The sequence below is a fragment of the Schistocerca cancellata genome, chromosome 11 (assembly GCF_023864275.1).
Source record: "Schistocerca cancellata isolate TAMUIC-IGC-003103 chromosome 11, iqSchCanc2.1, whole genome shotgun sequence".
NCBI classification, from domain to species: domain Eukaryota; kingdom Metazoa; phylum Arthropoda; class Insecta; order Orthoptera; family Acrididae; genus Schistocerca; species Schistocerca cancellata.
The window spans coordinates 171,033,060-171,105,148 of NC_064636.1; the positions used below are offsets into that span (position 1 = coordinate 171,033,060).

The 72,089-nt window shown below is 46.5% G+C and overlaps 1 protein-coding gene and 1 pseudogene across 1 annotated transcript; one reads left to right on the forward strand and one right to left on the reverse strand.

Moving 5' to 3' along the window:
* Positions 1-232: 232 nt before the first annotated feature.
* LOC126108935 (ankyrin repeat domain-containing protein 65-like) lies at positions 233-53,133 on the reverse strand. The gene is made up of 3 exons (XM_049914304.1): positions 53,053-53,133; positions 16,328-16,524; positions 233-699 (listed from the first exon to the last, which is right to left on the reverse strand). Exons 2-3 carry the CDS (start codon positions 16,510-16,512, stop codon positions 255-257), a joined length of 630 nt encoding a protein of 209 aa, XP_049770261.1. The 5' UTR covers positions 16,513-16,524; positions 53,053-53,133; the 3' UTR covers positions 233-254.
* An 18,414-nt stretch (positions 53,134-71,547) lies between these two features.
* LOC126109085 (5S ribosomal RNA) lies at positions 71,548-71,665 on the forward strand (annotated as a pseudogene).
* The last annotated feature ends 424 nt before the right edge of the window (positions 71,666-72,089 follow it).

Genomic DNA, 72,089 nt, shown 5'->3' on the forward strand with positions numbered 1-72,089 from the left:
TCTCTGTATGTAAAGACAATAATATTTGTCTCTCAAATATATTTATGATTAAAGCAAGCGACTGCTTGCAGCCTTTTTGTTAATGCACTCATATCTATCTTTCCTTGAGTTTTCCTGGAATATTACTGGAGATAGGTCCAAATAAGAGACTGCAGGATCAAAATTTTGCATTCTTTATTAAAATCGTATCAAAAGTGTAAAGAAATTTCTTCCACAGTCATTTGTTGCACTGATTTCATGTCAGCATATCTGCTCTATTCTCCTGTCTGGCGATACTCAAGGGGATTGTCTCCCTTTGGACCCCTGTCCCCACTGTTTGCCCAATCAGTGCAGTTGCAGTGTCTACATGGCCCTCTTGCTGCCTCGTGCAGTGGCGTCCTCCCTTCAAGATCTCTAGCGTTGGGGTCAGCTGAGGCCCCAAGCAGCAGCCGCACCACAGGTGTGTTGCCCTCGTACGCAGCCAAGTGCAGGGGTGTGACCTGTCTGCAGTCCCTGGCGTCGACCTCTGCCCCAGCCTCCAGCAGGCACTTCACCGCCTCCACGTGTCCGCTCTCCGCTGCCCTGTGGAGAGCTGTGCTCTCGCACTCGTCCCGAGCCCTTACGTCGGCCCCTGCAGCCACCAGCGCCATGATCTCCTCCATGTCCCAATCCTCAGCTGCGTCCATTAGCCTCCTGCGGCCCTCCTCTCTGGAAAGGTTGCTGTACAAAAAACAAATTATTACACTTATGCAAGCACACATACCTGACAGAGAAAGCGATCATACAACAAAACAAACTTCTCAGTGCATATCCGTCCAGCAACAAACCTGATATGATACGATACAAAAAGAGAGTGGAACTGTGTACATTAAGCTACAGAGATTGTTGCATCCCCTTGTCAGATTCTTCATTCAACTATCCATTAAAAATTGCTTATTCAGTCACTCAAGAAATTAACTTGCCATATTTATTTTCACGTTGAATCATGCAAGGCAGTTCCTGTTACCTGAGGATGCTTCTTGCAGCAAATACCATATCTCTCAGTTCAGTCCAGTCATTTGCAAATTGCGTGATACAGTGTCACCAAATAGTGAAAGTTGGTTTCACACACACAACCACCTAGCAGCCGGTCCTCTCCACACCACTCCCTGTGCAAGGGACCCCATGCTCCTTTCTAACTCATGTTCTGGATGGTAGAGTTGCTTTAAGTCTACACAAGCTATGACGTTCGTATGAGCACTTCTGTGCCTCAGTGGTTTTGGCTGATAAGAGAGGTGTATGCAGGAAAGGCCTGGAGTCGAGGAAGATTTCAGCTGCGTTATGTCATGACACCTCCCATGAACCATGGACCTTGCCGTTGGTGGGGAGGCTTGCGTGCCTCAGCGATACAGATGGCCGTACCGTAGGTGCAACCACAACGGAGGGGTATCTGTTGAGAGGCCAGACAAACATGTGGTCCCTGAAGAGGGGCAGCAGCCTTTTCAGTAGTTGCAGGGGCAACAGTCTGGATGATTGACTGATCTGGCCTTGTAACATTAACCAAAACGGCCTTGCTGTGCTGGTACTGCGAACGGCTGAAAGCAAGGGGAAACTACAGCCGTAATTTTTCCCGAGGACATGCAGCTCTACTGTATGATTAAATGATGATGGCGTCCTCTTGGGTAAAATATTCCGGAGGTAAAATAGTCCCCCATTCGGATCTCCGGGCGGGGACTACTCAGGAGGACGTCGTTATCAGGAGAAAGAAAACTGGCGTTCTACGGATCGGAGCGTGGAATGTCAGATCCCTTAATCGGGCAGGTAGGTTAGAAAATTTAAAAAGGGAAATGGATAGGTTAAAGTTAGATACAGTGGGAATTAGTGAAGTTCGGTGGCAGGAGGAACAAGACTTGGTCAGGTGATTACAGGGTTATAAATACAAAATGAAATAGGGGTAATGCAGGAGTAGGTTTAACAATGAATAAAAAAATAGGAATGCGGGTAAGCTACTACAAACAGCATAGTGAAGCATTATTGTGGCCAAGATAGACACAAAGGCCATGCCTACTACAGTAGTACAAGTTTATATGCCAACTACCTCTGCAGATGATGAAGAAATAGATGAAATGTATGACGAGATAAAGGAAATTATTCAGGTAGTGAAGGGAGACGAAAATTTAATAGTCATGGGTGACTGGAATTCGTCAGTAGGAAAAGGGAGAGAAGGAAACATAGTAGGTGAATATGGATTGGGGGGAAGGAATGAAAGAGGAAGCCGCCTTGTAGAATTTTGCACAGAGCATAACTTAATCATAGCCAACACTTGGTTCAAGAATCATAAAAGAAGGTTGTATACCTGGAAGAATCCTGGAGATTCTAAAAGGTATCAGATAGATTATATAATGGTAAGACAGAGATTTAGGAACCAGGTTTTAAATTGTAAGACATTTCCTGGGGCAGATGTGGATTCTGACCACAATCTATTGGTTATGAACTGCAGATCGAAACTGAAGAAACTGCAAAAAGGTGGGAATTTAAGGAGATGGGACCTGGATAAACTGAAAGAACCAGAGGTTGTAGAGAGTTTCAGGGAGAGCATAAGGGAACAATTGACAGGAATGGGGGAAAGAAATACAGTAGAAGAAGAATGGGTAGCTCTGAGGGATGAAGTAGTGAAGGCAGCAGAGGATCAAGTAGGTAAAAAGACGAGGGCTAATAGAAATCCTTGGGTAACAGAAGAAATATTGAATTTAATTGATGAAAGGAGAAAATATAAAAATGCAGTAAATGAAGCAGGCAAAAAGGAATACAAACGTCTCAAAAATGATATCGCCAGGAAGTGCAAAATGGCTAAGCAGGGATGGCTAGAGGACAAATGTAAGGATGTAGAGGCTTGTCTCACTAGGGGTAAGATAGATACTGCCTACAGGAAAATTAAAGAGGCCTTTGGAGAGAAGAGAACCACTTGTATGAATATCAAGAGCTCAGATGGCAACCCAGTTCTAAGCAAAGAAGGGAAGGCAGAAAGGTGGAAGGAGTATATAGAGGGTTTATACAAGGGCGATGTACTTGAGGACAATATTATGGAAATGGAAGAGGATGTAGATGAAGACGAAATGGGAGATACGATACTGCGTGAAGAGTTTGACAGAGCACTGAAAGACGTGAGTCGAAACAAGGCCCCGGGAGTAGACAACATTCCATTTGAACTACTGATGGCCTCGGGAGAGCCAGTCATGAAAAAACTACCATCTGGTGAGCACGATGTATGAGACAGGCGAAATACCCTCAGACTTCAAGAAAAATACAATAATTCCAATCCCAAAGAAAGCAGGTGTTGACAGATGTGAAAATTACCGAACTATCAGTTTAATAAGTCACAGCTGCAAAATACTAACGCGAATTCTTTACAGACGAATGGAAAAACTGGTAGAAGCCGACCTCGGGGAAGATCAGTTTGGATTCCGTAGAAATGTTGGAACACGTGAGGCAATACTGACCTTACGACTTATCTTAGAAGAAAGATTAAGAAAAGGCAAACCTACATTTCTAGCATTTGTAGACTTAGAGAAAGCTTTTGACAATGTTAACTGGAATACTCTCTTTCAAATTCTGAAGATGGCAGGGGTAAAATACAGGGAGCGAAAGGCTATTTACAGTTTGTACAGAAACCAGATGGCAGTTATAAGAGTCGAGGGGCATGAAAGGGAAGCAGTGGTTGGGAAAGGAGTAAGACAGGGTTGTAGCCTCTCCCCGATGTTATTCAATCTGTATATTGAGCAAGCAGTAAAGGAAACAAAAGAAAAATTCGGAGTAGGTATTAAAGTTCATGGAGAAGAAGTAAAAACTTGAGGTTCGCCGATGACATTGTAATTCTGTCAGAGACAGCAAAGGACTTGGAAGAGCAGTTGAACGGAATGGACAGTGTCTTGAAGGGAGGATATAAGATGAACATCAACAAAAAGCAAAACGAGGGTAATGGAATGTAGTCAAATTAAGTCGGGTGATGCTGAGGGAATTAGATTAGGAAATGAGACACTTAAAGTAGTAAAGGAGTTTTGCTATTTAGGGAGTAAAATAACCGATGATGGTCGAAGTAGAGAGGATATAAAATGTAGACTGGCAATGGCAAGGAAAGCGTTTCTCAAGAAGAGGAATTTGTTAACATGGAGTATAGATTTAAGTGTCAGGAAGTCGTTTCTGAAAGTATTTGTATGGAGTGTAGCCATGTATGGAAGTGAAACATGGACGATAACTAGTTTGGACAAGAAGAGAATAGAAGCTTTCGAAATGTGGTGCTACAGAAGAATGCTGAAGATAAGGTGGGTTGATCACGTAACTAATGAGGAGGTTTTGAATAGGATTGGGGAGAAGAGAAGTTTGTGGCACAACTTGACTAGAAGAAGGCATCGGTTGGTAGGACATGTTTTGAGGCATCAAGGGATCACAAATTTAGCATTGGAGGGCAGTGTGGAGGGTAAAAATCGTAGAGGGAGGCCAAGAGATGAATACACTAAGCAGATTCAGAAGGATGTAGGTTGCAGTAGATACTGGGAGATGAAGAAGCTTGCACAGGATAGAGTAGCATGGAGAGCTGCATCAAACCAGTCTCAGGACTGAAGACCATAACAACAACAACAACATGTCATGACAGAATGGGGCTTCTGAAATCAGATATTGAACTGTAAAGCATATGCAAAGAAAACCAGATGTAAACTCAAATCACAATTTAGCTATGACGATGACTATGATGATGCTGAACACAACCATCAGCAGGAATCGATATGTAATCAACTAGATACTGAAGTACTGAGGAATACAATTCCAGTTTGCAGTTCCATGACGCTGTAGATAATGCAGTAACGAATATTACAGTTCTAAGATCAGTTGAATGGGAATGGACTTTTCTAACAAATGCAGGTACAGGAAAGGAAACTTCAAGAAATCTTCGTCAACAGGAAGCAGATAAAGATAGAAGTACAGAAATAGAGGCCACTAAAGAATGGGAAGGTAAAGCAAAACGGCTGCAGGAAGAACTAGAAGAACCTTAAGCGATGTCCATAGGAAAGAAATTCAGCATATACAATAGTCTAACAGTCAATGAAATCTAACACTGTGTCAACATCGAGAACTCTAAAGAGATACCACCATTAAATGCAAGAAAGTTGGGATGGGATACACTGAAGACCTCTTGAGAGGGAGGAGCAATTTGAAGACATGAAAAAAGAAATGGCAGTCTAATTGTAAAAGAAAGGGGATTCAGTATTACTCAGATTTTAAGAAGGCTTTGGAGTATTTGTGCATGAAAAAAGCGGGATGGTTAGATAACACTCGTCGGGATTTTCTATAATATGAAGGTAGTAACTGCTCTCTAAAGAACGGACACCATTGATTACAGTGCAGCTTCTCTAGAATAAATAAATAAATAACAAACAGTCAGCTGCCGAGAGGTTGTTTTAATATAGCTCGATGGGAACAGCTGAAAATGTGTCCCGACTGAGGCTCGAACCTGGGATCTCCTGCTTACATGGCAGATGCTCTGAGCCACGAAGGACACATGAAAAGCGCGACTGCAGGGACTCCTCTCTTGCACGATTGCTGTGAGACCCACATTCCCAACTGTCCACAATCTACATACGTTATGTACCTAACATATTTGCCCATCCACTCATTACTCGCGCACACTGAAGTGACGATTCCCACCGAGGTATGTTAACAACACCTGTCGGCAGCTGAGGGTTTCAATTATTTTCTATAATGATTGTGGAAGGTGGCAGCCAAACAACTTTTGAAATTTGTCTGCAGATTTTATGAGACCATAGACATACCATCATACTGAAGAAACTATCTTGACACTGTAGAGGCGAGCAACCTTTGGACAATGAGCCCCATATATCATTGGTCCAAGTTATTGAAGATAATACACAGATTAACATAAGAGTATTTAAGATCTTTTAGCAGACCAACAGTTCTTGGGCATAGAAGTGGAAATTTATGAAGGTTATTGCAACAGCGGTACTTTACGAAATATAGCAAAGCCATCGAAATGTTGCTATGTTAACCTCGTATGTTTACTCAAGCAGCATGTGTGACAAACCTTCCACTCTGGGAGCTTCTGAAGTGCTTAACGTACTTTCTAAAGGTCAAACATGCTCAGCTTGACTGAGTACTTGTACCCAACCCATTTATATTAAAATGGTTTCTGTGATGACGTCTCTACAACCGTGCAGTCTGTCCTGAAGCTATCCGATACTGGAGCTGCCGCTACACGCTGCAGTGGGCCAACAGCGGTCCCAGGTAGCAGCCACGACCAGCAGCACGCGGGCTATCCGATACTGGAGCTGCCACTACACGCTGCAGTGGGCCAACAGCGGTCCCAGGTAGCAGCCACGACCAGCAGCACGCGGGCTATCCGATACTGGAGCTGCCACTACACGCTGCAGTGGGCCAACAGCGGTCCCAGGTAGCAGCCACGACCAGCAGCACGCGGGCTATCCGATACTGGAGCTGCCACTACACGCTGCAGTGGGCCAACAGCGGTCCCAGGTAGCAGCCACGACCAGCAGCACGCGGGCTATCCGATACTGGAGCTGCCACTACACGCTGCAGTGGGCCAACAGCGGTCCCAGGTAGCAGCCACGACCAGCAGCACGCGGGCTATCCGATACTGGAGCTGCCACTACACGCTGCAGTGGGCCAACAGCGGTCCCAGGTAGCAGCCACGACCAGCAGCACGCGGGCTATCCGATACTGGAGCTGCCACTACACGCTGCAGTGGGCCAACAGCGGTCCCAGGTAGCAGCCACGACCAGCAGCACGCGGGCTATCCGATACTGGAGCTGCCACTACACGCTGCAGTGGGCCAACAGCGGTCCCAGGTAGCAGCCACGACCAGCAGCACGCGGGCTATCCGATACTGGAGCTGCCACTACACGCTGCAGTGGGCCAACAGCGGTCCCAGGTAGCAGCCACGACCAGCAGCACGCGGGCTATCCGATACTGGAGCTGCCACTACACGCTGCAGTGGGCCAACAGCGGTCCCAGGTAGCAGCCACGACCAGCAGCACGCGGGCTATCCGATACTGGAGCTGCCACTACACGCTGCAGTGGGCCAACAGCGGTCCCAGGTAGCAGCCACGACCAGCAGCACGCGGGCTATCCGATACTGGAGCTGCCACTACACGCTGCAGTGGGCCAACAGCGGTCCCAGGTAGCAGCCACGACCAGCAGCACGCGGGCTATCCGATACTGGAGCTGCCACTACACGCTGCAGTGGGCCAACAGCGGTCCCAGGTAGCAGCCACGACCAGCAGCACGCGGGCTATCCGATACTGGAGCTGCCACTACACGCTGCAGTGGGCCAACAGCGGTCCCAGGTAGCAGCCACGACCAGCAGCACGCGGGCTATCCGATACTGGAGCTGCCACTACACGCTGCAGTGGGCCAACAGCGGTCCCAGGTAGCAGCCACGACCAGCAGCACGCGGGCTATCCGATACTGGAGCTGCCACTACACGCTGCAGTGGGCCAACAGCGGTCCCAGGTAGCAGCCACGACCAGCAGCACGCGGGCTATCCGATACTGGAGCTGCCACTACACGCTGCAGTGGGCCAACAGCGGTCCCAGGTAGCAGCCACGACCAGCAGCACGCGGGCTATCCGATACTGGAGCTGCCACTACACGCTGCAGTGGGCCAACAGCGGTCCCAGGTAGCAGCCACGACCAGCAGCACGCGGGCTATCCGATACTGGAGCTGCCACTACACGCTGCAGTGGGCCAACAGCGGTCCCAGGTAGCAGCCACGACCAGCAGCACGCGGGCTATCCGATACTGGAGCTGCCACTACACGCTGCAGTGGGCCAACAGCGGTCCCAGGTAGCAGCCACGACCAGCAGCACGCGGGCTATCCGATACTGGAGCTGCCACTACACGCTGCAGTGGGCCAACAGCGGTCCCAGGTAGCAGCCACGACCAGCAGCACGCGGGCTATCCGATACTGGAGCTGCCACTACACGCTGCAGTGGGCCAACAGCGGTCCCAGGTAGCAGCCACGACCAGCAGCACGCGGGCTATCCGATACTGGAGCTGCCACTACACGCTGCAGTGGGCCAACAGCGGTCCCAGGTAGCAGCCACGACCAGCAGCACGCGGGCTATCCGATACTGGAGCTGCCACTACACGCTGCAGTGGGCCAACAGCGGTCCCAGGTAGCAGCCACGACCAGCAGCACGCGGGCTATCCGATACTGGAGCTGCCACTACACGCTGCAGTGGGCCAACAGCGGTCCCAGGTAGCAGCCACGACCAGCAGCACGCGGGCTATCCGATACTGGAGCTGCCACTACACGCTGCAGTGGGCCAACAGCGGTCCCAGGTAGCAGCCACGACCAGCAGCACGCGGGCTATCCGATACTGGAGCTGCCACTACACGCTGCAGTGGGCCAACAGCGGTCCCAGGTAGCAGCCACGACCAGCAGCACGCGGGCTATCCGATACTGGAGCTGCCACTACACGCTGCAGTGGGCCAACAGCGGTCCCAGGTAGCAGCCACGACCAGCAGCACGCGGTCGATGGGTCACTGCCCACTGTGTCACCAAGTGAGGAAGTGAGGCAAGGATCGCGCCACTGCCACGCGAGGGGCTGCTGAGCGCGAAGAAACGGCACTGGCGGAGGAGAAGAGTGTGTCTAAGGGTACAGTCAGCCAATGCACGTACCTGAGTATTTGAGGCAGAAGAATTACTTGGGCGAGCCACAGCCATCCTGCACTGGGCTGCTGCAAGTTGTGTTACTAAGGAGTTAAGTACTTACAGATTGTTTCTGCGGCACTCCCTTGCATCCATCTAAGATGTTCAGCTACTGACTGACAGGGTGTAAGAGTTGCTGCGACTGTCTGTAAGCTGTAGCTTCAGATGTCGTGGTGAACAGAGCAGTGAATCAAGAGTTATGATTTACTGTGGAGAGTTTGGCATGAAAAGGAAGTGTCAGTAGCATGCTATGTGGGAGGTTTTGTTAAGAATAAGGATCTGTGGATATTTTGTTTTTTTTTTGTTTTGGTTTTAGGGCGCAAAACTGCTGTGGTCATTAGCGCCCGGTCTGTGACTTAGGAAGCAGTAAAAAACCGAAAACGGAAACCAGCAGCAATGGGAACGAAACTCAAAAAATTGGAGAAACTAAAAGTAGAAGGAAGGCTTAAAAATCCACTACAGAAAGGGGTTGGTTGTCCCCAAAAAAGCTTCAAATGACGGACGTCACTTCACTGGCACGAATGAACTCTAGAACGCGATCGGCCGAGCGCGTGTCATCTGCTAAAATTGACGATATATCAGGCGACAGCTGTAGACGGGCGCGTAACGGAGTAAAATAGGGGCACTCAAGTAAAAGGTGTCCTACCGTCCACAGCTGAGAGCAGTGGGGACAGAGTGGGGGAGGATCGCCGCTTAAAAGATGTCGATGGCTAAAAAGACAGTGCCCTATCCGGAGTCTAGTTAAAATTACCTCCTCCCGACGACGCGTTCGGGAGGAAGAGGTCCAAGCACAAGAAAGTTTTCACGTCCCGCAATTTTGGGGAAGTGTCGACCAATGCGCGTGCCATAAATGAACAACACGACGACATAAAACGCTCCGTAGATCGGCGACGGGAATCTATGGAAAAGCTGGCCGGAGAAGAGAGACTGCAGCCTTGGCTGCAATATCGGCCGCCTCATTTCCGCAGATACCAACGCGTCCCGGCAGCCAGAGGAACGCCACCGAGACGCCCCCCAAGTGGAGCAAGCGCAGACAGTCCTGAATCCGGTGGACCAGAGGGTGCACAGGGTAAAGAGCTTTGAGACTGAGGAGAGAGCTGAGAGAATCTGGGCAGATAACGTACTGTATCCGCCGATGGCGGCGGATGTAGTGGACAGCCTGGAGAACAGCGTAAAGCTCCGCAGTATAAACCGAACACTGGTCGGGAGGCCGAAAGTGATTTGGGGTGTCGCCAACAATATAGGCACTCCCTACACCTAACGATCTGTGGATATGTCACTTCAGAGGTACTGGTAAACAGGATTCGCTAGTATGTCAGATGGCAGGAAGTGGGCATGCAAGGCCAGCCTCCCCTTCCAAACTCTCCCAGCGCTTTGGGCGAGAAGATGTCGCTGCCCACCGGCCACTGCGTCCTGTGCAGACACTGCTGCTTTTCCCGAGGATTATTCCAATGGCCCAGTCTGGCATCTGCCTTACTTGCGATTAATCTCACATGGTCGTTCCAATTAGAATCACTCTGTACACATACTCTTACATATTTAACTGCTTCCAGTGATTATTATGCAGTTGTGTGACCGCACAGTGAAGGGGTTTCTGTCTATGTATTCTCAATACGTTACACTTACGAGATGTGTTCAAAAGGAAGCCGAACTTATGAAATGGCGCAGCAACCAGCAGAGAGCGAGCTTCAGCTACTGAGAGCCCTTAGCGGCAGGTTTCGATAAAAAAAAACTGCCATTTGCCTCGTGTCGCTCGGGCAATTAGCCAATTAGCTCAAATGGTTCAAATGGCTCTGAGCACTATGCGATTTAACTTCTAAGGTCATCAGTCGCCTAGAACTTAGAACTAATTAAACCTAACTAACCTAAGGACATCCACACACATCCATGCCCGAGGCAGGATTCGAACCTGCGACCGTAGCGGTCACGCGGTTCCAGACTGAAGCGCCTTTAACCGCACGGCCACATCGGCCGGCTAGCCAATTAGCAAGTGAACCATAGCCACTGAAGTAAGCACGTGTACAGGGCGTGAGGCGTGAGATTCTGCTACGAAGTTTGCGAAACCTTCACAGAGGCATTTCAAATGCTTAAACAAGCATATGTGGGCAGGACTGATTCGCACGCAGTGCTACGAGTGGTTTAAACATTTTTGGAAGGGCAGAATGTCTATATGACGAGTCCAAGCATGGACATCCTTCCACCTCAACAGATGATGGCCATGTGGATACCGTTTTTGCTGTGAATTCTTAACTGTTCAGGAAGTTGCTGAGGTGGTGGGCATTAGTGTAGCATCGGGCCATCAAGTTTTGAGTGAAAAACTAAAGATGCGTCGTCTCAGTGCAAAATTCGTACCGCGTTGGTTGACTGGAGAGCAGAAATACCCGTGCTGAAATGTACGAGGAACTGCTCGTCGCTGTTCATAACTACGAAAACTTTAAGAACATCAGAACAGTCGATGAGACGTGGGTGTGTGCTAATGATGCTGAAACAAGAATGCAGTCGCCGCTATTGATGGGCAAGGGTGCCACCTTGTCCAAAAAGTGCACAAGAGTGGCAAAATGGTTAGAATGACTGACCACTATGGGACTTAACTTCTGACGCCATCAGTCTCCTAGAACGTAGAACTACTTAAACCAAACTAACCTGAGGACATCACACATCCATTCCCGAGGCAGGATTCGAACCTGCGACCTTAGCGGTAGCGCGGTTCGAGACTGTAGCGCCTAGAACCGCTCGGCCACTCCGGCCGGCGGAGTGTCAAAGATCAAGGTGGTGATTGTGTTTACCTACAAAGCCTTGTCCATCATGAATTTGTGCCACATTGTGAGATGGTAAACGAGGAAGTCTACCAGGGAATCCCAGTGAGAATGAGTGTTCCTGTGTGCAGGAAGAAGCCTGAATTCTGGGGGGGGGACCAATCGTCACGCATTGTCTGCAGCTCTCTAGCTAAACTCCACGTTCCCGTTGTGCCCCATCCACTGTATTCTCGGGACCTAGCTACACCCGACTTTTCCCATTTCCCAAGTTCAAAAACGCATTGGAACGACATTGTTCGCAAAGTGTAGAGGAGATACAGGACTATGCGAAGAGCATCGTTCACGCCATCTAACAAAATGTGTTCCAGGAGTAGTTCCAAAGCTGGGTGGTGGTGGTGGGGGGGGGGGGGGGGAGGGAATGGAAACGGTATATTGCCCGTAGAGGGACTATTTTGAACGGGACAGTGCTTAAAACGTTGTACAATAAGCGATAAAGTTGATACAGCAAAACTTCGGTTTCTTTTTGAACACATCTCGTACGCTGAGGGTCAACTGTGATTCATACAATTAATATTGTGAAACGTAGTAGTTCTGGAACACCATCCTGTGTAACTATATGTACTTCAAGAAATTTCTCCGTTCAGAACTACATACTGTTTTCTGTTTGCTAGAAACTCTTCAGTTAAATGACTAATTATCGAAGCAGGAGAGATGAATTAAAATTCGTGCTGCTTCTCGGACTCTAACCTGGGTAGGCTTGCTTGCTAGGCAAGAATGCTAACCATTACACCACCGCAGCACGATGGTTCAACATTGCCGAACGATGCAAGGGAAAATAAGCAGAAGATGTGAAGTGTGTGTTGGGGAGGGCACTCAACTTAGGTATTCATGCAGCTATGTTTCATGCTGCTATGTTGACCATCGGGCTGTGGTGCTGTAATGGTTAGCTTTTCTGCCTAGCAAGCATGGAGACCCGGGTTTGCTGTTCATTACTTGGCAGTTTCTTCAATGCCTTCCAGAGGTGAAGGAGCACGGCATTAACGTGGGCACCTTTATCTACTGCTTTATGGATTTCTTAGGAGAACAGAACAAGGCGGGGTTCACCCAAATGTCGTTTCCAGAGCCCATATTGGTACCTATAGAGGCGATTTTCAGTCTACAGAAATGTTTCGATATGAGAGCGTGAAACGCCCCGAAATTCTACAACAGACCGACGTCATAGATAAAGATCTATGTAACTTTGTGCTTCTGATCGACGACCTTTCAGAAAAATGGGAATGACTTGCGGTGTTTTACTAAACATTAGGAACAGTTTAGTTCTCTAGAGAACTAGCTACACTGCTGCTCTAGAGGCGTAAACACTATCACATACTCTTGTCCTGTCTGGTCCAATGGCCTTCTCTGTTGAGCGATTTCAGTTGCTTTTCTTGCCCTTCGTCACCTATTTCGATGTGTTATTTTGTCATTCATGCGACTATTTAAACGAGGAACTATAGCTCGATGTTCCTGTGCGCAAGTTTTGGAAGAAGGCGTAGAGGTGTTTCAAAACGAACATACGTGTTACAAAGTATTATTTTGTCCGAACTATCGATCGGTGCGCTTCGGCCCAGCTATTGGAGAAACGAATACATGGTCTAGTTTATATTAACAGCCGCTAGATGTCAGTTGTCTTCTGTTTTTCTTTGTGACCGTCGTATGTTTAAAATGGCTACTCCGCAGCAGAAATCGGTTCGCGTTCTCCAGTTTGCGAATTGCAATTCCGCGATTACAGTGCAAAGACGTTTCAGGTTGAGCTACTAAATTGATCCTCCGATTCATTTTTCAACAACACAGCGCAACCCATCACTGGAGACGCCAAGTGCGTGAATATCTGAATGAAACTCTACTGAACCGTTGGACTGGTCGTCAAGGAGTTTGCGACTTAGAATGTCTCAGCTGGGCTCCACAGTCACCGGATTTGACACTCGCTGTCCTCTTCATGTGGGGTTTCGTTAAAGACGACGTTCATGTACCACCACTCTCACAGAACCTGGAAGGGTTGAAGCACCAGATCCGTACTGCCGTAACATCTGTGACAAAGGACATTCCTGCTCGAGTATGGAAGGAATTTGAATATCGATGTGATTGTCCGTGTCGCTGAGGACATATTGAACATCTGTAATACGAACTTGAGAGGTTCGTAAATGTGTGCTTGTAAAGTTTCATATTCGTATATCTGTAGTAAGTGTGTGCATTCGAAATACGTATATTCTTTTTGAAAGACCCTGTATTTCTACCATTTGTGCGTCATCCTATGCTCCAGTGCCATTATGACCAGTGTGTCCACGCGTCCGCTGCTAATGATTTAAGACCAAAGCAACTTAAGTTTCCTGTCACGTCTGTAGACAATTTTACTTTGGAATTCATTGAATGGTTTATGCATAGCCTTCCATTCGCTATATTTGGCGTCATTTAGTTTCTGTTTGCGAGGCTGTGGCTGCGTTGCAATCTGCCGTAAAGTTCTCTCTGCTTCCGTGCCATCTTTGTAAAGCGATTGGGTTACCGCAGTGCGTCTTTTCCACCCCTCAATTAAGCTCGGCACATAGCATTCTAGAGTTTATTGTAGCACGTGGCTCTAACTGAAGTGGAACTACTCACGGAGGCATAGTGTGGCCTGTAACTATCGTATGGGAAAGAAACTTGGTAGATACGCTATTGCATTACTGCTTAGTTCCAGTTATGGCCACCTGGTCCAAACAAGGCATTGTACACAGTATGAGAGCATGACAGCCACATTTTCATTTGGCAGGACATAACGTTAGCTGGCAGTATGTGTGTGCAGAAGAGCGGTTTTAGTGAAACATTTATATTCACAGTAGCAATCGCAGCGGAGCACTTCGAGAGAATCGCCGAGGAGAGGCCTGATGTCAGGAATTGGTTTAAAGAGGATAATGGAACTCTAAAACTTTGGTGTGGCACCTGGAAAAGGAAGGCGTGCTTGCGTGTTTGACATTGCTTGCGTGTTTGACATTGCTTGCGTGTTTGACATTGCTGTAACTGACCATGCAGCATGAGCCCCGAGTAGTGTATGTAGTTGTCCATCCCGTGGTCAACGGCATGCAAAGACGTGTGGTCTATTTTACAAATGGTGGCCGTGCAAGATCCATACTGGGCTGCAACCGAGATCTCACGACTCACAGCAACGTTCTGAATTAGCTGTTTGGTTTTACGACATTTTAGCAAGCAGCGTTCTATGGCGTGACGAGGCACATTTTACACTACGCAGTACGGTGAGTGTAAACAACTGCCGAATTTGGGGTATTTTTACACTGTGTGTTGAGCTGTAACAGTTACTGCAGTCGCCATATGGAGACACTGGGGTATGGATTCGCAAGGACCATTGTTCTCCGTCCATGTTCTTTGGAGACAGTACACCCAGTGCGCCTGTCAAGTGTACCGTCGCAGTGTATGTGAGTCTAGTAGCGTAGAAACCGAAGAATCGACATTACTATAAAAATGTCACGGTAGAAAACGAGTGCATACCAGGTGACAGTTATTGAACTAAATTAAAAAAGTGAGTTAGTGACGCACTACAGCGTGCACACACTTCATTAAACAGGTAAACTTTTCTAAGGATATTCAGATTTCCGTTATGACATGTTCGATTGGCAACGATGTGACGCATATTGACAGCGAAATTCTGCATGACCCACTAAAGTGTCAACGTCGATACTGTCAAAGATGTCCTGAATGGCTGCTTTCAGGTCAGCAACGGTTTTGGAGTTACTGCTGTACATGTTTTCTTTAACGTGGGTCCATAAAAAGGAGTTGCATGTGTTCAGATTCAGAGAATATAGCAGCCAGTCGAGGCCCAAGCCATTGGCCACTGGGCACTTGACAGCCAGAATGCGGTACCCAAGGCGCTCCTTCAGGACATCAAACACACTCCCACTTCGTTGGGGGTCGAGCCGAGTCTTACATGAACCCCATCCTGACGTAATCAGGGTCGCTTTACATGATGGGGATGGCATAATGTTCCAAATTCTTCACATACTCTTCAACAGGAACACCGCACTGATTATTGTTCACTCTCTGTACAGTCACCCCTTGCGGCTCAGGAGACTTCTCGGTCGCAAAATGCGGATTCTCAGTCTCCCATATGAGCGAATTTTGCTTATTGACTAACTCATCCAACTGGACGTGGCCTTTGTCACTAAACCATATTCACCTCAAAATCAATGCTGTGGACGACTGTGTTGGCGAAGCACAACCACTGTTCATGGCCCTGAGGCGTAACAGCTGATTGAACTGAATTTTGTATGGGAAGAGATGCAGGACTTGAACAAAAATTTGTTTCAGCGTCTCGCGGATGATTCCCACCGTTTTCCAGCTTTTATGAAACAGTGCATGTCCTCGATGCTTTCGGGCGTTTTCACTCATTTTGCACAACAGACATTGCCAATACTGTCATCAAGACTACCTGATCTCTCAAACTTACAAATAAAATTCTTGATTGTTAGCACACTTGAACCAGTTGTTTTCAGCTATAACTCTGTCACAAACTTCGAGCCGCAGGTGGGCTCTTACTGCTCGCATAGTAGGGCTTCACAAGCGTTCAGGCGCGCTGTACTGTGACATTTTCACTTGCACATGCACGTTCGCATACTAACTCCCATCATGCTCCGCGGCCAACCGCGCAGTTTGAACGTCCTAACGCAAACTGTTCAGAAGTTATGACTATTTTATTTCATATAGTACAATAATTGCCACCCTGTGTATTTTGTTCAATCCGAAATGGTCAGTTTGCTGCAAGCTGTGTGAACAGAGCAGATAGGAAAGCAACGTGTCTATTGCGTATGCAGGTATTGCACGAAATGTTGCCTAGTGAGTACCTGAATTGCCGTGCCAGCGCCTCAACAGACTCCTGGGCTGCGGTGTCTGGCGCCACCGGCTGCTGCGCTAGCCAGCTCTCAACCGCTGCCGCGGCCGCGGCCTGCCCCACGCCTGCTCCCTCGCCAGACTCCTCCAGTGGTGCGCCCTGGCCGCCTGCTAGGCTGTCTCGCTCCGACTCTGCCATCGCAGTCAGTGTCTGAAACACACACACACACACTCGGACATCAGTGAATCTGTATAGTTGCCACAAGGTAAGTGACAATACCCTGTAAGACGATTACTAATTCACAGACACACACACACACACACACACACACACACACACACACACACACACACCAGTTTTAACATGATAGGCAAAATAGAGTACCCAGGGAGCATCTTGTACAATCGAGTCTAAAGGCACAGCATCTTGAGGGGAACAGAGTAACCTGCTATCTCATGATGAGTTCATCCTGCAGGAGTCGGCTCTCCCCTACCATAACCACCTGAACACAAACTAGATGAGTATTATGCTTTAGTATTGTAAGATGGCAAGAACTATGCCCCTTACATGAAGTCATTAAAGATCGCCTAACTCACGTTGAGTTAACAGTAGGGCCGAACAAAAATGACTGACAAGGCACAATGCATCTTGTAGAGGGTATAGTATGGACATATTGGAATAATTAATGTTGGGTGATGGTTTTAAAGTATTTCACACGCCATGAAAACTGGAAACGCGTCGACTTACTGGAGGCTAGTTTACCCCAGGGAAGTACTCAGAATTGACTGTGGCCGCCAGGGGAGCGGCTAAGGGAAGCGACAATAGGCAGCTTAGGGCGGCTGAAGCTCTGAGGAAGCGGTAACTGTGCGCGGCCTCCAGCTGCCTTAAGGTGAGTGACAGTGAGTGGGTGGTCGACCCCGACTCCATGCTGGTGTACCAGGAAACAGACGGAGAACTTGTACGCCTGCTGATAAATGTCCATCGTCCCGTTTTCTGTGAAACATGCGAGAAAGCCGCACAAAGCTACGGTGGAGCGGTCAACAGAGGTCAAAATATGCGTCTTCCTGACTACAGCAACTTCACGCTGAATTCACGGTCCACTGAGTCTGAAGCAATTCAGGTGAAGAGCGACAGAATGAATTACGCCGGTCTCCGATGGGAACGTAGGACCGAGGAATTTGAAGTACTCTCCTGGGAGTCAGAGCTCCGCAAAACTTGGTGTTTGTGCAGACGGTAACCTTGATGGGTGGCCTGGGAGGAGCTAAACTGCAGAAGTTGAGAGCAAGGGAAGTTGTGGGAATTTGTTCACTTCCCAGAGCAGGTATTGGTCATCGCTGGGAAGTGACACATATTTAACGCTACTTGCACTGCAATTGGCGTAAGTGATTTTGCTGGAGGGGAAACCGAGGCGAAGAGCGGACTGGGAGAAGTCCCTGTAGAGGTGTTCCATTCCCAGCTTGCCTAGAGTGCAGACGTGGCATTCTTTACTCAGCTTGCCTGATAGAGTGAGCATCTCTGCAGTTTAAGACTTAGCAAATGGAACGATTGAGCTTGGAGATAGAAAGTTTTGGTTCAGCTATGTACTGAGCAAGATAGCTATGAGTGAGTAGACGAGCGCAGCCTTGCAGTACCACGAGGTCGGCCGACGTCCACACAACGCCGCCGCTCCGCCACGCTGTGTTCGGTGATATAGCGCCCGCTCCGGCCACTGATTAATCTGTTGGATCACGTCGGCAAAGTTTTCACGAGGGTTTCATGGGCCATGTATTGTAGAATTCTTCTTGCACTTCGCATTACACCTGGGTCAGTCGATAGGAATTACTTTCGAGTTATGGCGCTTTACTCCACACAAACGCAATTTATTACCACTGCCTGATAGAGTCTTGTAATGTGATGATTGAAGGTCGGGAGTTAAATTTGTGCTAATCGACTGCATCTGTTTTCAATCAAGTAGTTGAAATCCCAAGTCACTTTCTTACTTTTATGTTCAACATTTGCATCTGGTGTTCAATAGTTTAATATAACATCAATGTGCACACCTTTTTAATTAAAAGTGATCAATTCTGAATAAATTGATGTCCACACTGCTACCACAGTTCAATCAGGAGTCACAGGGCCTTATTACTTTTTTGCGTTATCCGATATTGCGGCATTTTTGCACTCCCTGTTGATCTGTTAGTCAATTAGTTGGGGTGAACACACGCCAAAACCAGCTAAGTGACGGGTGGGGTGTTACAGTATAAAATTCAGAACGCTTTGGTAGGGGCCTGTCTCATCATCTGAAGGCATTTGAGGCAGTGAGGTAGGATAGCTGAGAGCTTGCCACAGATCGGCCAAGAGGCAGCACTCGACAAGAACGTGCGCTATCATCAGACTGCCGCAGCTGCAGTGACCCAGGATTTCCTGATCCAGAAGGAGCTGGTTTGTGAGTCTGCAGTAGCTGGTGCGTTGTCGGCACAATGCTATGGCATCTTTGTGAGTGGCCTAGAAAGGAGTGTGCCACATCTCAGTGGACCCTTTAATTACTCCATTTGCTTTGGACCTTAGCGGGTTACCATTCCAATTTCCAGGGCCTCAAATATTGCCTCAAAGTCTTAATTGTAAGTCTGCCTAGTATCGCTCAGATGGTAAAGCACTTGCCCGCGGAAGGCAAAGGTCTCGAGTTCGAGTCTCGGTCGGGCGCACAGTTTTAATCTGCCAGGAAGTTTCATTGCTACATGTGGTTGATCTCCCATAGCTGCATCATTTGTTAGACAGTCCGGGAGTTCATTTCCTGGAACGCCTATATGGCTTGGTGTCCATATGAAGGTCACTGTCTTGACATGTCAAGGTCAACCAGTGGGATCTAGATGTTTGTGACAAAGAGAATTTTTGGATGCACAGGCACGTGCCGTCTAAGCCACTCACAAAATCGCTACCGATCAGGAAGTTCGTGGTGTCCATTCATTTGATGTACCGCAGAGTCTGAGATATGGGAACCAACTCTGCAGTGTACACACTAACAGGCACTCGGAAGGGAGCGGTTCTCGTGTCCCCTTTCCAACAATACCACCGCTTGCAAAGTAGGTTAGAAATCAGATTAATAATGTTGCCCACGCAGCGTATGTGCAATTTATCGGGCAACAACAAAGTTATTGACTGTAGATGGTATCGTCAGAAAGGAAATAATGAAGCCACTGTAAAAAGGTCATTAATTTTGGCACATCTTGAATGGATTCCACGTAGATTTCTTAGAAGTTGTTATGGCTCATCTTGTTGATTCTAGAGTGATTCCACTTTGACTGCTAGAAGGTCCAGATCTATATTTTAGCAATATTTGAAGACCTAACAAATGCGTTTTTCAGGAAATTCTTAATGATCAAACAATCCCAGATCAGAACAATGGTATGGTAGAAATAATTTGACTTGGTGTTCACGATCCACGTTTTTTATTAAACATCTTGTAAATTCATATATACTTAATTGTCACGTCATCAAGAAAACAGTTTTGTGTCAATCTTCACATATTTAATATCCATTTTAACCAAACAAGATTTGACTGTCCTTTTACAAAGCGAAATAACTTCTGCAAAGTGAAACAAAGACTGCTCTGTGGGCATTCGCGCCAAAACGGTTACAAGTCAAAGATTATGACAGTCTCTCAGAAATGAACACACACAAGAACCATATCACCAAACGTGAATATTGTCAGAAAAATATATGTTACTGAAAAGTAGTACGATTTTACTGGTATCGAGAACTGGGATTGGAGTGCCGTAATGGTCACGTAAATGAACCATTACACCTTGCATTTACGAAATGCGTAACAAATGCTGTATTTGATGTTTAATCCGTCTTTGTAGACGCATACTGAACTAAAATTATCGTGGAGGGCCGAACGAAACAGTCGCGGAAGAAGGGTAGGGTCAGCGTACTCCTTGGGGCCACAAAAGAGGTCCCCACCTGCATCACACGGCAGGGCACAGACCACGAGGCGTGCGCTCGTCAGGTTCAGTTCCTAAAACTTGTGTACACCACAGTGAGTTAGTGTCCGAATTTGTATTAGAGAGACAACCCTACAAGCCATTGCAATCTCCAAACAATAGTCAAAATCACTCAGTTACACCCTTCAACCTTTAATGAATCCTATGTTTGTTTTGTGTTACATTAGAATAAACCATTATACGTAATATATGACGAAATATTCAACTGACGTCGATAATTGAGAAAGTTGAGTGCTAAAAGTTTTACGTCATTTCGTTTGAGATTATTGTACAATATTTCCAGGTATCATGCTTATTTCTTACCAAGTATCCACTCAGCTCAAAATTTACGAAGAGACGTAGCTGCTAGGCCTGTGTTAAGGAACCCATATTATGAGAGAGCCTGCTGAAGTGAGGAACTGGACTACTGAAAAACATGAACAAGTGTTGAAAAATTTGTCCGTTCGTTGAGCTCGTCGTGAAACAGGTTTCACAATCCATATCTGCACCTCGAAAAAACTGGCCTTCAGTTTTAGAATAGCTGTTCGCAGAATTTTCTTTTAGTGAAGTACGAAACAGATTAACGTATGCAGGTACCTTAACTTTCAATAGATTCATCTGAACCGAACAGTTGCTTGTTTGATCACCGAAAGTATGTCTGGAATAATCCTTCCCGTCTGAGACACTTCACACGTCTTTCGCCGATCAGTATTTATTTTGGTGAAGGACTCAAATACACACCACAATGGAACTGAAAGGCTAACGGAACTATCCTTGCTTTTCCAGTAGTAGTTTGCCCCACTGTTCACCACCATGTACTGCTCAGTATGGAAGATTGTGGCCTCTCGCCCTTACTGCATGCAAACCACAATTGTCTTCTATTGTGTCAGAACTACTGCCCTCTTCAGTTCATAGACTGGTTCGATGCTCTTATCCACACTAGTTTATCCCGTGCAAGTCTGTTTCTGCATAACTGTTGCCACTTATGTCCATTTTAGTCTTCATTCCGTTGTTAACCTCATGTATCCCTCTACAATTTTTACTCCATACCCATACCTCTCTTATCCCACTGACAGTTCTTCAATGCATCTAGATTCTCGTGACAACTGATCCCACCTTCAGTAAAATTTTGTATAAATTTCTGTTCTATCATAGCTTCAGTATCTCATTATGAATCAAGTCTCTCCACCTAATGTTAAGCATTCTCCTGTAGCACCACATTACAGAAGCTATTTTGTTCTTGTGTGAACTGTTTGTCATCCACATTTGACTTTCATGCAACGCTACACTCCAAACAAATTTTTAAATTTCTAACTGATCAAAATGTTAGTCTTGTTCAGAAATACTTCTATGTGCTGTTGCTAGTTGTTACTTTACATCCTCTACATGATCCACACTAAGCTATTTTCCAAACCATATGATAACTACTACTTTTGACTCATTCCCTGAAGTAATTCCCTCAGCGTAGCATGGTCCATTCCCACAGGTTTGCTGCACAGGTTGCTGAAGATACAAAGTAATGGATAGGACAAGCCTGTTTCAGTTGCTTCACAACTACCAATCCTTTCATGTTTCAGGAATCTTACTTGTGCGGTTTTGGTTTTGCCCAAGTTGTTTGGTTCAGTATTGGTCCATATCTGACAACTACCTTCTACATCTACATCTACATTTATACTCTGCAAGCTACCCAACGGTGTGTGGCGGCGGGCACTTAACGCGCCACTGTCATTACCTCCCTTTCCTGTTCCAGTCGCGTATGATTCGCGGGAAGAACGACTGTCTGAAAGCCTCTGTGTGCGCTCTAATCTCTCTAATTTTACATTCGTGATCTCCTCGGGAGGTATAAGTAGGGGGAAGCAATATATTCGATACCTCATCCAGAAACGCACCCTCTCGAAACCTGGCGAGCAAGCTACACCGCGATGCAGAGCGCCTCTCTTGCAGAGTCTGCCACTTGAGTTTGCTAAACATCTCCGTAACGCTATCACGGTTACCAAATAACCCTGTGACGAAACGCGCCGCTCTTCTTTGGATCTTCTCTATCTCCTCCGTCAACCTGATCTGGTACAGATCCCACACTGATGAGAAATACTTAATGATAGGTCGAACGAGTGTTTTTTAAGCCACCTCCTTTGTTGACGGACTACATTTTCTAAGGACTCTCCCAATGAATCTCAACCTGGTACCCGCCTTACCAACAATTTTATATGATCATTCCACTTCAAATCGTTCCGCACGCATACTCCCAGATATTTTACAGGAGTAACTGCTACCAGTGTTTGTTCCGCTATCATATAATCATACAATAAAGGATCCTTCTTTCTATGTATTCGCAATACATTACATTTGTCTGTGTTAAGGGTCAGTTGCCACTCCCTGCACCAAGTGCCTATCCGCTGCAGATCTTCCTGCATTTCGCTACAATTTTCTAATGCTGCAACTTCTCTGTATACTACAGCATCATTCGCGAAAAGCCGCATGGAACTTCCGATACTATCTACTAGGTCATTTATATATATATATTGTGAAAAGCAATGGTCTCATAACACTCCCCTGTGGCACGCCAGAGGTTACCTTAACGTCTGTAGACGTCTCTCCATTGCGAACAACATGCTGCGTTCTGTTTGCTAAAAACTCTTCAATCCAGCCACACAGCTGGTCTGATATTCCGTAGGCTCTTATTTTGTTTATCAGGCGACAGTGCGAAACTGTAACGAATGCCTTCCGGAAGTCAAGAAAAATAGCATCTACCTGGGAGCCCGTATCTAATATTTTCTGGGTCTCATGAACAAATAAAGCGAGTTGGGTCTCACACGATCGATGTTTCCGGAATCCATGTTGATTCCTACATAGATTCTGGGTTTCCAAAAACGACATGATACTCGAGCAAAAAACATGTTCTAAAATTCTACAACAGATCGACGTCAGAGATATAGGTCTATAGTTTTGCGCATCTGCTCGACGACCCTTCTTGAAGACTGGGACTACCTGTGCTCTTTTCCAATCGTTTGGAACCTTCCGTTCCTCTAGAGACTTGCGGTACACGGCTGTTAGAAGGGGGGCAAGTTCTTTCGCGTACTCTGTGTAGAATCGAATTGGTATCCCGTCAGGTCCAGTGGACTTTCCTCTGTTGAGTGATTCCAGTTGCTTTTCTATTCCTTGGACACTTGTTTCGATATCAGCCATTTTTTCGTTTGTGCGAGGATTTAGAGAAGGAACTGCAGTGCGGTCTTCGTCGGTAAAACAGCTTTGGAAAAAGCTTTAGGCGTGTCATCCTCTGTTTCAATGCCTTCATCATCCCGGAGTGTCTGGTTATGCTGTTTCGAGTCACTTACTGATTTAACGTAAGACCAGAACTTCCTAGGATTTTCTCTCAAGTCGGTACATAGAATTTTACTATCGAATTCACTGAACACTTCACGCATAGCCCTCCTTACGCTAACTTTGACATCGTTTAGCTTCTGTTTGAGAGGTTTTGGCTGCGTTTAAACTTGGAGTGAAGCTCTTTGCTTTCGCAGTAGTTTCCTAACTTTGTTGTTGTACCACGGTGGGTTTTTCCCGTCCCTCACAGTTTTACTCGGCACGTACCTGTCTAAAACGCATTTTACGATTGCCTTTAACTTTTTCCATGAACACTCAACATTGTCAGTGTTGGAACAAATTTTCGTTTTGATCTGCCTTCTATTACTCTTGCTAAATAGGAATATAAAAAAAGGAAGGTTTATCTATTAACTTCCATATTCAAGGATGGTGCAACGGCCTTATGATCACTGATTCCCTGTTCTGCACATACAGAGTCGAAAAGTTCGTGTCTGTTATCAGTAGGTCCACGATGTTGTCTCCACGAGTCGGTTCTCTGTTTAATTGCTCGAGGTAGTTTTCGGATAGTGCACTCAGTATACTGTCACTCGATGCTCTGTCCCTACCACCCGTCCTAAACATCTGAGTGTCCCATTCTATATCTGGTAAATTGAAATCTCGACCTAAGACTATAACATGCTGAGAAAATTTATGTGAAATATATTCCAAATTTTTTCTCAGTTGTTCTGCCACTAATGCTGCTGAGTCGGGAGGTCGGTAAAAGGAGCCAATTATTAACCTAGCTCGGTTGTTGAGTGTAACCTCCACCCATAATAATTCACAGGAACTATCCACTTCTACTTCACTACAGGATAAACTACTACTAACAGCGACGAACACTCCACCACCTGTTGCATGCAACCTATCCTTTCTAAACACCGTCTGTGCCTTTGTAAAGTCTGCCTCTCAAAGTCTGCTTCGAGAAGCTTTTCCATACGTCTACAAATAACTTTTCAGTAGCACGTGACAAGAGTTTTGCAACTAGTGGTGCGTTAATATACCCATCTCTCCTCTGTCTTCTTGGTAATTGGAATTAATACATCACTGAATTCTGAGGGTTTCCTATACCTTTCCTCCCAGGTTGAATAGTTTTATCATGGTACATGCTGCGAAGTGTCTCAATAACCCGAGACAATTTCGTATTCTCCAGTGTCAGTGCTCAACGAAGCTCTTCTCAGATTATCTCAGTGAACCTCTCCGTTTAAACTTTATCTACTACACCCCTTTCCACAACAGTCTTCCTGTTCGATTTCTTTGTATGACCGTTTCACATAATCTCGTTTATCAGCTTTCTTTCCATTAACACTGGCTTAATATAATCTTAATACTGGTCCCCCATTTTCGCTCCCTAATTTTCGGTATGTGCCAACAATCTTTCCTATAGTCATGCATGCTTTTACAGGTTTCTGTTTTTGCTCTAGGCATTCCTACTTTGCCATTAAGCACCTTTTGTCAAACTGATGATTTATACATCTCACTTGTCTTTTCCGTGCTTCATTCCCCGAACTTTTGTATCTGTTTCTTTAGTGACTGAAATTAAAAATTTTGTGTATGAAGTGAGCATTTCTACTATATCTTCCATTTTTCCTTATGATCCTTTGATGTCTTCACTATTTCGCCTCAGGAAGCAACTTCCCATTAGTTTTCTGTTAAATTCATCTCCCCTGTTTCAGTCAGTGATTGACAAATGCTGACTTTTAAACACTGAAAAACCTCTGGTTGTTTCAATTTATAAACGTCTTAATTTCCTGATTTTTGCCATTTATTCAGTTTTAAATTGCAGTTCATTACGAATCAGTTACCGTTAAAATCGGTGTCTTGCCCTGGAGCTGTTTTGTTCTAGGTCAGAGAGACTAAATGTATGGTTTCGCGGCCATAACAAGCTTTAAGCGGACACGATGTGTGCATAATGAAAGTATTATATTACTAACTACCTTATCGGAAGCGTACCGACACGCCCATTTAATGCAGTGTCGACAAGCAGATTACACGAGTGGCGAACCCACCAGCAAAAGAGACAGTATTTTGTTTTCAGTGGAGCAGCAGTAACAGAATGTTTGTGGGCGTGAGCGTCAGGGGAGTCGAATGACGTCCATCGTCGACTAGTCATTGAATGTCGCCTGTGTAACAAATCGATCCCGAACTTTCACCCCTTCTAAGCGTGTCCGTGTCAACTTTGGATGATGCGATTGCGTAGTGGAGACGCAAATTAACAGCAACAGCTAAAAGAATACCAGATAGGCTTCGTGTACTGATAGAAACCGTCAAGCAGTGCAGAGGGTGGTTGTAAAAATCGCACGAAATTACTGGAAGTGATTAATCTTCAGTTTGGGAGTGCCACCAGTAGTCCAGCTAGCACAGTGTGTTTAGGAAGTTACTAAGAATGGAGTACAATGGCCGAACAGCTGCTCAGAAGCCACCGATGCTTGGGGTGGCGCAAAGAGCGACGACACTGGACAGTGGATGACCAAAATCTAATCATTTGGAATGACGAATCACGCTATAAACCGTGTCGTCAAGACTGCCATTTTTGAGCTTTGCGAATGCCTGGAGATTATTACTTGTCCCCACTGTACAATGTGTAACGCCAACAGTGAAGCACAGAAGACGCCATGGGCATAATCCCCTTATTGTGCTTGAGGAAACGCCGACTGCAGGACGATATGAATACTGCTCGCAGTAGAGGAACATCCTGGCAGATTAAAGCTGGGTGCCGGGCCGAGACTCGAACTCTGGACATTTGCCTTTCACAGTCTAGTGAACTAGACATCTGAGCTACCCAAGCGCTACTCACGACCCGTCCCCAGCTTCAGTTGCGCCAGTACCGCGTCTCCTACCTCCCCAACTTCACAGGAGCTCTCTTGCAGAACCAGCTCTCCTGGAAGAAAGAACATTGCGGAGACATTGCTTAGCCACAGCCTTGGGGCATGTTTACGGAACGAAATGTTCACTCTGCGGGTAGGAGAAGAGATGGTGGCGGAATTGAAGCTGTGGGGACTGGTCGTTAGTCTTGCTGGGGTAGATCGGATGGTAGATCACTTGCTCACGAAAGGCAATGGTCCCGAGTTCGAGTCTCTGTCTGGCACACAGTTTTAATGTCACGGAGTTTCGTATCAGCGCACACTCCAGAGTGAAAATTTCATTCTAATAGAGGAACAGTCCAGAGACTACGCCTGTTTGTATGAGCATGATAACGCACCCTGTCGGATTATTATCTGCGAGGCAGTGGTTTGTGAACACTATCTTTGCTGAAAGGGGTAGGCCAACCCAGAGTCCCAACGCGAACCCTTTGGAATGAGTAACCATCCGCTGACTTCGGCTGTTGAGGAACAGTGGGATGGCATTCCCACCACAGAGATAAGATAGCTCTGTGTCAGTATTCCCAGCAGAGTTCGCTGCCATCATGAAGGGGAACGGTACACACCCCCCACAGTGATGTGCACTAGTAGATATACGGATAGTTTTTATCAGCAAGTGTACATAGTGTCGCTAGAGGCGCGTCGTGGGGGCAGCAGGCTTCGCAAAGGGCCACTGCCTCACCGGAGTGTCAGCATTCACCCTTGGGGTGGCCGAAGGCACGTTCTTCTAGGTCACACAAATTTCATATCGCCGACGATAGCTTCTGGCGACAATACTGGCTACACGAATTACACCAACATCTTCGGAAACAGCAGTGTTTGCTGCAACACTAGTGCAGGGCAAGTGTTCGCAGGGGGCACACCGTGGCATTGAAATACAGGTGAGACAGTGGGAGTCAGTTCGGCTCTGCTGCAGTTTAGTTCCTCTGGGACAAAAGGTAGCACGAAAGACATATACACCGCTTACTGTTTGCGTTCGTTTTATGCAAGGGAACTGCTGCAGACAACTCCTTAACTGACTACACAGGCCAACATCACTTCCACAGAATGCTCGAACTGGATTTCTACATACCAATTAACAGCAATTTGTACGAAAACTGCTAAGGCCAATAGCAATGTGTGACATTCCGTACCAGCTCCAACCATTCTGGTGGGCTCGGCTTATTTTTGCTGCAGCTGTGTCGTACAGAAGCGTAACGGAACTCTACAAGCTGCATACATGCGCATCTTCACAGCAGGTATTTGCAACACTTTGGTGGAAGTACTCTAGAGTCATAGTAGTTTGAAACAACTTTCAAATGTTTTTGTTGTGTTTTGTTTCATCACTATCGGCATTTAACTATTAATCTCAAATGGAAGCGTCTACAATTAGACATCTGGGACGTGATAAGTAATGTACACACACGTTGCAGTCTATGTGGAATGGAACTACGGTTCGCTCCTGCTTAGTTTTACTATGGCGATAGCATCAATAAGATACTTGAAAAAAGAGACAGCATTGGTCGTATATTTACTATCGCAAAATCGATTTTCTGTCACTGAGTGACCATCTTCAGTGCTATATTGTATAACAAATTTAAGTTATACAATAATGCATCCTAATTTAAGTTATACAATATAGCACTGAAGATGGTCACTGAGTGACAGAAAATCGATTTTGCGATAGTAAAAAATATACGACCAATGCTGTCTCTTTTTTCAAGTATACCTGTTATCTGGTCGTAGTGCACAAGACAACATGGAGTCGCCAATCAATAAGATAGTTATCTTCATGTACAGGGTGTCCCATTTATCTAGACCACCCTAAATAACTTTGTCCAGATGCAAATTACAAAATGTCTCAAGCCGTCAGGGGGACATCAGGAGTAGCTTTGTTTTTTACATGGATACGAACTGCAGTATGACTGAATGGAACCCTGAATTTTTATCCGGCAGTTCATTTCCTCACCTGAAGACCTATTCAAAAATGTTTCATAGTGTACCATTCACTGAAACAACGTTATTAATTACATAACACAACACAACACTGACGTTGACGCTCCCAACGCTTACTACAGGTACTCGGGGTAATGGAACACATCCACGTGCTCAAGTTGACAGAGGGCGAATGTAAACATAAGCAGAATTCACACCCGACATTCCGTCAACTATCGTCAGTTGAAGAGTTGTATGAGTAGAATGTACACCAATGAAAGGGTAGAAATGCTACTCACCTATGGGGAATGTAAGTTAGCAGAACAGTAATTTCAATACTTTTTCTTGTGTACAGGTACATTAGTATAGTCGTTTACTCGTTTTAAATAATGCATCGACATAACTTTTTTTATTGTTGTTGAAGGTAGGCGAAATGCTACGCAGGCAGCGGAACTGTACAGAGTTATCCTGACAAGAAGCCACCTTCCCGACGGATGTTTTCTCCTTTTGTAGCGACGCTTCAGGAAACGGGAAGTTTCAACGCACGACAGCGCAATCGTCGTAGCACTCGCACAGACGAAGCTGCCGAGGTTACTGTTCCCGCTTCCGTTGCTACGAATACCAATGTGACCACACGACAGCTTCAACACGAGATTGGCATTCCTAAAACCAGTGTACATCGTGTTCTTACACGTGACACGTTCCATCCTTACCATGCACACCTACATCACGAATTGCATGTGAATGATTTCCAGAATCGTGTACAGTTCTGTCAGTGGGCACAGCAGCAAATCGTAGTAAATATCATCCCGGACCAGCAACATAACCCCTCCATGAGCTGGGATACCTACCACAGGGGGTAGGTCAAAACGCACAGAGGTGTAGTGTGCCAAGGCAATTTGATCGCATGGGCGTAGCTTCGTTTCCTGGAGGGCTACGACGAGCGGACGATGCAAGCGGAGCAGCAACTTCAAGTCCTCTCGGTTGGAGCGAATGCTGCGAATATTCCAGTTAATAAGTGCCATCGTAAGAAAAGGAAGATGAGAGAAGGGGTCACCTCGAAGGCCGCTTAGGGCCTGGCTTCGAGCGAGCACTGCCGCCGCTATCAGTAGGCGGACAGTCATCGTCCATGGGGTCTATAGGGTCATCGGCCATCTCGGGAGGATGGCCGGGAGGGGGAGCTTCCTCCGCCGGTGAACGGCCAGATGTACGGCTACCAGCGGTGCGGCCAGGCGAAACGGATGACGGCCTGGGGCGGCAACCGCTGGGTGGCGCAGGAGTAGAAAGGCGCCGTGGCGGAGAAGGAGAACTGTGCTTCCTATGCGCCTTTTTAGAAGGACGTTTGGTGGAAGTACCGGTCGAAGGCTGGGAGGTCGAGGGACGGAGGAAGTCTGCACGGGATGGTTCCTTCTTGAAGGCCCGTGCATCTGACTTCGGGGTCTGCGACTTAGCAGAAGCTGAGGAAGTGGCTGGTGTCTGTGGGGTGATGGGAGGAAGAGGAGACGTCGACCGCGCGATCTTAGCACTGGCCGAACGGACGACCGTGGTGCTGAAGGTCAGATCGCATGTCTGGGTTGCTACCTCCCGGGTAGTCCGAGGAGAGGTGAGGACAGTGCTGTATTTCCCCGCTGGGAGCAGCGTGGGCTTCCTATTAGCCAATAGCTTGCGAGCAGCCGAGGTGGACACTTTCTCTTTGACCCGAATTTCTTGGATACAGCGTTCTTCCTTATAGACAGGACAGTCGCGGGAGGATGCGGCATGGTCACCCTGACAGTTCACACAACGAGGAGACGGAGGTGGACAGTCACCCTCATGGGCATCCCTGCCACAAGTGACACATTTAGCCGCATTGGAGCAAGACTGTCGAGTGTGATTGAAACGCTGACACTGGTAGCAGCGCGTAGGTGTCGGGACATAGGGGCGAACAGAAATAACCTCGTAGCCCGCCTTGATGCGCGATGGCAGCTTAACACTATCGAAGGTCAAGAAAAGTGTCCGGGTCGGTACAAGGTTATTGTTGACCTTTTTCATGACCCTATGGACAGCCGTCACGCCCTGCTCAGCGAGGAAAGATTGAAGCTCCTCGTCAGTCAATCCGTCGAGGGAGCTACTATAGACTACACCACGAGACGAATTCAAAGTTCGGTGGGCCTCCACCCGGACAGGGAACGTGTACAGGAGGGTGGCCCGAAGCAGTTTTTGTGCCTGAAAGGCATTCTCAGTTTCTAGTAATAAGGTACCGTTACGCAACCTGGTACAAGATTTGACAGATCCGGCTATGGCATCTACGCCCTTCTGGATAGCAAAAGGGTTGACAGAGGAAAAATCCTTTCCGTCCTCAGATCGAGAAACTACGAGGAACTGTGGGGCAGGCGGTAGTACTTTTGTCACTGTTGGCTGGTCACGTTTCCGTTTTTGGGTCGAAGTCGAAAGCGATGGAGTAGAATCCATTGCGGAGGAATCCCCCATGATTGCCAGCGTCTCCGATGGCGCGCTCCTTCCTTGTGGGGACCCTCTCAGAGGGCACTCCCGCCTTAGGTGAATGTTTACACCTCAGGTCACACCTCCCGAGAAACAGACGGAGGGACCAATCGGCATGGTCAGAAGGTATCAGCTCAGGCAATCACCCCTCCCCGGGCCTGGCCTTTACCAGGGGGTACGCGCGTGCCTTACATGTCTACCCAGGGCGGGGACTTACGCGTTACCCCGTCACCGGCTACGCGTGCGAACGCGTGGGTCGGCCTTCAGACACGCACAGGGAGGAAGGAAGAAGAGGAAAAAGAAGACAGAGAGGGAGAAAGAGGACAGACTGTCTCAAACGCCGAGGCGGAGACCAGAGAAGGCAAGGAGTAGAAGGCAATGAGGAAGCAAGGAGAAAAAGGCAATGAGGAAGCAAGGAGAAAAAGGCAATGAGGAAGCAAGGAGAAAAAGGCAATGAGGAAGCAAGGAGAAAAAGGCAATGAGGAAGCAAGGAGAAAAAGGCAATGAGGAAGCAAGGAGAAAAAGGCAATGAGGAAGCAAGGAGAAAAAGGCAATGAGGAAGCAAGGAGAAAAAGGCAATGAGGAAGCAAGGAGAAAAAGGCAATGAGGAAGCAAGGAGAAAAAGGCAATGAGGAAGCAAGGAGAAAAAGGCAATGAGGAAGCAAGGAGAAAAAGGCAATGAGGAAGCAAGGAGAAAAAGGCAATGAGGAAGCAAGGAGAAAAAGGCAATGAGGAAGCAAGGAGAAAAAGGCAATGAGGAAGCAAGGAGAAAAAGGCAATGAGGAAGCAAGGAGAAAAAGGCAATGAGGAAGCAAGGAGAAAAAGGCAATGAGGAAGCAAGGAGAAAAAGGCAATGAGGAAGCAAGGAGAAAAAGGCAATGAGAAGGCAAGGAGAAAAAGGCAATGAGAAGGCAAGGAGAAAAAGGCAATGAGAAGGCAAGGAGAAAAAGGCAATGAGAAGGCAAGGAGAAAAAGGCAATGAGAAGGCAAGGAGAAAAAGGCAATGAGAAGGCAAGGAGAAAAAGGCAATGAGAAGGCAAGGAGAAAAAGGCAATGAGAAGGCAAGGAGAAAAAGGCAATGAGAAGGCAAGGAGAAAAAGGCAATGAGAAGGCAAGGAGAAAAAGGCAATGAGAAGGCAAGGAGAAAAAGGCAATGAGAAGGCAAGGAGAAAAAGGCAATGAGAAGGCAAGGAGAAAAAGGCAATGAGAAGGCAAGGAGAAAAAGGCAATGAGAAGGCAAGGAGAAAAAGGCAATGAGAAGGCAAGGAGAAAAAGGCAATGAGAAGGCAAGGAGAAAAAGGCAATGAGAAGGCAAGGAGAAAAAGGCAATGAGAAGGCAAGGAGAAAAAGGCAATGAGAAGGCAAGGAGAAAAAGGCAATGAGAAGGCAAGGAGAAAAAGGCAATGAGAAGGCAAGGAGAAAAAGGCAATGAGAAGGCAAGGAGAAAAAGGCAATGAGAAGGCAAGGAGAAAAAGGCAATGAGAAGGCAAGGAGAAAAAGGCAATGAGAAGGCAAGGAGAAAAAGGCAATGAGAAGGCAAGGAGAAAAAGGCAATGAGAAGGCAAGGAGAAAAAGGCAATGAGAAGGCAAGGAGAAAAAGGCAATGAGAAGGCAAGGAGAAAAAGGCAATGAGAAGGCAAGGAGAAAAAGGCAATGAGAAGGCAAGGAGAAAAAGGCAATGAGAAGGCAAGGAGAAGTCAAGGGAAAGAGTAAGGAAGACAGTGAGGTGGAGAAGAGCAAAGAAAGGAACCAACAAAAGGAAGGAAGAAACGAGAAGTGAAAAAACCAAAAAGACCACGATTATAGGTCGTGAAACCGTCCGTCTCCGGACGCAGGCGCTAACTACCCCCGTGAGGGGGATGGACTCCTTTTAGTCGCCTCTTACGACAGGCAGGAATACCTCGGGCCTATTCTAATCCCCAGACCCGCAGGGGGAGGAAGGAATATGTAAGAAGGGAAGGGTGTGGGCACTGTACCAACTAATTTGAGCACAATGTTATATTTCTGTGAAATGGCTGAACTCGCAAGGTACTGTGTTTGTAGCCTTTGTACATTAAGAGAAACTTTGACACTCTTGACTGAAATACACTCTTTGAAGCTCTGGAGGTATCAGGGATCTACAAATTGCACAGAAAACAGACTGCAATTGCAATTCTTCAAGGACTTTAAAGGGAAGCAGTAGATGACGTTGCAAAAGTGAGGATATAAAATGCAGACTGACAAAAATGTTTTCCGAGGAAGAAGTAATTGCCTCCAAATACAAATTTAAATGTTTGGCAGTATTTTTTGACGGTATTCATGTGGGGTATTGCCTTGTATGTATGTGAAACGTGTACAATAAAGTTTGTCAAGATGACTTTGGATGCTTTCGAAATGTGGTGCTAAAGAAGAATGCTGAATAGTGGATATGTAGATCATGAAAATAAGGAAGAGCTATTGAGCGCAATTGGAGAGAACAAGGCAATTACGGTGCAACATGTTAAACAAGGGATTGGTAGACAGGACATACTGAGGCATTATGCAACCATCTGTTTAGTTGAGGCAAAATTGCAGAGGGAGAGACCAAGATTTAATAACAGTAAGCAGATTCGAATGGATGTAAGATGCAGTAGCTGTGCAGAGATGGAGATGCTTGCACAGGATAGACGAGTGCGGAGCACTATGTCCACATCTTCAGGCTGAACACAAGTTGCGAGACGAATTGTATTTCCTGTTGACGTAGGCCAGCAAAAATAGCACAATCATCTTGTATTAGTCAGTTGTGTACTTATTGCTAGAACTTTTATTTAACATAGCCTCTAGTGCATATAATTTCTGACGTATTTGTGTATACATGTATCACTCAATGCAAACAGTCTCATATTAGGGAAAGCTACAACCTGTAATTCAATTTTCTTATGGCGACTGTCAAGTAATAGCGTCGTTTTATTGTGTTTGCCACTTTAATCAAAAAGTGCGGCATTTTGGCAACTAATGTCGAATCGATCATTCTACCATAACAGCGCATCTAGCATTATGTATTGTCATCGAGCACTTGAGTATTGAACACGATGCACACAATATTATACTTTGTACTTGTGCCAAAGTGTTTCACAATGCTGCGATCAGGGACAGTCTTGGTTCAAGTCTGCTCCCCATCTATGAAGACTATTTTAGCGGTGCTGGAAAGAATTGGCACGCAGGTGTTATTACGTGTAGTTATAAGATATTCTGAACATTTCAAATAAACAGTGTCTTAAGGCAGAATGAAACAATACTTCAGGTACATGGCAGTTACATCTTTTATCATACTAGCAAATTTGTTTCGGTTTAAGCTCATAGGTGTTTGTAGAATACTAAAGTTTTCTATGTCTCTGCTTCTCATTTCAGTGCTGTTAAACGCTGTATAAGAACCACGTCGATCCATTGTAAAAACTATACTTCCATATCTCAAAAAATAAGGCTAAACGTTTATCACGTGACAAAATGTGATATCTTAGCGAGATACCATCTCCAGAAACCCAAGTTTCGATATCTTTAACCGTTTACGGTGTTTGACGAGTTGATGACTGCATGATTGCCGACAAACGGAAAGGAACAGATCACATTGCATGTGATCTAGCAGCCCATTCCCCGACGTACGATTCAGTATCTAGGAAACAGTGATAGCTACGGTTTTGCTCGCAACGTTAAATACAATGTCGGCATCTTGGCTACACTTTATATGCGATACTGTACAGGGATAGGCAAAATAATGTAAATACCTGTACTTCCTTGGGAATCTCATCGATAAGGGGTTGGAGCCCCATTCGCCTGTAATACAGCTGCGATTATTCTGGCATATAATAATTTGATAGTCTCCATTGGAATGTTATGCCACTTTTCGATCAGAACCACTTCTAACTACTGTAGTGACTAAGGAGGCAGAAATATGCCCCAGACTGTGCACTCCAATACCACCCACGAGGGTAGGATAATTTTCAAATCTGGGGACTATGCTGGCCAGGGACGAGGCTGCAGCTCAGTTGCATGCGCCTAACAACCCTACCACGACAGAAGTCAGCATTTAATAACGATTGTGGTGTTGCTCACGCTGCTAAATACTGCATTTTCGGGCAACAACAGTCATTATGTGGCAGGTGTCATTAGAGCACAGTTAATAAAGTCATTTCATGTAATAATGAAAAAACTAGGCACTCATCTTTTTGTGTTTCCCACGCTGGTCTCGTCGTAAGATTACGGCTCAATCGTTCATAATCTAGGTGGTTATGAATCCAAGCTCGGATGCAAAGAGGCCTAGGTTTTATTCTGGTATATTCAAAAGTTTTGTAGATGCGCTTCTCAAACCATTCTTGGAGATTAAACCTTTCAAAGTTAGCACAATGGTGATATAAAAAAATAATCAGCACTTCGAATTTAAGTTACAGTTCCTTTTAACTGCTTTTATTGCAATGTCACGTACCACACAAAACATCACTTCGCAATACAAAAACATACTTTAAAACATCTTCCTCACAGTCACTGTTAAAGTTCACATTTTATAAGCGGACTACGTTATGCGTCTTTCCAACATGACGTCCAACACTTTACCTTCTCAAGGTTCCACTCGCTAACAACTCAGCACCTAACTAATAATCGCTTACGCGCCCAAAAATTACAGTTACAAGTACGTCAAACATCATAGTGACAAAAGAATAAGAATAATATTGCAATACAAACATATCGATGTATCAGAAATGATGAAATCTGAATGTTGTCTCAGAAATAGGTCAACTACTTTGAAGAAAGTAGAATAGAGAGTAGAATATTACTGGTATCGAGAGGTTCAGATGAGGTGCCGTAATGGTTACGTAATTCAAGTACCATTACATCCTCATACCACGACTGTACTGTCCTGGCTGTGTGAATGGGTGCATTATCGTCTTGAAATATGGCATCATTGTTGGGGAATAACATTTAAAATATGGGGTGCACCTGATCACCTAAAATGGTCACATAATCGTTGGCTGTAACACAGCCTTTGAGAGTAATGATGGGACGAGCGGAATGCCATGATATGGCGGGCGACACCATCACACTTCCCCGTCCGTGCTTAACCGTTGGAATCAAGCAGTCAGGATTGTAAGCTTTTGGCGTTCTCCAAACAAACCCGGCGCGATGTTGGAAATAAGGAAGACGTTGACTCGTCAGACCATATGACGTGTTTCCACTGGATCAGCCGTCCAGGATTTATGCTCCTGGCATCATTCGTTGTCGCCACTAATGCTTTCGGTGTAGCAACTCGTCCATTAATATTCGCTTTATGGAATTATCGTCTGACAGTATCGATAGATTCAGGGTCTCGCAGATGGCTATTGGGCTCTTAAGCCACCTTAGCCACCTTAGTTTTGTAAAAATGGCATTTCAGTCTTTGATCACTATTTTTTATTTTCAATGACCGGTTTCAGGCTAGCTGCCCATCTTCAGATCATATATTGCATTAACTTGTCAGTACAGAACTATCGGTTCGCTGTCAGTTATGACAAAAAATAGCGATCAAACACTGAAATGCCATGTTTTTATTCAATGAACGATCGCGGAAATCCCATTAAGACAATGTCTAGTTTTGATATACCCTAGTGTTTTGTTTTGACGTAATTCGTGTTACCATACGACGATCTCAGCAATTTAGTTTTTCTTTGCGGCCACTATTACGTTTTCGCGATGGTGTCTTCCCATGTTTTGTGTGGGCTGTCATGACTGTTCAAACATTTGCTCTTAAAACATTCAGTAAGTTGGCTGTCTGTTACCGATGCTCCAAGCTAATCGAGCCCGCACAATCTGCCCTCTTTGGAACTGTTGGGTCTTTCATTGCACGTCGAGCTCTGCCTCTGAATGCAAATATGAGGTGTGCCCTACTCGAAAACAACCTGCAGTAGTCCGTAGCGAACACGCACTGTCCAGCGCCACACATGTCTTACCTACGTTCTTGACCGTCAAACAACCATCCCATTATCACCACAGCTCATTTTGCCAATCCTCTGGATGAGCTGGACTATACACAAGTATATATGTTTACATATATCTATTCTAATACGCATCTCTATACCAGTTTCTCTAGCGCTTCAGTGTGTCACATTCCGTCACACAACTCACGTCGACAACAGAAGTAAACAGACTAAGGTTTCGCTCTAACTTCCTCTGATGGTTCGCTGAAGCGCAGGCAACCAGAGAACGCGAGCGAGTGCGAACCGAACACGAACGAACGCTATTCCCTGCGCACGCCTGCTTTCGACGCAAGATATTCCTCGTCCGCCGACACTAAAGCACTTCTGTTCTCTCCCGTGTCAGCCAGTCTTCGAGTTACCACAGCGTACCCACTGTAAGTCCCTGGTCGTTGTAGCGTCATTTTATCGGCAGCAATGCAACTTAGCGTCCGTAATGCCTACTGAGTAATACCAAACACCTTGAACGGGAACATTCATCACTTAGATGTGTGACTAATGTCCCCGCTCCTCACCCCCTCCCCCCCCACTTATGTTTCGGTCTTGACGTATTTATCTGTCGCGTTTTGGTCGTAAGTTGGACAAACTAGTGAATGGGCGACGAATGCAGTAAAGGTTGAGGTGAAGGACTGATAGCCAAAAGTATATATTCGCTTCATACATGACGCACTTTCAATTATAAGTGTAGGAACAAACAAATTGCGAAAATACAGATTACCTATAGACAAGTACCGAACGAGCATTTCGCATGTTATAAGCACGTGGCAGAAGATACTACGCAACCCACTTATTCACTGGTAGCGCATTTCCCCGTACTTCCGTACATTAAAGGCTACTATGATATTTCACACTTCCGCAGTACACAATTTAAAGGATAAAACGAATATTATCTGTCACTTACACGGGCAGTTTGTTTCAGCCATTCACAGCACAGGAAAGCCGATGTCATGTGGAAACTTTCGTCACACGTTTATGAACGAGATCTATTTTACCAGTGGACTCTTAATGTAGATTAATGTAGATAACTAACTTTACATTTCACTCATTAACCCTATATCTACAACGAAACTAATGACCGCTTCAGCTGTATGATATATCTTTGTTGGAACTAGATTCGCGGCCTTAGAGCCACATCTTAGAAGATACGGATTTAAATAATTTATTCCAAACAATAAGCAGTAGATGACCAACATTCTTTGTCCAATTGTAATAGAAATGTTGAGCCGCAGAGAGGTCGGTAGTCGAATTTAACATGATCAGGATGCAAGGAACCGACCTTCTGACGGTTAAACAGTTTTATCGCAATTGGACAGAGCGTTGTGTCACCTACAGATTATCGTTTCGAATAAATTATGATACCCGTAACCCTGAAAAGTTACTAACGCTGCGAAACTAGTTGGATCAGAAAACGCTCTATGGTACAGCTGAAGCGCTCTAATGGTTCAATTCTACAGCTGTAGATACCCACAGTCCAAAATTTGCTGTAATCACTGCATTGTGCCTATCAAGTCTGAACTGCCAGTTATGCAATTCGCACATTAGCAAATTAAGTCTGTATGAGTAGAAACAGGTGATCTAGAGAGAAAACGCATTCACTCAGTGCTGTTTTAATTCATACTACATAACCCTTATGAACTAAAATCACGACTTCAACTTTATTTACAGTCCGAAAATCTTGAACCTACTAACAGTACCCGACAGCTTCGACCCATGACGTAATCAAAATGCAGTACCCGTCAACTATGCTCAATGTTAGGAATTACTGTTGCACACATGAGACCGCCTGAACATTCTCCACTCCTTCCAAATTAATGACCTAAGTGTAGACCAGATGGGGAGTGAGTTCAGAAAAATAATATCGGTAGCAATTTAGAGATTTATACCAAATTAACAAACGACTGAGCTGATCCTCGTTGGTACACAAAACGGGTCAGAACACTGTTGTAGTAACGAGAAAGACATGCCAAATTTAAACGACTTAGGGCTGACTTCAATGCGAGATGCTTTTAACAGTGTCCACAACGAAACTGTCTCGAAACCTGGCAGAAAATCCAAAGAGATTCTGATCGGTTGGTTGGTTGGTTTGGGGGGGATTAAAGGGACCAGACTGCGACGGTCATCGGTCCCTTTTTCCAAAAAAAAGTAAAACCACCCAAAGAGAATAAAAAACGAACAACAGAAAGACGTCAGACGACACAGGACAAGAAATACTCCTACAGAGATCAGACGAAACAAATTAAAATCACACAGAGTGTGACAGTGGTTGGCCGACCATAGAGATAAAAAGGAAAAACCAACCACCGAGAACACATTAAAAACTCAGCGTAAAATCGTAGGCCAATGGCCAGAATCAACACAAAAGAACAGAACAAACACTCGGAGTAAATAATAAAAACCCCCTGCCTGAATAAAACGGAAAACTAAGTCAGCCATACCAGGGTCATCACATAAGAGGGCAGGGAGCGTATCAGGCAGCGCAAATGTCTGCCTGACCACAGCTAAAAGGGGGCAGGCCAACAAAATGTGGGCCACTGTCAAAGCCGCCCCGCAGCGACATACAGGAGGGTCCTCCCGGCGCAGTAAATAACTGTCAGGTGGGAGTGGCCAATGCGGAGCCGACAAAGGACGACAGAGTCCCTGCGGTTGGCTCGCAGGGATGACCGCCACACAGTCGTCGTCGTCTCCTTGATGGCACGGAGTTTATTGGGCATGATCCGATTGCGCCATTCAGCGTCCCAAAGCGCAAAAACTTTTCGGCGGAGGACTGGCCGCAAATCAGTCTCTGGGAGGCCAACGTCCAGAGACCGTTTACTCGTGGCCTCTTTCGCCAGGCGGTCAACATGTTCATTGCCCGGGATACCGACATGACCGGGGGTCCACACAAAGACCACAGAGCGGCCGCAACGCGCAAGAGTATGCAGGGACTCATGGATAGCCATCACCAGACGAGAACGAGGAAAACACTGGTCGAGAGCTCGTAAACCGCTCAGGGAATCGCTACAGATAACGAAGGACTCACCTGAGCAGGAGCGGATATACTCTAGGGCACGAAAGATGGCGACTAGCTCAGCAGTGTAAACGCTGGAGCCAGCCGCCAAGGACCATTGTTCGGAATGGTCCCCTAGAGTTAGCGCATACCCGACACGACCAGCAACCATCGAACCGTCGGTGTAAACAATTCCAGAGCCCTGATACGTGGCCAGGATGGAATAAAAGCGGCGGCGGAAGGCCTCTGGAGGGACCGAGTCCTTCGAGCCCTGTGCCAAGTCGAGCCGAAGGCAAGGGCGAGGAACACACCACGGGGGTGTACGCAGAGGCGCCCGGAAAGGAGGTGGAACTGGGAAAAACCCAAGCCCGCAGAGAAGCTCCTTGATGCGTACGGCGATTGGACAACCCGACCGGGGCCGACGGTCTGGCAGATGGACGACTGACTGCGGGAACAGGACATGATAATTTGGATGCCCGGGCAAGCTAAAAACATGGGCAGCATAAGCGGCCAGCAAACGTTGGCGTCGGAACCGCAGTGGAGGTACACCTGCCTCCACTAGGACGCTGTCCACAGGGCTGGTGCGGAAAGCACCAGTGGCAAGGCGTATCCCGCTGTGGAGAATTGGGTCCAGCACCCGCAACGCAGATGGGGATGCTGAGCCATAAGCTAGGCACCCATAATCCAGGCGAGACTGGATTAACGCCTGGTAGAGCCGCAACAGGGTAGATCGGTCGGCGCCCCAGCGGGTGTGGCTCAAACAACGCATGGCGTTGAAATGCCGCCAACACGCTTGTTTAAGCTGCCGGATATGAGGCAGCCAAGTCAACCGGGCATCAAAAAGGACACCCAAAAACCTGTGGGTCTCCACCACAGCAAGAAGTGCGTCGGCAAGATAAAGCCGCGGCTCAGGATGGACCGTTCGGCGCCGGCAGAAATGCATAACGCGGGTCTTGGCAGCCGAAAACTGAAAACCACGCGCTACAGCCCAAGACTGCGCCTTGCGGATTGCGCCCTGTAGCTGACGTTCAGCTGCTGCAATGCTAATAGAACTATAGTAAAGACAGAAGTCGTCAGCATACAGGGAAGCGGAGACAATTTCCTACTGCCGCAGCGAGACCGTTTATTGCAATTAAAAACAGGCAGACACTGAGGACAGAGCCCTGGGGTACCCCGTTCTCCTGGACGAGGGAGGAACTATACGAGGCCGCGACTTGCACGCGGAAGGTACGATACGACAGAAAATTTCTGATAAAGATCGGCAGAGGGCCCCGAAGACCCCATCCATGAAGCGTAGAAAGGATGTGATGACGCCATGTCGTATCGTACGCCTTCCGCATGTCGAAAAAGACAGCGACCAGGTGCTGATGGCGGGCAAAGGCTGTACGGATGGCTGACTCAAGGCTCACCGGATTGTCGGTGGCGGAGCGGCCTTTACGGAACCCACCCTGAGACGGAGCCAGAAGGCCCCGAGACTCCAGCACCCAATTTAAGCGCCGGCTCACCATCTGTTCAAGCAACTTGCAAAGAACGTTGGTGAGACTAATGGGACGGTAGCTGTCCACCTCCAGAGGGTTCTTTCCAGGTTTCAAAATGGGGATGACAATACTTTCCCGCCATTGCGACGGAAACTCACCCTCGACCCAGAGACGGTTGTAAAGGTCGAGGAGGCGTCGCTTGCAGTCCACTGAAAGGTGTTTCAGCATCTGACAGTGGATGCGATCTGGCCCGGGAGCGGTATCAGGGCAAGCGGCAAGGGCACTCTGAAATTCCCACTCAGTTTCAGAAGCGTTGGTGCGAAAAGAAAGGCTCCGACGTTCCATCCGCTCTTTAATGGAGCGGAAGGCCTGGGGGTAATTCGCAGAAGCGGAACTCATAGCAAAATGCTCTGCTAAGCGGTTTGCAATGACGTCGGAGTCTGTACAAACTGCTCCATTCAGTGAGAGCGCAGGGACGCTGGCAGGGGTCCGATAGCCGAAGACCCGTCGAATCTTGGCCCAGACCTGCGATGTAGTGACATGGAGTCCAATGGTGGACACATACCGCTCCCAGCACTCCTTCTTGCCTTGGCGGATAAGGAGGCGGGCCCACGCACGCAGCCGTTTGAAGGCGATAAGGTGGTCCATGGAGGGATGTCGCTTGTGACGCTGGAGCGCCCGCCGGCGATCTTTAATCGCTTCAGCGATCTCAGGCGACCACCAAGGCACAGCCCTCCGCCGAGGGGACCCAGAAGAACGGGGAATGGCAGACTCGGCGGCAGTGACGATGCCGGCGGTGACCGATGTAACCACCGCATCAATGGCATCAGTTGAGAGAGGCTCAATAGCGGCAGTGGAGCAGAACAAGTCCCAGTCAGCCTTATTCATAGCCCATCTGCTAGGGCGCCCAGAAGAGTGACGCTGTGGTAGTGACAGAAAAATCGGAAAGTGGTCACTACCACACAGGTCGTCATGCACACTCCAGTGGACAGATGGTAAGAGGCTAGGGCTACAGATTGAAAGGTCAATGGCGGAGTAGGTGCCATGCGCCACACTGAAGTGTGTGGAGGCACCATCATTCAAAATCGAGAGATCGAGCTGCGACAATAAATGCTCAACAGTGGCGCCTCGACCTGTTGCCACTGACCCACCCCACAGAGGGTTATGGGCGTTAAAGTCGCCCAGTAATAAGAAAGGTGGCGGCAATTGGGCTATCAGCGCAGCCAGGACATGCTGCGCGACATCACCCTCCGGGGGAAGGTAAAGACTGCAAACGGTAAGAGCCTGCGGCGTCCACACCCTAACAGCGACAGCCTCTAAAGCTGTTTGTAGAGGGACAGACTCGCTGTGAAGAGAGTTAAGGACATAGATGCAGACGCCACCAGACACCCTTTCATAAGCTGCTCGGTTCTTATAATAACCCCGATAGCCACGGAGGGCGGGGGTGCGCATTGCTGGAAACCAAGTTTCCTGCAGAGCAATGCAGAGGAAAGGGTGAAGGCTGATAAGTTGGCGGAGCTCAGCTAGATGGTGGAAGAAACCGCTGCAGTTCCACTGGAGGATGGTTTTGTCCATGGCTGAGAAAGGCGTGCCGGGACTGGGACGGCAGATTACGCCGCTGAGTCACCTGCTGCCTCCGATTGAGCACCCGTGCTAGTGCTATTGCTATTCACGGCGTCTGAGGGACCGGCGAGATCGAGGTCCTCAGCGGACGCCAGAATCTCCACCTCGTCCTCAGACGCAAAGCTAGAAGGTAGCGATGGGGTGGCTACCACCGCGCGTTCCTTGGGCTTAGAGCTGCTCTTCTTTGATTTCTCACGCTGCTCCTTGGGTTTAACTGGCTGGGAGGGCTTCACCGATTCAGTCTCCGGGACTGAGGGACTGAGGAGGATCGGGAAGCCCTTCGACCTGCAGATTGTGGGCACTTACGCCACTGTCTATCGTCAGCCTTCCCGCCGGTGGAAACCTGGGAAGGGAGGGACCCAAGGGACCCCTTGCGAGCGTGAGAAGCCGAAGAAGTTGGACACTTCTCCGGCTTAGAAGCGGGGACCGACGTCCCCAATGGGGGGGATGGTGTTGCTCCTGAGGTAGGTGGCACAGGAGCAACCCGGTGGGTAGAGCCCCCCACTGGCGAGGGGGCAGGAGGAGTTGTACCACTCGTCGATCCGGCCGGAAGGCGCGAAACTGATGGGGCTAGCACAGGTGTTGTAGCAGCGGCGTAGGAAGTTGTCATTCGCACTGGATGTAATCGGTCGTATTTCCGTTTGGCCTCAGTATAAGTCAGTCGGTCCAGGGTCTTATATTCCATGATTTTGCGCTCTTTCTGGAATATTCTGCAGTCTGGCGAGCAAGGTGAATGGTGCTCCCCGCAGTTGACGCAGATGGGAGGCGGGGCACATGGAGTATCGGGATGAGATGGGCGTCCGCAATCTCGACATGTGAGGCTGGAAGTGCAGCGGGAAGACATATGGCCGAACTTCCAGCACTTGAAGCACCGCATCGGGGGAGGGATATAGGGCTTGACGTCACATCGGTAGACCATCACCTTGACCTTTTCCGGTAACGTATCACCCTCGAAGGCCAAGATGAAGGCACCGGTAGCAACCTGATTGTCCCTCGGACCCCGATGAACGCGCCGGACGAAATGAACACCTCTACGTTCTAAGTTGGCGCGCAGCTCGTCATCAGACTGCAAAAGGAGGTCCCTATGGAAAACAACACCCTGGACCATATTTAAACTCTTATGTGGAGTAATAGTAACGTTAACATCCCCCAACTTATCACAAGCAAGTAACCTGCGTGACTGGGCGGAGGATGCCGTTTGTATCAGTACTGAGCCAGAGCGCATTTTAGACAAGCCCTCCACCTCCCCAAACTTGTCCTCTAAATGCTCGACGAAGAACTGAGGCTTTGTGGAGAGAAAAGACTCCCCATCAGCTCTCGTGCAAACTAAGAATCGGGGCGAATAACTGTTACCTCCATCCTGGGACTTACGCTCTTCCCACGGCGTGGCCAGGGAGGGGAACGTTTTCGGATCGTACTTCTGAGCATTAAATTGAGCCCGAGAACGCTTAGAGACTGCTGGCGGCTGGCCGCCAGCGAGAGATGATGTACCACGCTTCATTGCGAGTCATCCGCCCTGATGCCACCTACTCCGACCGAGGGCCCTCCCCACGGGCGCCACCCAGCCACAGCAAAGGCCACCTGGCAGGACGGCCGTTGCCGGGAGTCCTGATACCCCAGGAGGATAGGCATCTACTCCTTGGCATACGTGGGGAGTTAACGGCGCAGGCATCAGTAGAGCGATCCCTGTGTTGTCAGGGGGCTACAACCAAGAGGGTACATGGCGGCCCCACCACAACGGACTGGCTACCGTGCTGGATCTTAGGTGCAAAACTGTCCAAGGTCGTCGTCGCAGTTAAAAGAAACACTGCAGAGGGCAGCGTGGTAATCGCACCCAGGGACGTATCCCCGCCCTAAAGATCGAAAACGAGCGGGACACCATTGCAACGACGTGAAAGCCGGCTAAAGGTCTAATTGCACGACGGATACAGTGCACCATGTAAGGCGCCCTTCCCCAATTGGCTCGCTCTTCGGAATAATTTAGAAAGATGGAGGTCAAACCCGAGAGGGGACCATCACATAAGGCCAAAACATGTGAGACTCCTTTTAGTCGCCTCTTACGACAGGCAGGAATACCGCGGGCCTATTCTAACCCCCGAACCCGCAGGGGGAGATTCTGATCGTATGTGGAGTGTTAGTTGCAAGAAACAATCAACGCCTTCTCTGGGCAATAGCAATGGAGATACTATCGAAGACAGTGCTGCTCGAGCAGGATTACCGAACACAGCCTTCCGAAATGTCTTCGCAAAAGACGAAGTAAATATCCCAGAATTCGAACCAGGAACACCTGTTAACATGAGTAACGTAGAAGTAAATATCATCGGAGTAGTGAAGCAACTTAAGTCACTAAAAAAACAAGACTATTTCAGTTACGTTCCTTTCAGAATGTGCTGATGCAAAGCTCCATAATCATATACAACAAAAATGGCTCTAAGCACTACGGGACTTAAATTCTGTGATCAGTACCCTAGACTTAGAACTACTTAAACCTAACTAAAGGACATCTCACACATCCATGTCCAAGGCAGGATTTGAACCTGCAACCGAATCAGCAGTTCCTGACTGTAGGGCCTGTAACAGCTCGGCCACAGCGGCCGGCTGATCATATACAACCGTCCGCTCGACGAAAGATCCGTACCCAAAGACGGGAAAGTTGCACAGGTCACACCAATATTCAAGACAGGTAGTAGGAGTAATCCACTAAATTACAGGCCCGTATCAATGTCGATATGCAGCAGGATTCTGGAACACTGTTCGAACATTATGAATTACAGAAATTCTTCCAATCCATCTGTGGCGTAAATCAGCAAACCTGTGTTTAGTATTATTAGTAGAAAACAGTCTTGGCTGCAGTTTTAGTTCTTTTATTTATCGACTACGCGTTTCACCTTATTTAGGCATCTTCAGGATGATCTTAATTTGTTATTTCTTAAGACGGTCCTTTAGACAGGGGCGGCGTCGAGTAGATCAGGCCATCATCGGCTTCAGAGGACTGAACGCGTTATGCAGGTCTGCGTCATTCATGTCCATCTAGAAAGTTTTTACTGAGATTAACGAAGGCGATGATGGCCTGATGTACTCGGCGATGCCCTTTAGCTACACTGAAGGATCGTCCTAAGAAATACCAAATTAAGATCAGCCTGAAGATGCCTAAAGAAGGTGAAACGTGTAGTTTATAAATAAAAACAAATTGCAACCAAGATTTTTCAACTAATTTTATGAATTACCTCTAAGAAAACTATTGACACAGTCAACACGGGTTTAGAAAACAACGTTCATGTGAAACTAGCTCTTTATTCGCATGAAGTGCTGAGTGCTACTGACAGGTGGTTTCAGATCGATTCCGTATGCCTGGTTTTCCAGAAGGCTTTTGGCAATGTACCACCCAGGCGGGTTGTAGTGAAACTGGGTGCTTATGGAATATAGTCTCAGTTATGTGACTGGATTTGTGACTTCCTGTCAGAGGGGTCACAGTTCGTAGTAATTGATGGAAAGTCAGAGTAAAACAGAAGTGATTTCTGCCGTTCCCCAAGGTAATGTTATAGGCTCCTTGCTGTTCCTTATCTATATACTTGATCTGGGAGACAATCTGAGCAGCTCTCTTAGGTTATTTGCAGATGACACTGTATCGTCTAGTAAAGTCATCAGAATATCAGAACAAATTGATAGACGATTTAGAAACGATATCTGAATTGTCTGAATTGTGCAAAAATTGGCAGTTGACCTAAATATAGAAAAGTGTGAGGTCATCCAAGTGAGTGCTAAAAGGAATCCGTTAAACCACGGTTACACAATAAATCCGTCGGAAATACGGAAGCGTCCGAACCCGCCAGTCTGCTTTGACCCATGACGTCACAAATATGGCGGAAACTACCATAAACCACGATTCCAATATGGCGCATATAAAGTCGTTACGCACACATTATGAGGACGAAAATACATCGAAAAACAAACACACACGTTCCACAAAAAGCCTAATTAACAGGACAAACGCGGGAAATAGGGGGTTTAGGGTGGGGACAAACTAAATATAAACATATTTAGACACCCACCCCCATACAAAACGACGAAAAAACTGACATCACAAAACTCCCCAAACACCACTAAACACAATATCATCTGGAATCTGACACTTCCCTTGACCTATATAGCTCAACAGCAGCTCCCGATCCCATAAATTAGGACCTAACACTTCCCTCGACCTATATAGCTCAAAAACATCTCCCGGTACCAATACCAACATTCACGGCCACACACTGGGATCGAACACATCCCTTGACCTGTTATCCTTACATCTCCACATACAGCCGTCCCTGGCCCGAGACGCCGGAACTTTAAGTAAACCTCATATCTTCACGACATACTGAACACTTCACGACTTCATCGAAAAACCCGAATAGTTGAAATTCTATTAGAGAACGTACTGTCCCCCATCACAGCCGACAACCGAAAACTGTTGACCCTGTCAGTCATATCCACACCTACTAAAGACAAAAAAAAGCAATTTACAAAAATTCACACGCACTCGCAAACTAAACCAAAAACATCACCTAACACCACCAGAGAGCACCACCGATCACATCAAAACGACACCTACAAACACGCCACTCTCACAAACTTAATTCCACGCCGTCGTGACGTCACACCACAGCCTTACGTCACGGGTCAAAGCCGACGGCTGGGATCGGACGCTTCGGTCGTCCCAATCCGTCAAATATAAAGGACGTAAGTTCATCTAAATACCTAGGAATTACAATAAGGAACAACTTGAATTGGAAGGAATACACAGAAAATGTTGTGGGGAAGGCTAACCGAAGATTGAGTTTTATTGGCAAGACAAAAGTAACAATCTGCTGCCTAAAGTACGCTTGTCCATCGTCTTTCAGAATATTGCTGCGCGGTGTGGGATCCTTACCAGACAGGACTGACAGTACATCGAAAAAATTCAAAGAAGGGCAGCACGTTTTGTATTATAGCAAAATATGGAAAGAGTGTCACTGAAATGGTACAGGATTTGGGCTCGGCATCATTAAAAGGCTTTTTTCGTTGCGACAGAATCTTCTCACGGAATTCCGATCAACTTTTTCCTCCGAATGCGAAAATATATTGTTCACACGACCTACAGTGGGAGAAACGATCACCGCGATAAAATAAGGGAAATCTGAGCTCGTACGGAAAGATATAGATGTTCATTCTTTCCGCGCGCTATGCGAGATTGGAATAATAGAGAATTGTGAAGGTGGTTCGATGAACCCTCTGCCAGGCACTTAAATGTGATTTACTATCTACGATGTTTAGTCGGCAGTATGCTAGTAGCTCCTGAAAACATAGGCTGGCGCATCCGCCATCTTGTTTCCCAACGAATGCTAAACACAGCACGTAGCTTATGCTAACTGTGCTTTGTTCAAGTTTTCTGAAATATTTTCGGAGATCCCGCATAGAGCATCAGATAGTGCTATTTTGAGCTTTCATTCCGCTCATGTTTACATCGATATATGGATTAGACAAAATCTCGCGTTTTATTTGCTTATTGTTTTTCTTTGCTGTCAGAATAAAGAATAAAGGTGCATGTATATTTCTGTGATAGAATCGCGGAAGTCAAATTAAATATTCAATGACGTTTATTAGATCATATACCAGGCTCCTGTAAGTACTAGTTGGCGCAGCTGCACCTAAACTGCATATTTGCCCAACAACCAAGTATAAATACGAAACTCACCCAACAACGCACTTCTAATCGAATGAAGTCTTGCTTCGTTAGATTTCCAGGACACACAAGAACACACTTAACACACACTGCACAATTCCTTCTCCAACGTAAAGCACAAGTTATGTGTGAATACGAAAAATGGCTGAAGTTGACATAGCGTAAAATGTTGTGTTTTTGTACATTAGCCTTTCTTGAATGATATGCGGTACCGATCTCTGACTATACCAAATGCCCATTTCAAGATACAGTCCTACGTAGTCAGGCTTACTAACCCTTTGGAGGCAGCAACGAACATTAATGCAGAGGCACTGTCAGTATCGACGTTCGTCATTGTGACTTCAGGGCGGCGATCTGATATCGGTGACACAGTTGAAATACAAGCCAAGATCGCGTAACATGTTTACTTAGATGACCGCTTTCGGCACAATTAGACTCAGAGTTTAGGTTACGTCAAAAGCTGTACTATCATTCCAAGGGCTTAATGTTTTACATTACGTGCTGCTATTGTGCCGATAGTGGAAATGGCGAGCTTTCTCAACTTTGAATATAGCAGATAGCTCTGAAGTGTTACTATTGTGATACAGATCCGATGACGGCAGTTCAGGCGTAATTCGGTCGGAAACGATCTAAATAAGTTTTTAGATATCGTGGCTTGTATTTGATTAATGACTCAATATACTGTGAGGCACACATATTTCACTCTAAATACTATATTTTCAGGAATCTCTTCCCGCGTTATATTTTGCGGCTGCTAACTCCCTACAGGCAGAATCAAGAGGTAGCACTTTCAAAATAGCTGAACAAAAACCGGGTATCATTTTTACTATTAAATAATCATTCAGGTCATAATAAATATTATTTACTTACAGTACATAACTGTGTTCCGTCCGCGTTCCCAGTTTTTCGGGACGACAGATTTTTCTTCGAATCTTTTAGGAAACTAATCACTAAATCCACTTCTAGAATGGTCAGAACAGTTTATGGCAGCACAAACACCCATAATTACGCGCCAAAGCGCCGTGACGCAAATGCTATAGCACCGCAGAACGTTTACACTTCAGAGAACGGAGGATGCTAAGTTCACCGGACTTGGATATGATGTGACGTCATTATGACGTATACATGCTACATCGAAAACGATAGAAACCGTATATCGACTATTCGACATTTGTGAACTTTCGAGAGGTTGTGACAGGGAAGCGCTGTGCTCTGCGCCATTCGTTTGTGAACAGTAGACTCCAAAGCTGAACTGAGTATACGATGACCAAACACATTGGTTCTCCGAGTAAGAGACCTTTACTGGTGCCATCTTCTGCAAGCTGCATCCAGCAAAAGTAACGAGACTTCTGCATAGTTTAAGGTATCCGCTCATGTTGTGGTGCAATTCGTATTTTGCATAATCTTGTCTTAGCAAATTATACTGCTGTCATAAACCACATTGACATGGCCAGGTACATGCTAAAACTATTGTGGTTGTATACATGACATAATATACAGCACGTCTCGTTTATCATACCACCATGGAACGCTTTGACACTGCATTCAGTCATTTCATACGTCAATCAGTACTAGACACTAACCTTTGGTTAAGATTACGTCGAGAAATCCACTTCCCCTCGTATTTCATCTCCGGTCGACGATTTTTCTTCAACAATGCCTCATATTTTCCTTTTTAAGTTCGAAATTCAATTATTCTACACACCAGTCATTACTGGACACTAAGGTACCTTTCTCTGCGGTCCGAGTGTAAAATTACTTGGAATTATGTTTGATAAAAAGACTATCTTGGGATGGACATATAAATTACTTAGCTAACAAACTTGCACGAGTTCTCTTTCAGCTATATAAATTAAGAAAAAAGTCAGCAAGAGTATGCCGCTACAATCTAATATGTACTGACAAGACCAATTGTATGAAACCATACTAAAATGTTGATAAATAAATATTTTCGGCGTAAGCATTCAATACAACAATCACACAATCTAATCTATTCGGGACATAAGAAGACTTCACTTTTTTACGAAACGTGTTGTCCGTGGTGTTTTCAAGGCCACGGTCAGGAATATTTCTATTAATATCCAGCTCTTTTACTTTTATTTTGGCGAAATACATATACGCTGCCACACTGAGCTGTTTTCAGAGTCGCACGTGTCTAAACAAGCCACTAGCTGACGACAGTTTAGAATCTCGAACGTTCGTAAAAGTCGATAGGTGTGTTAATCGACTAAAGCGTATATACGTCACAATGACGTCACATTATATCCAGGTTGGGTGAACTTAGCATCCTCGTTCAGAGAACTGGGAAACAACATGGTGGATGCGCCAGCTCGTACTTTTAGGATGCTGTGACGTCACTTCTTGGTGCATATTTTCATTTAAATTTCTTTGTAGCACCATTTGTCGTATTTTCGTTTGTTTCGAGAGGAATTGCACATAATTACAGCTGTGTATGAGAAGCAATGCCGTTTTGGATGTCTAAGGAATTATAATATTCAGTTGGTTTATTAGTCTTGTTTAGAATGAAGTTTTAGTATTTATCCTTGCACGTACTACAGCGATAGTGCCTACAATAGATCTTTCGCTGCCATGTAGCCTAACATTGGTATCGCTGCGTGCCCGTAATGATACGCGATGTCAGAATGCATGCTGAGTAGGATCGGTTAGACTTGAGTATGAAATCACACTCATATTGCGAAATACTGTCCCTCTTATTCGAACTCATTAGTAGGAAACCTATCCGCCTTTAGTACGGACTCTTTTTCCGGATTCTGCAACTGCTCCCAGTTGGTGGATGCGTTGGAACCTGAGAAATTTGTTTGCGCTTCGTTCTGTGCATACGGCGCACGTTTTGTTTTATTTCGTTATGGTGCCTTATTTTCACTACGATGTTGAACGAACCAAGGTCCGTCATTGCGCCCGCTAAATTATGCTATCAGACACCTCTCGTTGCCTCATAGCGCTAAGAACAGCAAATTTAAGATTTTTAGAAGTAGAAATACATCTTGTCTACATTTCGCTACCTGAGAAATAATACACATCCATGTATTTTAGTAGCTGCCAGGCGACTGAAGTTGTACCTCGGATTGCTTGTTATCAACGACGCAGTCAGTTTTTAGAAAAGCGATTATTAACAATAACGGAAGACGAAACTCATGACATTCAGCATTCCAAGTACGACAAAAGGTGTGAAAGTTTGCACCTTAAGAAACTCGACACCCATCTGGTAATTCATCTAAGCCTGCACTAACAGCAATAGTCAAGATAAAGTTGAAACGGGACAGCCTAATCTGACGTGACTATGCAACATTAGTTTGACACCACAAACTTCATTCTAAAACATTCTGAAGACAATATCGAAATTCAATTGTAATGTGGTCAGCCGCAACACGACGCATTTGAGTAACGACGCGCAATGTGCTTCGCTGACATGCTGACAGCAAACTGAGCGGAAGCCATATTTGACTAAATGTATACGCAGCCGAGCGCTATTACTAGTGGTTTCCGAAATATGTGCTGTGCTGCTAAAATGTGCTGTTTCTGATATTGTGCGTTCAGGAACTCTCAAAAACGCACAATGGTACCATGTCAACCGTTAACCGCCACAGCAGACTACAGTAATAGGCAATACGAAGTTCTTACACCCAGCACTGATTCAAGTTTTGTGTTATCCAGTACACTTCGAACGAAAACGTTTTGTTCCCCTGCGAAAGATATGGCTTCCATCATCACGTATCGTTATTGGCTAGTGCGATTTGGGGACACACCACACACCGAACCCCCCCCTCCCCCGCCTCATTCCACAGCCTATTCAAATTCTGGATGTGGTGATACACCAATCTGTAATAAGGCTATCTCTAGGTTGGGTTGAAAGGTGATTTTCACGCAACATTTAAAGGTACTTTAGTCTATAAAGCGCACCTTCGTCACAAAAATTAAAAGTTCTGGCTAAATACAGAAAATATTTAATACATAATAGCACGTTTCTACTCCTCTGATGTATACTACGTTCATTTAGCGCAATATACTACGTAAAACGCAAGGAGGTCCACCTCGCAAATATTACCCCGTTATTGCTTACTAAGGATTTTTCCAGCAGATTCGTGGAAGTAAGGCATTAGACTACGTTTCAAGTCTTCTCATCAAAATGGCGAGAGCACAAGACAACACATGCCTCCCAGTTCACGCTACACTTCTCGTACCTGAAATCTGTCAAGCAGCGGGATTTACGAGACTACAGCTATAGTTAGGAATATACGTAGCAATTTTGATAAATTCACGAGTAATTATTTAAAATATTGACCCATGTAGCATCGACGGTGAAGTAAATAACAGAAAAGTACCGTCGCTACGCGAAGTAAGTGTGAAGCACACGCAAGAAAGAAAAAAAAAAAGGTACTACTTACCTTATTAATCCGGTTGAGGCGGCAAACGACCTACGCGCAGCCAGCACTGTGTAACCCGTCACGCCGCTTACTGCCGCTGTGTCAAATCGAATGGCACGTACCGTGGCTGTCGCAGAACAGTGCTACGCGGTCAGTGCTGCCAACTGCTCCGATGATTCCGCATTTCCAGAAGAACGAATGACCCAGTGAAAAGGTTCAATCGCGGATTCGAGGCAAGAGCTGTTTATGAAAATTAATTTGTTCTGCGAAAGAGCCCAACACGCGCAGCAATATACCAGCCGACCGACAAGTTGGACGAGTGTACGCGGTTTGACCGACCGACCGACCGACGAACTTCCCGTGTCGGATGTCGGGCGGGTAGGACGGCGCGGCAGCCGAGCCCTAGGCCACTCCACCCAACAAATCGTCCCCTGTGCAGCGCAGTCGTGCCAACAGCCACACAGAGCTTCCTCTTTCGTCACTGGCGCAGGATGCAACGCTGCTCTACAGAGTACGAGGTGTGACAGAGTTTCTGAAGAAATTTGAAGACTGCAGATACTCGTATTATGGGTCACGTCGTGCGAGTAGTATAACCAGAGAGCTGCAAGAAATGAAGCACTCGTTTAATGTTTTAACGAATCCGTAATAGACACATGGAAAAGAAGTTTTGCATCACCCAAGTTCCGAGGACTCCTGAAGATAGACGTTGGCTGTGGGTAGTGAAAACAAAAGACGGCTAGAGCTAACCATGAACGCCTGTGTGCGTTACACCTGCAACATTCGCCGATATGATCATGTTAGTGCTTCATACTCCGAGCTAGGGTGGCTGCGGCCGGACTAATTGCGTGACTACCACACTCTATGTCTACTTCACAGACTCCTCGTCGCGCAAGCACCCCAGTACCTTGCTTCAGAGATTAAAAACCTGTCATGCCATCATAATCGAAACACGAGGTCACTCTTATTTGGTATCCTAACTGTGCTCACTCACAAAACAAAAACTTTTGCAAACTCCTTCTCAGTTGCCGCTGCCCGCCTCTGGAACAAACTGCCCCTTACCTTGCGCAAAATTCAATCTCTTGCTGCTTTTAAGAAGAAGTCGAAGCATTTCCTACTATCATCTTCATAAAGTTCTCCACAAAATTAATGTACCAGGCCAATCTTCTCATCCGTCAAATAGCAAAGATAGCGTCTCCTATCTTGCTCCTGAGATGCCTTCCTCTTCATCTATCTCTATTAGCCACGCAATCTTCTTTTCCTTTATATTTCCTTAATTATGTATCATCATGTCTCTCTATTCTTCTCCTCCCTTCACCATGAGTCTCCCTCACACTCCCTGCTGCCAGCACTCCTATCTAAAATTTGTCTCTTCAATAATGTCTAATTATAACAGTACTTATGATCTACGAATATAGACTCTATATGTATGTATTTCTAATTGTTTATTTCACTTTTTGTACTAGATGTAGTTTAACATGCCTACTAAAACGTATGAATGTAAAATAAGTAGAATGCCTGGTTAGATGTAAGAGAGGGCCTGATGGCCCTAATCTTGCCAGGTTAAATAAATCAATAAATAAAAATAAATAAATAAAATAAATTGTACCACATACACAGTCCACTTGACTGTTCAGAGATGCCACTAAGCCCGCCCAAAGACGTAAAAAAACCATGCATGAGCAACGCGTATTAGAAGGAGGGGGTCCGACAGCCGATCAGCTCCAGTCATTCCACCAGGAAGGAGGCACACGGCTCGTGTTGTCTGGAGATCAACCATGCCTAGACGGTCAGTACCGCGGTTCGATCGCGTCCGTATTGTTCCTTTGTGCTAGGAAGGGCTCTCAACAAGGGAAGTGTCCAGGAGTCTCGGAGTGAACCAAAGTGATGTTGTTCGGACATGGAGGAGATACAGAGAGAGAGAGGAACTGTCTGTCACATGCCTCGCTCAGGCCGCCCGAGGGCTACTACTGCAGCGGATGACCGCTACCTAAGGATTATGGCTCGGACGAACCCTGACAGCAACCCCACCATGTTAAATAATGCTTTTCGTGCAGCCACAGGACGTCGTGCTACGACTCAAACTGTGCGCAATAGGCTGCATGATGCGCGGCTTCACTCCCGACGTCTATGGCGACGTCCATCTTTGCAACCACGACACCGCGCAGCGCAGTACAGATGGGCCCAGCAACATGCCGAATGGACCGCTCAGGATTGGCATCCATTTCTCTTCACCGATGAGTCTCGCATATTCCTTCAACCATACAATCGTCAGAGACGTGTTTGGAGGCAACCCGGTCAGACTGAACGCCTTAGACACACTGTCCAGCAAGTACAGCAAGGTGGGGGGTATCTGACGCTTCGGGGTGTCATTATGTGGGGCTGACGTACGCCGCTGGTGTCATGGAAGGCGCCGTAACGGCTGTGCGATACGCGAATGCCATCCTCCGACCGATAGTGCAACTACAGGGTGTTTCAAAAATGACCAGTATATTTGAAACGGCAATAAAAACTAAACGAGCAGCGATAGAAATACACCGTTTGTTGCAATATGCTTGGAACAACAGTACATTTTCAGGCAGACAAACTTTCGAAATTACAGTAGTTACAATTTTCAACAACAGATGGCGCTGCGGTCTAGGGAAACTCTATAGTAGGATATTTTCCACATATCCGCCATGCGTAGCAATAATATGGCGTAGTCTCTGAATGAAATTACCCGAAACCTTTGACAACGTGTCTGGCGGAATGGCTTCACATGCAGATGAGATGTACTGCTTCAGCTGGTCAATTGTTTCTGGATTCTGGCGGTACACCTGGTCTTTCAAGTGTCCCCACAGAAACAAGTCACAGGGGTTCATGTCTGGCGAATAGGGAGGCCAATCCACGCCGCCTCCTGTATGTTTCGGATAGCCCAAAGCAATCACACGATCATCGAAATATTCATTCGGGAAATTGAAGACGTCGGCCGTGCGATGTGGCCGGGCACCATCTTGCATAAACCACGAGGTGTTCGCAGTGTCGTCTAAGGCAGTTTGTACCGCCACAAATTCACGAAGAATGTCCAGATAGCGTGATGCAGTAATCGTTTCGGATCTGAAAAATGGGCCAATGATTCCTTTGCAAGAAATGGCGGCCCAGACCAGTACTTTTTGAGGATGCAGGGACGATGGGACTGCAACATGGGGCTTTTCGGTTCCCCATATGCGCCAGTTCTGTTTATTGACGAAGCCGTCCAGGTAAAAATAAGCTTCGTCAGTAAACCAAATGCTGCCCACATGCATATTGCCGTCATCAGTCCTGTGCACTATATCGTTAGCGAATGTCTCTCGTGCAGCAATGGTAGCGGCGCTGAGGGGTTGCCGCGTTTGATTTTTGTACGGATAGAGGTGTAAACTCTGGCGCATGAGACGATACGATACGAACGGAAACCCGAGGCCGCTGTTGGATCACCTGCTGCACTAGCTGCGCGTTGTCCTCTGTGGTTGCCATACGCGGTCGCCCTACCTTTCCAGCACGTTCATCCGTCACGTTCCCAGTCCGTTGAAATTTTTCAAACAGATCCTTTATTGTATCGCTTTTCGGTCCTTTGGTTACATTAGACCTCCGTTGAAAACTTCGTCTTGTTGCAACAACACTGTGTTCTAGGTGGTGGAATTCCAACACCAGAAAAATCCTCTGTTCTAAGGAATAAACCATGTTGTCTACACCACACTTGCACGTTGTGAACAGCACACGCTTACAGCAGGAAGACGACGTACAGAATGGCGCACCCACAGACTGCGTTGTCTTCTATATCTTTCACATCACTTGCAGCGCCATGTGTTGTTGAAAATTGTAACTACTGTCATTTCGAAAGTTTGTCCGCCTGAAAATGTACTGTTGTCCCAAGCATATTGCAACAAACGGTGTATTTCTATCGCTGCTCGTTTAGTTTTTATTGCCGTTTCAAATATACCGGTCACTTTTGAAACACCCTGTATATCGGCAGCATATTGGCGAGACATTCGTCGACGAGAATTCGCGCCCGCACCGTGCACATCTTGTGTATGAATTTCTTCAGGATAACGAGATCGCTCGATTACAGCGGCCAGCATGTTCTGCAGACATGAACCGTATCGAACATCCCTGGGATGGATTGAAACGGGCTGTTGATGGACGACGTGACCCACCAACCACTATGAGGGATCTACGACGAATCGCCATTGAGGAGTGGGACAATCTGGACCAACAGTGCCTTAATTAACGTGTGGATAGTATGCCATGGCAATTACAGGCATGCATCAATGCAAGAGGACGTGCTACTGGATATTAGAGGTACCGGTGTGTACACCAATCTGGACCACCACCTCTGAACATCTCGCTGTATGGTGGTCCAACATGCAATGTGTGATTTTCACGAGCAAGAAAAAGGGCGGAAATAATGTTTATGTTGATCTCTGTTCCAATTTTCTGTACAGGTGCCGGAGCTCTAGGAACCGAGGTGATGCAAAACATTTTTTGATGTGTGTGTGAATGTGTTGTGTGGTTTGTGGAATGCTTGTGCCAAATTTTATTTAATTTACCGTCCAGTTTGTGTTTCATTCCCCCGGACACTGACGTACCACGTTTGTTTCTTTGCACACCATGAGGCTCCAGTTCGACGTAAACACCACTCGTGTTCGAATTGAAGCCTTAGTTTCGTGGCGGAGTAGTTGTGTTCTTGTTTGGTAAACTTATTTACGAAATTACTGAGTTGTACGAAATTTTCGAAGTGGACTTTGTTCTCTGAAATTGACCGTTAAAGGCAGTCTTGCTATGACCCAGTGAGCTTACATGTGTAATAGGTAAGCTTTTTTCCCCTAAATACTAAATTTCGTTGTGTGAGTGACCAATGTGAACGTGGCGTGTGTGACCTCGATGAATCGTATCCAGTAATTTAGCAGTCTTGCTCCACATGTGTCGGTCCAGGTGCTGCGCTGTGTAATGTACGATGTATCGATGCACACACCAGCATCCCAAGTAACTGTATTTTAAACATATGTGTTTGTATGTTACTGTTAAAGAGGATATAAATGTGAATTATTGCTAAATTCTTTGTTATTACATCTCACAGCGCCATTTCCCTACCTAGCCAGGATTCTTAAAAGTCAGTCAGTTTGCACCTCCTCTTAGCAATGTTTCAATGAAATTTATTCTGATTATTGTATATCCAATATATGGATTAGAATTTTGTTAAAACATCAAGTGGTCTGTGAGGTGGCCACGTTTTTATCAGTTTAATTAGTTAATACTTAAATTGATTTGGCCGACTAATCAGAAATTTTGTGTATGCTACTTCCTGCAGGCAAGCAAACGTAGCCTCTACTTGCAGAGTCATTCTTGGGAGTTAGGAAATCAGAAAAGAGATATTTTGCGTAGCTGATCTTATCAGTAGCTTGCAGTAGTAAAAGACGACAAGTATTATTCACTATGTCTTGTTCTGATTAACCATTAATACGGGCTCATCTGGAGGTAGATTGGTTCAAAGGTTGAACAGAGGGTAGCGCTTTGAAGAGCAGAGGAAAAAAGTGGCAAGGCAAGAGCTAAGGGAAAATAAGCCTCTGCGATAGTTGGGTCGGGTGGAACAAATGCTGTTCAAGAAAGAATGATCACAATTTTTGTTTACAACATACTTTTACTCATCCTCATAATTTTGATGGTGCTTCTAAGAGTAGTATCCCATGAATGCGATGCACTTGTCCCAGCATTTCTGTCAATCTTCAAACGCACAATGGAAACCATTTTTGAGAGGTCTCTCTGCAGCTTCACCACTGCTTCTGATGATTGACAATGCCTCTCACAAAGGCGTTTCTTCATGTTAGGGAATAGAAAAAAAAATCACATGGGGTAAAATCCGGACTATAGGCAGGATGAGGGATGAACGTCACTTTGATTTTTGCAAGATATCCAGCAACAACACTGGCAATATGGGGCTGCGCTTTATCGTGGTGAAGCATCCAGCCTGCTTCACAGAGATGTGGTCTTTTGATCCTTATATGGACCTGGAATGGTTTCAGGACATCCCTGGAGTATTGTGCAGTTACTGATGTGCGTGCAATGACAACATGCTGATAAGCCATTCCGTGAATATCAATGAACCAGACGGCCATAACTTCCCAGCAGAAGCAACCACTTTTCCTTTTTTGGGGGTTGGTGATGAAGGAGATTTTCGCACTGAGCTTTGCCGTTGGCTCTCAGGATCAAAACGACGTAGCCAAGTTTTATCAGCAGTGATTACATTTGAAAGGACCTTCGGAGCTTCCTCTAACATCAAATTTAACTGTATGCAGATCTGTACGCGAATGTCCTTTTGTTCGGGAATCGACAGTCTTGGAACCCATCGCGCACAAACACGCGACATGTGTAATTTTTCTGTCACCAACGTGTCGGTGGCACCCAATGAAATGCTCAACATTTCAGAAAGTGATATTAGGTGCCGGCCGCTGTGGACGAGCGGTTCTAGACGCTTCAGTCCGGAACCGCGCTGCTGCTACGGTCGCAGGTTCGAATCCTGCCTTGGGCATAAATGTGTGTGATGTCCTTATGTTACTTAGGTTTAAGTAGTTCTAAGTCTAGGGGACTGATGACCTCAGATGTTAAGTCCCATAGTGCTTAGAGCCGTTTGAACCATTTGATCTTTAGGAAATTCGTCAACCCTCTCTCTGAATGACAGCAGCAGTGTTAATGATTTCTTCTGTAAGAGCAGTGAATGGAGTACTGGTTCGACCTTCCTTTGAAATTTTAAACCGCCTTCGAGCAGTGCTGTAGGGAAGAACAGATTCACCATACGCCTCCTTTAACATAGTATAGGCCTCAGCTGAAGATTTGTTGAGACGAAAGCAGAATTTCAAAGTCGCATGTTGTTCCTCTAGTGTTACCTCCATTGCAGCGGTAGGCGATACTGAAGATGTCTCACCTTGCCTGCCTTTCACAGGCTGGAACCAGGAGTCCCAACAGTGAAACTACTACGGCGTATTTGTTGCACGTTAAGCTAACAGAATGTTGTTGTTGTGGTCTTCAGTCCTGAGACTGGTTTGTTGCAGCTCTCCATGCTACTATGTCCTGTGCAAGCTTCTTCATCTCCCAGTACCTACTGCAACCTACAACCCTCTGAATCTGCTTAGTGTATTCATCTCTTGGTCTCCCTCTACGATTTTTACCCTCCACGCTGCCCTCCAGTACTAAATTGGTGATCCCTTGATAACTCAAAACATGTCCTACCAACCGATCCCTTCTTCTAGTCAAGTTGTGCCACACACTCCTCTTCTCCGCAATTCTATTCAATACCTCCTCATTAGTTATGTGATCTACGCATCTAATCTTCAGCATTCTTCTGTAGTACCACATTTCGAAAGCTTCTATTCTCTTCTCGTCCAAACTATTTATCGTCCATGTTTCACTTCCATTCATGGTTACGCTTCATACAAATACTTTCAGAAACGACTTCCCGACACTTAAATCTATACTCGATGTTAAGAAATTTCTCTTCTTCAGAAACGCTTTCCTCGCCGTTGCCTGTCTACATTTTATATCCTCTCTACTTTGACCATCATCAGTTATTTTGCTCCCCAAATAGCAAAACTCCTTTACTACTTTAAGTGTCTCATTTCCTAATCTAATTCCGTCAGCATCACCCTACTTAATTCGACTACATTCCATTATCCTCGTTTTGCTTTTGTTGATGTTCATCTTATATCCTCCTTTAAGACACTATCCAACTGCTCTTCCAAGTCCTTTGCTGTCTCTGACAGAATTACAATGTCATCGGCGAACCTTAAAGTTTTTATTTCTTCTCCATGGATTTTAATACCTACTCCGAATTTTTCTTTCATTTCCTTTACTGCTTGCTCAATATACAGATTGAATAACATCGGGGAGAGGCTACAACCCTGTCTCACTCCCTTCCCAACCACTGCTTCCGTTTCATGCCCCTCGACTCTTATAACTGCCATCTGGTTTCTGTACAAATTGTAAATAGCGTTTCGCTCCCTGTATTTTACCCCTGCCACCTTTAGAATTTGAAAGAGAGTATTCCAGTCACCATTCTCAAAAGCTTTCTCTAAGTCTACAAATGCTAGAAACATAGGTTTGCCTTTCCTTAATCTATTTTCTAAGATGTCGTAGGGTCAGTATTTTCTCACGTGTTCCAATATTTCTACGGAATCCAAACTGATCTTTCCCGAGGTCGGCTTCTACCAGTTTTTCCATTCGTCTGTAAGGAATTCGCGTTAGTGTTTTGCAGCTGTGACATATTAAACTGATAGTTCGGTAATTTTCACATCTGTCGACACCTGCTTTCTTTGGGATTGGAATTATTATATTCTTCTTGAAGTCTGAGGGTATTTCTCCTGTCTCATACATCTTGCTCACCAGATGGTAGAGTTTTGTCAGGACTGTCTCTCCCAAGGCTATCAGAATGTCATAAGATTAAATTATAGCGCGAGACATTATGGCCATAAAAAATTGTGATCATTGTTTGTTGAACAGCCCTCGTAAGAGCAGTAGCAGATATCTCGCTGCCTGTGACAGATGCTGCAAGGGTAGATTTGTTAGTAACGGGTAGTCGTGCATCGATCTCCGTCTCAGAGCCCTAGGTCGATGTAGTGAGAGGAGTGTGGTGCGGCAGCGCACCGCACTAGTTCGAGCCCTCTGCTGCCCACTGTCATTGGTGACGTGTGCGAACCGGCAGAATAAAGTTGAACGGCGGCAGTTTGCTGTCGTGTGGCGTCTCCTGTTTACTGCAAGGCGCAGTTTTTCTGCAGTTGAGCAGATCGGTCTCAGGCGTCGATGGCCTCAGCAGCGCCGCGCGGGATTAGCCGAGCGGTCTGAGGCGCTGCAGTCACGGACTGTGCGGCTGGTCCCGGCGGAGGTTCGAGTCCTCTCTCGGGCATGGGTGTGTGCGTTTGTCCTTAGGATAATTTAGGTTAGGGACTGATAACCTTAGCAGTTGAGTCCCATAAGATTCCACACACATTTGAACATTTTGAACCTCGGCAGCTTGCTCCCACAGGAGCTTACATTTCCGGGTTTCTGAAGTTGATCCTCGAGCAGTCCTGCTTGCCCGACGAGCTGCGCCGCTGACTCCTTGGAGACATGCAGGCCGTCCTGGCGCGCTTTTGGGCGATGAATGCTGTCTCCTATTTATTCTGCCGCGGTGGTGCTCTCTCGTGCTGGTGGCTCGTCGGCGGCGATGGGCGGCCTCAGAGCTCTCGACCGCCCTGTGGCCAGGAATGTTCGCTGCCTGCACGCAGATCATCCCGTCTGAACCCACAGATGCGTAGACCACCTCGAGCTTTGTTCGGCTCCTCACAAGGGAACCTTCCCATCGCACCCCCCCTCAGATTTAATTATAAGTTGGCACAGTGGATAGGCCTTGAAAAACTGAACACACATCAATCGAGAAAACAGGAAGAAGTTGTGTGGAACTATGAAAAAAAATAAGCAAAATATACAAACTGAGGCATTTTGCTCTGATTGTTGCCAGCATCATATTTAAAGTACCAGGAAAGCAGGTTGCTAGCCTTACTTGCCCCGAGTCCCGTTGGGTTTTACCCCTAACGGCTGAGGGACTAACCGGTGGATTTGGTAGTCTTTGCCGTATGAGCACAAAGGTGACCACGACTCAGAATATGTCCGAGATGCCCAGCCTTATTCCAAAGTAACTGGTATTCCGACTGTCGGGACCACTTACTTGGCCACTCATACGTTGCCTGTGGTTCATGAACTAGGACATAACTACAGGAATCCACACCATGAACCACTATGCACCGTTCAATCTTTCGACCAACTTTGTTGTATGGGAGCGAAAGCTGGGTGGATTCAGGTTACCTTATCAACAAGGTTGAGGTTACGGATATGAAAGTAGCTAGGATGATTGCAGGTACTAGTAGATGGGAACAATGGCAGGAGGGTGTCCACAATGAGGAAATCAAAGAAAAACTGGGAATGAACTCTATAGATGTAGCAGTCAGGGCGAAGAGGCATGTTACATGCATGCGAGAAGCAAGGTTACCCAAGAGACTCATGGATTCAGCAGTAGAGGGTAGGAGGAGTCGGGACAGACCGAGGAGAAGGTACCTGGATTCGGTTAAGAATGATTTTGAAGTAATAGGTTTAACATCAGAAGAGGCACCAATGTTAGCACTGAATAGGGGATCATGGAGGAACTGTATAAGGGGGGCTATGCTCCAGACTGAACGCTAAAAGGCATAATCAGTCTTAAATGATGATGATGATGATGATGATGATGATGATGATGATGATACAAACTGAGTAGTCCATGCGCAAGACAGGCAACATCAAGGATGGTGTGAACTCAGGAGCGCCGTGGTCCCGTGGTTAACGTGAGCAGCTGCGGAACGAGAGGTCCTTGCTTCAAGTCTTCCCTCGAGTGAAATGATTACTTTCTTTATTTTCGCAAAGTTATGATCTGTCCGTCCGTTCATTGACGTCTCTGTTCACTGTGATAAGTTTAGTGTCTGTGTTTTGCGACCGTACCGCAAAACCGTGCGATTAGTAGACGAAAGGACGTGCCTCTCCAATGGGAACCGAAAACATTTGATCGCAAGGTCATAGGTCAACCGATTCCTCCACAGGAAAACACCTCTGATATATTCTATACGACACAGGTGACGGCATGTGCGTCACATGACAGGAATATGTTGTCCAACCACCTAACTTGTACACTTGGCGAATGGGTAAAAAGATTCTTCCACCTTGCCTGATTTAGGTTTTCTTGTGGATGTTTCGATGTTTGTTTAGGTGTAGCGTCCCCATACTACGGCGAAGCTAGCTCGCATCGGATGGACGGACGGACAGATAATAATTGTCTAAAATGGTTCAAATGGCTCTGAGCACTATGGGACTCAACATCTTAGGTCATAAGTCCCCCAGAACTTAGAACTACTTAAACCTAACTAACCTAAGGACATCACACACACCTATGCCCGAGGCAGGATTCGAACCTGCGACCGTAGCAGGCCCGCGGTTCCGGACTGCAGCGCCAGAACCGCTAGACCACCGCGGCCGGCAATAATTGAAAATAAAAAATTAAACTATTGACTCGAGGGAAGACTTGAACCAAAGCCCGCTCGTTCCGCAGCTGCTCACGGTAACCACGGGACCACGGCGCTCCTGAGCTCACACGCTCGTCGACGTTGCCTATCTTGCGCATGGACTACTCAGTTTGTATATTTTGTTTATTTTTTGCATAGTCCCACACAACTTCTTCCTGTTTTCTCGATTGATCTGTGTTCAGTTTTTCAATGCGTATCCACTGTGCCAACTTATAACTAAATCTGAGGGGGGTGCGATGGGGAGGTTCCCTTGTCAGCAACTGTGCCGTCCACCAGCCTCTAAGCGAGGACAGGCTGCGACTCCTCTTCTCGAACCTTCTTCGCCTGGTCGGCAGACTCAGAGCTGAACGACTGATGGCCCCTTCCTGGCGGGAGGTTTCTTCTGCGCTGTTTCCATCCCCACGCTGTGTCGTGGATAGCACGACAATTTGATTTCGCTGTTACAGCAACATCCGACAAAGTGGTTTGATAGGTGTCGTGTATAATTATCTGAATCGACTGTGAGCGAGCAGCGATGTTGTAAAGCTGCATCGCAGAGGTTACCCTATGTGATCAAATACATCCAGACACCCCCAAAATCGCACGTTTTTCATATTAGCTGCATTGTGATGCCACCTACTGCCATGTACTCCATATCAGAGACCTCAGTAGTCATTAGACAATGTGAGAGAGCAGAATGGGGCGCTCCATGGAACTCACGGACTTGGAACGTGATCAGGCGATTGGGTGTCACTTGTGTCATACGTCTGTACGCTAGATTTCCACACTCCTAAACATCCCTAGGTCCACCGTTTGCGATGTGACAGTGAAGTGGAAACGTGAAGGAACACGTAAAGCACAAAAGCGTACAGGCCGACCTCGTCTGTTGACTGACAGAGACCGCTGACAGGTGAAGAGGGTCGTAAAGTGCAATAGGCAGACATCTGTACAGACAATCACACAGCATCTACAAGATCCACTGCAAGTGCTATGACAGTTAGCCGGCAGGTGAAAAAACTGGGATTTCACCGTCGAGCGGCTCCTAAATAGTTCAAATGGCTCTGGGCACTAAGGGACTCAACTTCTGAGGTCATCAGTCCCCTAGAACGTAGAGCTACTTAAACCTAACTAACCTAAGTACATCACACACATCCATGCCCGAGGCAGGATTCGAACGTGCGACCGTAGCGGTCGCGCGGTTCTAGACTGTAGGGCCTAGAACCACTCGGCCACTCCGGCTCATAAGCCACACATCACGCCAGTAGATGCCAAATGACGCCTCGCTCTGTGTAAGGAGCGTAAACATTGGACGAGTGAACAGTGGAAAAACGTTGTGTGGAGTGACGAATCACGGTACACAATCTGCCTATCTGATGGCAGAGTGTGGGTATGGCGAGTGCCCAGTGAACGTCATCTGCCGGCGTGTGTAGTGCCAACAGTACAATTCGAAGGCGGTGGTGTTACGGTGTGGTCGTGTTTTTCATGGAGGGGGCCTGCAACCCTTGTTGTTTTGCGTGGCACTATCACAGCACAGACCTATCTTGATGTTTTAAGCACCTCCTTGCTTCCCACTGTTGAACAGAAATTCGGCGATGGCGACTGCATTTTTCAACACGATCGAACAACTGTTCATAATGCACGGTCCTGTGGCGGAGTGGTTACACGACAATAACACCCATGCAATGGACTGGCCTGCACAGAGTCCTTACGTGAATTCTATAGAATACCTTATGAACAATATCCGTGTAATGGACAGTGAATCCTATAGAACACCTTTGAGATGTTTTGGTACGCCGACTTCGTGCCAGGCCTCACCGACCGACATCGATACCTCTCCACAATTTAGCAATGCGTGAAAAATGGGCTGCCATTCGCCAAGAAACCTTCCAGCACCTGAGCGTATGCCTGCGAGATTGGGAGCTGTCCTCAAGGCTAAGGGTGGGCTAACACCATACTGAATTCCAGCATTACCGATGCAGGGAGCCACGAACTTACAATACATTTTCTGTCAGGTGTCCGGATACTTTTGATCACATAGCGCAGGTTATTATCTTTGGTTTGCGCGAGGGCACAGCGGGCAGATAACGTTAAGCTGTGTTAGAGTGAGGAAGCATCGCTGATGTGATGTTTAAAATGTGGAGTTTCAATTTATCGCAGTGTTTAATTAACACATTTATATTAAGATTGTATTGGAAATGATTTGTGAACGATGACGTTTAATGGAACTAACAGTATACTAGAATTGGAATATCAAAGGTAAATACACTATTTTTGTTGTTGTGGTCTTCAGTCCTGAGACTGGTTTGATGCAGCTCTCCATGCTACTCTATCCTGTGCAAGCTTCTTTATCTCCCAGTACCTACTGCAACCTACATCCTTCTGGATCTGCTTAGTGTATTCATCTCATGGTCTCCCTCTACGATTTTTACCCTCCACGCTGCCCTCCAATACTAAATTGGTGATCCCTTGATGCCTCAGAACATGTCCTACGAACCGATCCCTTCTTCTGGTCAAGTTGTGCCACAAACTTCTCTTCTCCCCAATCCTATTCAATACTTCCTCATTAGTTATGTGATCTACCCATCTAATCTTCAGCATCCTTCTATAGCACCACATTTCGAAAGCTTCTATTCTCTTCTTGTCCAAACTATTTATCGTCCATGTTTCACTTCCATACACGGCTACACTCCATACAAATACTTTCAGAAATGACTTCCTGACACTTAAATCTATACTCGATGTTAACAAATTTCTCTTCAGAAACGCTTTCCTTGCCATTGCCAGTCTACATTTTATATACTCTCTACTTCGACCATCATCAGTTATTTTGTTCCCCAAATAGCAAAACTCCTTTACTACTTTAAGTGTCTCATTTCCTAATCTAATTCCATCGGCATCGCCCGACTTAATTCGACTACATTCCATTATCCTCGTTTTGCTTTTGTTGATGTTCATCTTATATCCTCCTTTGAAGACACTGTCCACTCCATTCAACTGCTCTTCCAAGTCCTTTGCTGTCTCTGACAGAATTACAATGTCATCGGCGAACCTCAAAGTTTATATTTCTTCTCCATGGATTTTAATACGTACTCAGAATTTTTCTTTTGTTTCCTTTACTGCTTGCTCAATATACAGATTGAATGACATCGGGGAGAGGCTACAACCCTGTCTTACTCCCTTCCCAACCACTGCTTCCCTTCCATGTCCCTCGACTCTTATAACTGCCATCTGGTTTCTGTACAAATTGTAAATATTCTTTTGCTCCCTGTATTTTATCCCTGCCACCTTTAGAATTTGAAATACACTAATGGCCATTAAAATTGCTGCACCACGAAGATGACGTCCTACAGACGCGAAATTTAGCCCACAGGAAGAAGATGCTGTGATATGCAAATGAGTAGCTTTTCAGAGCATTCACACAAGGTTGATGCCGGTGGCGACACCTATAACGTGCTGACATGAGGAAAGTTTCCAACCGGTTACTCATACACAAACAGCAGTTGACCGGCGTTGCCTGGTGAAAGGTTGCTGTGATCCCTCGTGTAAGGAGGAGAAATGCGTACCATCAGGTTTCCGAATTTGATAAAGGTCGGATTGTAGCCTATCGCGATTGCGATTTATCGTATCGCGTCATTCCTGCTCGGGTTGGTCGAGATCCCATGACTGTTAGCAGAATATTGAATCGGTGGGTTCAGAAGGGTAATACGGAACGCAGTGCTGGATCCCAATGGCCTCGTATCACTGGCAGTCGAGATGACAGGCATCTTATCCGCATGGCTGTAACGGATCGTGCAGCCACGTCTCGATCGCTGAGTCGACAGATGGGGACGTTTGCAAGACAACAACCATCTGCACGAACAGTTCGACGACGTTAGCAGCAGCGCGAACTATCAGGTCGGAGACCGTGGCTGCGGTTACCCTCGACGCTGCATCACAGACAGGAGCGCCTGCGATGGTGTACTCAACAACGAACCTAGGTGCACGAATAGCAGAACGTATCACCTGGCGTATCACCTGGCGTGATGGTATGGGGTGCCATTGGTTACACGTCTCGGTCACCTCTTGTTCGCATTGACGGCACTTTGAACAGTGAACGCTACATTTCAGATGTGTTACGACCCTTGGCTCTACCCTTCATTCAATCCCTGCGAAACCCTACAGTTCGGCAGGATAATGAACGTCCGCATGTTGCAGGTGCTGTACGGGCCTTTCTGGATACAGAAAATGTTCGACTGCTGCCTTGGCCAGCACATTCTCCAGATCTCTCACCAACTGAAAACGTCTGGTCAATGGTGGCCGAGCAACTGGCTGGTCACAATACGCCAGTCACTACTCTTGATGAACTGTGGTATCGTATTGAAGCTGCATGGGCAACTGTAGCTGCACACGCCATCCTAGCTCTGTTTGACTCAATGCCCAGGTGTATCAAGGCCTTTATTACGGCCAGAGGTGGTTGTTCTGGGTACTGATTTCTCAGGATCTATTCACCCAAATGGCGTGAAAATGTAATCACATGTCAGTTCCATTATAATATAATTGTCCAATGAATACCCTTTTATTATCTGCATTTCTTCTTGGTGTAGCAATTTTAATGGCCAGTAGTGTATCATACTGACGTTACTTCTTTTCGTTATTGCTGCGCCATTGGACTAACTAGGTTATTGTACTGAGAGGTGCTAGATATGAATAGGAAAGTGTATCGTTTGGATTGTAAGGCGTTCATTAAATTTAAAATCAGCCATGAGCACTTTTTCACAGTGTACAGAAAAACTTAGTCTTGTCATTTATGCCCATATTTCATTTTTCACCTACCTTTCTCTTACAGTTTTTAATTGATCATGGATCCGAATGTGATCGGAAAATACTTCGATTATCTGCTAACAGATTAGCCATTGCACTTCTTGAGTGTCTCTGTGCAGATATAATAACTTTCAGGTTTAGCATAGCGGCGCGCAAGACAGAGTAGTGCTACAACTCGTTATCCAGAGTTGCGCAGAATAGGGGCAAGAATTAAATATTTTGATACTTCTTTTTCAGGCAGGGTCAATTTAATGCATTCTGTTAGATCTTCTGTGTTGTGTATCTGCCCGAGCGGTTCTAGGCGCTACAGTCTGGGACCTCGCGATCGCTACGGTCGCAGTTTCGAATCCTGCCTCGGGCATGGATTCGGGCATGGATGTGTGTGATGTCCTTAGGTTAGCTATGTTTAAGTAGTTCTAACTTCTAGGGAACTGATGACCTCAGCAGTTAAGTCCCATAGTGCTCAGAGCCATTTTTGTGTTGTGTATTACTTTTAGTTCTGGTATCTGTTATCAGTTTTGCAAATCTAATTATCGTAGGTTTTGTGTGAAAGTTCATTATTCAAGCAGTTTATACCGTCAAGAATTCTTGCAGTCAGATTGTTAACTTTTACAGCATGAAAGGCTTCCCTTTACATTACAACAATTAATCATTATGACAATGCAGCTTTCCTTCACATTACAACAGTACAAGTTTCATTACGACAGATCATGCATTATTTCAGCTCAGATCTTACCATGAGAAAAAGTACTTAATTTTTATTTTATTTAGATAACTTCTAGCTTGTCGCCGCAGACGCAGCGCAGGAACTTGTCCAAGAGCTCTCTTCGATCAGTAAGCGTACCTTATAGGGCAGCAACGCACCTCAAGGCTCGCTGGCTCAGGCCGAAGACAGACCAACCGACTTTTTTTTCTTTCTTGTTATTTTAATACCTTTACAATACAGGTAGGCTGGCAGCGGCCTATGTAAGCCGCCCTTCGGCCACAGTGAACAAATACAGGAAACAGAAAGACAGAGAAACAAACAAACATGGTGGGCAAAAACGGGAGGCACACACAGTAAAATAAATGAAGCCGTTCACGGGCGCACTCTTCGAATAAAGAAGTTCGTCACTAAACACAATGGGGAAGAACGAGTTTACACACGTGAACGGAGGAGCACAAGCGGAGAAACACTGAAGCACTGACGCGAAGACACACACGAGCACTGGCGACGATCTCCGGCGCAGAAAGCCGGGGACCTTCCGAAGGGAAGAGGTGCAGGTAGGAGGGAGAGGGGTGTTGATGCCAGTGGGAGAGGAAAAGGGAGGGGAGGGGATAGGGTAGGGGGGCCGTGTGGAAGCCTGGGGGGTGGGGGAGGGGAGGGAGAAAGAGGAGGGAGAGAAGGGAGAAGGGGTGCCCTGCTGGAAAAACACAGGAGGAGGAAGGGGAATATCGAAGTTGGTAGAAGTGGTAGATGGAGGGGAGGAGGGCATCATCAGGGAGGACGAGTTGGCGGAAGCCACCTTGTGCAAGGTTATAATGGAGAAACGGAAAGTGGGTGGGATGTGGAAGTAAAGACATGGCAGCAGACGGGATTGGGAAGCTTGGGGGAGACTAGCAGATGAGGGGGATCTAGTTTGCGGGAGGTGTAATCGATTCGTATCTCTTCGAGGAAAAGGAGGAGCTGTGGGAATGGAATTAAGTCATACAGGATCCACGTGGGGGAGGGGAGGCAGATGCGATAGGCGAGGTGGAGCGCATGGCGTTCCAGGATTTTAACTGATTTGTAGAAGGTAGTAGGGGCGGCGATCCAGGTGGTATGGGCATAGCAGAGGATAGGGCAGATCTGGGATTTATAGGTGTGGAGGACTGCGGAGGGGTCCAGACCTCAAAAGCGGCCAGAAAGGAGCTCGAGGAGGCAGAGTCGGGAGCGTGCCTTGGGTTGGGTCGGGGGTCCTGGAGAGGCGACGATGAAGGGTGGCGCCAAGGTACGTGAGAATGGGGATGAGGCTGATAGGGCCCGCATCTCGTGGTCGTGCGGTAGCGTTCTCGCTTCCCACGCCCGGGTTCCCGGGTTCGATTCCCGGCGGGGTCAGGGATTTTCTCTGCCTCGTGATGGCTGGGTGTTGTGTGCTGTCCTTAGGTTAGTTAGGTTTAAGTAGTTCTAAGTTCTAGGGGACTGATGACCTTCGATTTTAAGTCCCATAGTGGTCGGAGCCATTTGAACCATTTTTTTGATCGCCTGAGAGCAACCATAACTCCGCGCGCGCTTACATAGTCTTCCAGTCAGAGAACCTCAAAGCAGCGCCTCTGATCGGAAGACTAAACCAATGGACGGCCACCGACAAGCAAAGAGGAGGCACTACTCTGGCCATGATGCCAGTGTGCACGACTCATGATAATTCCATTGGTGGTGTTGGGTTATTGTTCTTCCCACAACATTGAGCTGAACGCACACTCTCGCCAATTATGCTTAATCTTATTTGGTCTCAAACATTTCCATTTGCTTGGTGACTGTCGTAATTATTATTTCTGCACTTCTGATCTTGTGGCTGATTATTGTTTCTACTGTTTACCATCTGCGCACTCATGTGGTTATCATTATATGCCCAGTCATTGTACTGGCTCGGACACGGAATATTAGTAGGCATAACTGCCTCGCGGCAGCGGCCTTGCCGCAGTGCATACACCGGTTCCCGTCAGATCACCGAAGTTAAGCGCTGTCGGGCGTGGCCGGCACTTGGATGGGTCACCATCCGGGCCGCCATGCGCTGTTGCCATTTTTCGGGCTGCACTCAGCCTCGTAATGCTAATTGAGGAGCTACTCGACCGAGCAGTAGCGGCTCCGGTCAAAGAAAACCATCGTAACGACTGGGAAAGCGGCGTGCTGGCCACACGCCCCTCCTATCCGCATCCTCATGGATGACACATGGATGACACGGCGGTCGGATGGTCCCGATGGGCCACTTGTGGCCTGATGATGGAGTGCTTAAAGGCCTCGCGGAGTCGGCGCACGGTTAGATGCGCCATGTCACGGCCCCTCCTGCCGGAGGTTCGAGTCCTCCCTCGGGCATGGGTGTGTGTGTTGTTCTTAGCCTAGGTTACTTTAAGTAGTGTGTAAGTCTAGTGACCGATGAGCTGAGCAGTTTGGTCCCTTAGGAATTCACACTGAAGAGTGTGTATCGGGAGAATGACTCATGCGTG

Excerpts from the sequence above, each read along its gene's own strand:
- LOC126108935 (XM_049914304.1), bottom strand. The coding sequence starts at position 16,512 with ATGGCAGAGTCGGAGCGAGACAGCCTAGCAGGCGGCCAGGGCGCACCA. Across the intron at positions 700-16,327 it reads GCGCTGGCACGGCAATTCAG|CAACCTTTCCAGAGAGGAGG; the intron begins GTACTCACTAGG and ends TTTTTTGTACAG.